The 60948-nt window shown below is 30.3% G+C and overlaps 4 protein-coding genes across 18 annotated transcripts in view; 2 read left to right on the forward strand and 2 right to left on the reverse strand.

Moving 5' to 3' along the window:
- Nucleotides 1-2319, forward strand: part of LOC112702597 (autophagy protein 5) — a 5131-nt gene extending 2812 nt beyond the window's left edge. The window contains exons 6-8 of the mRNA XM_025753700.3: nucleotides 337-480; nucleotides 594-725; nucleotides 1798-2319. Of these exons, the coding sequence (XP_025609485.1) occupies nucleotides 337-480; nucleotides 594-725; nucleotides 1798-2105 (584 nt within the window). The 3' untranslated portion in view covers nucleotides 2106-2319. The remainder of the gene's footprint in view (nucleotides 1-336; nucleotides 481-593; nucleotides 726-1797) is intronic.
- A 32070-nt stretch (nucleotides 2320-34389) lies between these two features.
- LOC112702598 (NAC domain-containing protein 86) lies at nucleotides 34390-40702 on the forward strand. The gene is made up of 7 exons (XM_025753701.3): nucleotides 34390-34490; nucleotides 34762-35007; nucleotides 36267-36547; nucleotides 37394-37801; nucleotides 38860-39345; nucleotides 39638-39722; nucleotides 39878-40702. Exons 2-7 carry the CDS (start codon nucleotides 34851-34853, stop codon nucleotides 40498-40500), a joined length of 2040 nt encoding a protein of 679 aa, XP_025609486.1. The 5' UTR covers nucleotides 34390-34490; nucleotides 34762-34850; the 3' UTR covers nucleotides 40501-40702.
- A 7688-nt stretch (nucleotides 40703-48390) lies between these two features.
- On the reverse strand, nucleotides 48391-49582 carry LOC112703987 (DNA-directed RNA polymerases II and IV subunit 5A-like). Its single transcript, XM_025755591.2, has 3 exons — nucleotides 49196-49582; nucleotides 48650-48763; nucleotides 48391-48516 (listed from the first exon to the last, which is right to left on the reverse strand). The coding sequence occupies exons 1-3, from the start codon at nucleotides 49580-49582 to the stop codon at nucleotides 48391-48393; spliced, it is 627 nt and encodes a 208-aa protein (XP_025611376.1).
- Nucleotides 49583-52229: 2647 nt separating this feature from the next.
- On the reverse strand, nucleotides 52230-58502 carry LOC112702599 (adenylate kinase isoenzyme 6 homolog). 15 transcript variants are annotated; one of them, XM_072199200.1, is made up of 7 exons: nucleotides 58034-58501; nucleotides 57145-57357; nucleotides 55811-56229; nucleotides 54413-54512; nucleotides 53843-54060; nucleotides 52654-52799; nucleotides 52230-52569 (listed from the first exon to the last, which is right to left on the reverse strand). In XM_072199200.1, the coding sequence occupies exons 5-7, from the start codon at nucleotides 54041-54043 to the stop codon at nucleotides 52383-52385; spliced, it is 534 nt and encodes a 177-aa protein (XP_072055301.1). In that variant the 5' UTR covers nucleotides 54044-54060; nucleotides 54413-54512; nucleotides 55811-56229; nucleotides 57145-57357; nucleotides 58034-58501; the 3' UTR covers nucleotides 52230-52382. The 15 variants fall into 15 exon arrangements, with proteins under 15 accessions (XP_072055301.1, XP_025609488.1, XP_072055295.1 ...); XM_025753703.2 differs by having other exon boundaries at nucleotides 55811-56238; XM_072199194.1 differs by having other exon boundaries at nucleotides 54413-54556; nucleotides 55811-56238.
- Nucleotides 58503-60948: the final 2446 nt, after the last annotated feature.

Genomic DNA, 60948 nt, shown 5'->3' on the forward strand with positions numbered 1-60948 from the left:
TTTTTGGTTTGAGACGATTCTCTATCCTTCTTTATTTCTGCAATTCTATCTGCTTAAATCAATTTCTTCTATAAAAAATCTTTCTGTTCAAAATAAAAAAATATTCGGTCACACGGTTAACTTGTACTTCTCCAAGCACAATGTTGCAGGTTGCACAATCAATAAGTAATACAAAACTGACCGAACACTATTTGGCCAAAAGATTCGTAAAAGATTGACAAAATATAACATAACACTTAAATGCACAAATCACAAGGTCTATATATATACCATTGAGTGGAGAATTTCTTAGCTGATTTCTTACCTTGAACTTCTGTCAACACATTCATATCACAGGTAATTTGGAATCTTATCAGCGGGTGTCATCTAAGCTTAAGCTTGGAACTTTTGAAGATGAATATACTGAAAATATTAGTGCAGTCTCAACTGCGTCTCAGCAAAATAGTGGGGAGGCAGATGCTGCTGCACAAGTGAAGAGTGGTGAGAAAAAGCTTTATGTAAATAACAAGTTTATGTAATTAAAAGGAAAGGACATTACTACGTTGTTCTTCTGAAACTTATTTCTGTTGTTAACCTCTGCTGTCTGTTGTTAGGAAGGATTCCTGTTCGGTTATATGTATGGACTGTCACTGAGGACTTTGATGATTTAGAAAGTGCACCTCAAATTGATAATTGGGACAAAGTCTCTTACATCAATCGACCTGTTGAGATTCAGAAGGAAGATGGTAGGTGATGTTTTATTCTTTCCTTTTTTATCGCCCCCGCGGGGGGGGGGGGGGGGGGGGGGGATGGGTCCATTCTGTTAGCTGTGCACACTCACAAATGGCGGAAGGCACAAAAATCAGCTATAGTTGAATGAAGTTGTTGTTGATGACAAAATGAAAGGTCGGGCACGTTAGAAAATGAAAATCTTATAATAAAGAGTCCTACTGAATATAATAACAAAATATATAATAATAAGACTTTTGAAGAACTTTAATTCATCATAAAGAACATCAGGGAGAAAAAACCCCTGGACAAACAATCTAAAAAGGAAAAACCACAGCTGAGGATCAGCCTGCATGCTATATCCCCAATAATTGAGAAGGAAAAAAGTATAATATGAATTTAGAGGGAAAAAAAACTGGGTTAGCTAGGAGCTATATAAAAAATCAGAGACATGTAACCACAAAATGAATTGAAGACTAATTAGCTGAAACAGAAAACAATATCCCAGGAAAATTTGAAGATGTGTAGCAGAGTAAAATATGTTATCATTGCTATTTAAATTTAAGCTGCATCTTTTCCTCTGGCTCTCAGTTATCCCTTCTGCACCTGTGTTGAGTGTCATACGCCACCCGAAAAGAATAAGCCTGCACTTTTTAAAGTGACTTTACCCTGAGATTTTATGTCATATAACATTATGATCCCAATTCATCAACTTACAAATTATCACAAATATTTATTTGCAATCCTTCAACAGCAAATTCATTTTTGATGATCTGTTAACATTACAGCTGCTGTCATAAGTTCAGAATTATTTACATTCATATTTCATGATTTCATATTATTGGTGAAAGATTTCTGGTTTTAGATTTTTTATTTCTTAATATGTTGGGAAGAGATGGTGTTAAAGCAATGTCATGTTTATATCCCACTATTTTTAGGGGTAGCGATTCATCAGTTCAATTACTACCCTACTAGTTCTTTTTAAATTTCTCATGATTAATAAGTATCATTATGCTAGTATTACCGTCATTTCCATTTTCCTACATTGTTATTGATGTCATGCATGTCTGTTATATCTATTTGGTGCAGGCAAATACTTCAGCTTAAATGATGCAATCAAATCCCTTCTTCCCGAGTATTTTCCAGGAAGTTCCTTTGACAATTTAGGAGATGCAAGCACCAAGCAAAGTGTAGGAGATGAGCGAGAAAATACATGTGATCCTGACTCATCTTCCCTTCCTCTCGAGAATGCCGAAATCAAGCTCGTGCGCATTCAAGGCATAGAACCATGTTTGGAGATACCCTTTTCTTGGGTAGTTAACAACTTAATGAACCCTGAGTATTTTCTTCACATCTGTGTTTGCTTGAAAGTTTCAGAAGCCAATGCATTGCAATAGGTTTTGAATTTAGTTGTGCTAGGAAATATAATTACTGGAAAAATCAGAAAGTTACAATTCTTTTGTACATAATTGTACAGAACCAAATTATATTCATTTCACAATTCGTTTGGTTTTTTCTACTTGAAAGTGTAATATATGTTAACAGATAGTTCTTTTCCCCTTCCAATCAATGGTACTAGTCCCTCCATAAGACTATATTCCAATTCCTATATTTCCTTTCTTACTATATTCCAATTCCTATATTTCCTTTCTTCCTATGAAACATGGATACTTCGCTGAGTTGTTGTGTCTGTGTCGGATATATTTCAGACAGCATGTTCATTGACATTTGACCGACTGTCTTTTGTATTTAACCATCTCTTAATAAAAAATAAAATATCCTTTCCTAAATACACTTAGACACCTAAATATCATTATGTGTTAGCGTGTTTAACTTTATTTTTAATTTGTATTATTAAAATGAGTTTAAAAATATTATACATTATTATTTATTAAAATGAAAGAATATTTTAAATATTTAATATAATTTAAAAAAGACATCAAAAGTAATTAAAAAATTAATTTATATTTTAACATTAATAAAATATTAAAATATGAATAAATTAATATCTGTACATCATAGCGTTCTTCCTTTCTATCACTGAATTGGTTGAAATTTAAAAGGGCTACTCCGCAAAATTTCGTTTTTATATTTGTTGTTGAGGATGCATGCCATTATATGTTTAAAATTATATTCGAGTGTGTTATTCCCAAACTATAATGACAATAATCAATCCACTCGCTTGAAGCATTGCTTCATCCGACCATTTTATTTGTTTATCTATTTCAACTTCTCTCAAATATTCCAACCTTTACATAGAGGATAATAATAATAATAATTGTTCAAATTTTTCCAAAAGGGTAAGCCATCAAAATTAACATGTCAAAGGGAAGACACAGTGTTTTAGATTTTTGGAGAAGCCCATTTTGTAGAGTAAAAATTGAATTTCATCTATAAAAATTTGTTTCCAACTTAATTTATTCCAACAAATTTCAATAAATCTAGTTTGTTCCCACAAATTTAACACGGTATTCAATAAATTTTTGTTATCATATTATTAGGTAGCGTTTAATATAGAGACAGAGACTAAAAGACTGAGATTGAGAGATAGAGACTAAGAGATAGAAACTGAAATAAATTTTAATATTTTGTTTGGTACAAAATGGGAGACATAAATTGAAACAAGAATGAAGTTCTAATTTAATTTGTACAAAGAGTAAAATTGGAATTAATTAATTGAAATAGAGGTATTTTAAATATAAAATGTTATTAAAGTTTCAGTTTTCATCTCTAAAAATCAGTCTCCTGTGTCTCTATTTTTTGGAAGTACTGAAATATTGAAATTTTAGAGACAGAGATAGAAATTTTAGTACCAATTTATGAGCCAACAAACATAAAAATAAATCTCAATCTTACAGTCTTTGTCTCGGTATCTCAAAACAAACGCTACCTTAACTAATGGTACTTGTTAGCTCCTTAACGAAATGTTGATATTAATGTAACGACTATCACGCTAACGCCAACTTCATTTGACAGATAAGGAAGAATCAATACCCTTCAACTTTTCTAAAATCGATCGGTTCTTTCCACCAATGATAATGTCTTATGTCTGATGCTAGTCATTTTTGAGAATCTCAATGCTATTATCATTGGTGACTTCTTGTGATAGCTGCATTTACACATTGTTTGGATATGTGGAAAATGAAAGGAAAGAAAACTTTTGAAGGAAAAATGAATGGAAAACTTGTTTTACGTCGTTTGGATGGAAGAGAAAAGAGGATAGAAAAGAAAAAAGTTGCGTGGGACCCATTGAATTTGTTTTCACCCATAACCTGCAAAGAAAACTGGAGAAAGAAGAAGAATTAATAGCAAAATGACTTATATACCCTTGAGTTGTTTATGATTTGTGTATCATTTTATTATATAATTTTTTGGCAAAAAAAAATAGAGTTAGTTTTTTTTGTTATAGCATTTAAAAATCATTGAACAAGGAAGACAATAAAAAAAATATTTTTGAAAATAATATATTAAAATCTTGAATATTAAATTAAATAATTCATTTTTTTAGAAAAAATAACTTAAATACATTAGTAATATATAATTTATATATAATATAAAAAGGGTATTAATGTAAATTTACTATACTTTCATTTTTTCTCCTTTTAATTTTCTTTTCATCCAAACAAATAAAAAGTTTCTCTCTATTTTCTTTCTACTCATTTTCTCTTTATCCAAACAACATATAAAAAAATTTACTTTTCCTTCTATTTTCTTTCTTCTCATTTTCTTTCCTCCTATTTTCTTTTCTTTCATTTTCCATCCTACATCCAAACATACCCTTAGTTATTCCGCCATACAGATATTTAACAAAAAATATTTAGAAAATAATAAAAAAATAATCTAAAATAATCTTTATATTTTTTAATTATCATTTGAATAATTGGATAATATTAAATATAATAGGCGTATAATTATAGATATTATATATCTCGAAATTATAGATGCTAAGTTAAATAAGATAATTTTGAGTTATTATTTTTCTGTCATTATCATTATTGGATGTTAAATTAATATTAATTATTACAACTATGTTATGCTACATACAAAATCAGCCACTAAATTAATTTTTTTAAATAAATCAAATAAATACAAAATTTTCACATATAAATACACGTATAGAAATTTACATTTTTTTCCTTTGTTACTTATCCTCAAGAGGACGATTTCATAAAGTATGTATCATATTCTTATAGAGGACGAGATAAGTAAGAATATGCTAAGAACGTAAACTGAGATATAACACAGATTTTTCACTGAACGTATCTCGTTTGAAGTGAGGATGAGATACGTTCATAAGTATCTTTTTTTTCGTTGTGTTCAGTGAGGAGCTCATATATGTATATCTCATCTGAGGATGAATTACGTCTTTCATTTCTTTGATTTCATTTGTTTTTGAAGTTTTGGAGAGAGTTTTACTTCTTGGTGAGTTTCTAATTCATTTACGATGACGCAAGTACATCTAATGTATATCAACAGGTTGAATAAGCTCACCCACATTGCAGGAGCGCTCAATCATGAGGTTGGTACTTGAATAAGTATAGTATTTCAATTTTATTTTTGTTAAATCTAAGTGAGATACATATGCTCCAAGGATATCTAACTGAGCTCTGCTTGCATCGACAGTAGTACTTCAGGCAATCAGAATCCACAATCTTGTACTTTGCATCCTGCTTGATACTATAATTCTTCACCACATATGAACAACTTTTCTGTTTCTAAGCAATGACCCACCCTGAACTTAACTCCCTCATCCAAGTTGTAATCGTCTCCTACTCACCAATGTTGCAAAGTGAATCCTCCTCCATCGCATTAAGATCCAATGTGTGATAGTGGCAGGTCTAGTATACTCAGACTTTATCCAGTACTCCTCACTTGTTACTGGCTGGATGCGGTGCTCATAAGTCTTTTTAATAGACTCCATACATAGCCAAGGATGCACATGATCTTCAGAGTTATGATGTCTTTTTCTAGTTGTAGCTATAGCATGAATGCATGGCATTCCTTTACAGCAAGACAACAATAAAATGACATAAGCAATGAAAACATCAAACAGACACATAAACAATAAAATTCACAGCATGATCAGCAGTAAGACTAATTAGTGAGTTGCCATCTGTTACATGAGCAGCTATGCTTGATTAGATCCACATCCGCTTTAGAGCTCTTGTAGGCCACTTCAAAATGTTTGCGCTCGTTATCACCAATCCGCTTTGCATTTCATTTGTTACTTGGTTTGATGAGCGTCTTCAACCTCTTCTCTTGCATTGGCGCAAGTTTCCCTTCGTAAGTCCCTAGCAGTTTCTTGTGTTGAACCATTCAACGCATGATATAGCACCACAATTTCTCACACATTGTGAGTATTGGTTCTCATATGTACTTCACCACCTTTGCATTGAAAAACTCGCACATGTTGTTTGTTAGGTTGTCGACCTTCAGATCATGGCTGAAGTAGGCTCTAACCCAAGTAGCAGGATCAAACTTCATGAAGTAGGCCTAAGCATCCTTGTTAACTTCTTTCAGTCTTTCCATGGTTGACTTGAATTCAGGGACAGTAGTGCATCTTGCATAATCCCACACTATTTTTCTGATATACAAGTCTTTGAAGCAGTTGATAAAATTCTTCCACATGTGAATGGCATAGTTTTTGACATGTGCATTAGGTATTACCGCTTTCAATGCAGGTAGCAAGCCCTAATAAAATTGAAATAATCCTTAATTTGTCAAGTTTACAAACAAATACAATTCACACAAGGACTCATAGAATGCAGAAGAATTGACCAAAAATGAACTAACCTTCTGTTGGTCTGACATAAAATTTCAACTATGGTTGCTCATATCACCAAGATCTTCTTGTAAAAGTGTTAGGAACCACTTCCATGATTCTTTCGATTCAGATCTTGCAATTGCATATGCAACCACATAGAACTGGTTGTTAGCATCCTGTGCGACGGCCGAGAGTAATTGCCCCCATGATAGGGTTTAAGAAATGCTCCATTCAGGTGAAGCAGTAGACTACAACCACTCTTAAATCCGAGTTTGTTGGCCTCAAAACAAATATACAATTTGTCAAATGTAGGGGGTACTTGTGGTTGAGGAATTACGTTTAGCAATGCAGAAGACCCAGGATTACTTATGTGTATCTCCAACAAGTAGTTCCTCAATTTGCCATACTGTTCCCTTTCATTGCCCATCGTCCTCTCTCTTGCCTCCTTTACAGCTCTATACACCATTTTTGGATATGCATTAAGGTCAAATTCTTCTCTCAGAAAATTAATAGCTTCATGAGTGGTCATATGTGGGTGTGTTAGCATCCTTTTCTCCACATTCTTGCTAATCCAATATTAATCAGCTGCATTGCTTCCCAGGTCCCTAGCACAAGTGTGTTCATTTTTATATGTCTTCACTTGGAAGCATTGTAATTGCTTATTGTAAGACAAATGGGTAATCCAAGGACAATCTTCATCCTTGCACCCAACCTTAACTTTTTCTATGTCATTCTTGATCCAAGCCAACTCCTTTGCCTTCAGCAATAAAAGTATATTTTACAACCTCTTTGAACCTCTCAATTATAGCAAATCTTGTTCCAAGTTCAAATTTTTCTTTTCTGAAACATACTTATCATTGAACTCAGGCCAATGATGTTTGTTTCCCTCATCCTAAGATGAAATAGTTGTATATAGCTCCTCAGATTCATATTCCCACACAATGTCAACATAATTTGTGTCTACATTACTGACATAGTCTAGAATTGCTGACTTTGCAACCCTAGTTCTATTGGGCTCCTTTGCAGACCTAGCTCTATTGGCTGTCTTGCAAGCCCACCTGTGTCGGGCTCATGAGTAGGCCCATTCTTTCTTGCATTAGACTTGTCCTCTAATTCACACGTCTTGCTTGTTTTTTTAGTTGTTTGTTGGGCTGAGTCGTTCTCTTAGAGGAATCAGGCACTTGTTTTTTCTTTCCTTTGGCAGCTATAGTCCTACTGACACCATTTTCATCACTCTCATTATTACTTTCATAATCGGGAGGTGGAGGTGCATACAGCTCATCCTCCGCACTCTTATAACTATCATGATCAGACAACGAGTGATCCAATTCCTCCACTTGAATTCGAATGACATCTTTTTCTACCTCAGCATTTTTCTTACTAGCACTCTCTACAAGCTCAGGATCTTTAATAAGATGATATATATATATATATATATATATATATATATATATATATATATATATATATATATATATATATATATATATATATAACTCATCAGTGTCTTTGTTTTTCATCTTAGCTTGCCGCATCTAGTTGATTCCTACATCTCCCCTCAGTACATGTAGCACTGACTCTATATCCTTACTCTTTTGATTATACCAGTATGCCTCCTTGTATGCTTGATATCCCAGTTCTTTAAATAATGTTATCAAATCACCTAAATTTACAAAATCCAAGTCCATTGGTGGAAATATCTCAACTTTATCATGTAAATAAACTAACTCACCAGTAGGAACCCTTGAAAAGTAGCTCTATGATGAAAAACAAGAATAATAAAAATATCATCCATTAACAATATTGTTCATCACAAAAAATCCAAATAGTTAACAATGAACCAAACTTATCTACTAGGATTAGCCCTAAACATTATTAAACCTGCACTTACCTAAACCCTAAACCCCACATAACCCATCTTCTATCTCCCTCACTAACTATATTATCCAGAAACCACAACCCACGACATGCATAACAAATAACATTAGAACGCACAAATACAATAAGTTTCGAAATAAAGATACTTACCAGTATACACGACACCCTAAACTACACCAAAGAAACTTCACTGGTGCTACTTTACACGAAAACGGCAACATGAAAAAGATCAATCATTGTATTTTTTGGAGAAAAAAGATCACATATATGTTTTAGGACATCAAGTAATTGTGTGAGATTCATATGGGCTTCTTCGAAATTACATTTAAATATAGGAACTACACTCAATATTCTAAAACAGTGACATTTTAAGCGATAGAGACCTATTTGTCCCAAACTTTTTTCGCAGTGGACACATAAAGCTTCCTCAACAACACCGTATCAACACATAAGCACATAACACACCAAATAAACGTCACATAAACTGTCTCTGTTATATTTAAGAAAACATTTTGCATGAAAAAATCCATCTATCATACATTTTAAATAGTGAGGGACAATTTTATATTTTTTAATTTTAAAAAATGAATTTGTCCATGAATTAAAAATTCAGAAATTAATTTATCATTTTTCCTAATTCTTATTATATGAACTTTGGAGACAAAACTTCGAAAGAAATGCAATTTGCAACTTATTGAAGTTGATCACCTTTCTCAGCGGCAAGAATTAGATTAGAGATTTACACTTTTTCAAATTTTCTTAAACAATACAATGCAATTTTATAATATTATTTCTTTTTTTTTCATAATTTTCTGCTCGAAGCTTTTGATCCATGTGGGGCCTTCAGTATCCATATCCTTGTTTTTGGCATCCAGGTTTCAACCTGAAAAAGATATGCATAATGAGTTTCCTTTCGAGAACAATATTCTTTACATACATGCATACGTTGTTTTCAATATAGGATCGGAGTAAATGTGATATTTTATTATTATTATTGAGAATATAAAGAATATATATAATATAATTAGAAAAATTAAAGCCAAATAAACATATATTATACACATCAAAATGTCGTGTGAGAATTCACCGACAGACCGAACTTCTCTTTTCAACACACATATAAAGTATAAACCATTATTGATTAATCATTGCCGATTTTCAAAACAAAATTCAATGACATTCATATTTGTCCTATTTTTAATATATATTTTTTCTTTTTTTGTTCATATATTCTTCCGAGCTGCCGAGCTAGGTTGGATATGAAATCAAACTATGTTTTGCATTTCATGGTATGTTCATATCCATATTTGGTTGTGGTTGTGTTGTGAATCCCCAAATGCTCATTACTGACATTACACAAAGTAAACGCTGAACTTTTTAAGGTGTTTTTTTTTTCACAATAACTAAATTATATACCTCATATGATGGTATCCGAGGTTAGATTTCTCTGTGAATTCAAACATAAAAATATGATACGGTAATGTGAGAGAAAAACAAAAAAAAATAAAATTTATCTTATTTAATATTTATTAATTATTACAATAATTAATAAATAATAAATAAAATAAATTTTGATTAAATTTTTTTGTTATTAAACATTTTTTATATAATATTATTACAATAATGTTCTACAATCAAGTTAGCTAATTAAGTTAGTATAACTTATTTGACATCTACAAGCCATTATCTTTAATTGTTTTTTGACTAAACACGTCATTATACGCATGTAACTGTCTTTTGATGGCTTCTTTCTCTGTGGATTTCATTTTTTTTTAATTTTTCTGTGTTTTTCTTCTTTTCTTCATTCCTCATCTTTCTCTTTTATTATTGTCGTTGTCATCACTGCCACGCACTACCTCCTCTTCCTCCTCCTCCTCCTCTTCTATCATCATTATTATTATCATCAACATTATCCTTTTCGTTATTGTCGTCTTCTTCTTATTATATGTATAACAATTCAAATTCAGAATACACCAAACACTCAAACAAACTCAATTTAAAACAAGTTCAGACCAGAATGCACCAAAATTAAATTCTAAATGCCCTGAAATTAAATTCAAAATACACCAAAATTACTAAATGATAAATCAAAACCCCTTCCCATTCTTCATTATCATCATCATCATCATCTTCTCCTCCTCTTCTTTTTTTCTCATCTTTCTCTTTCGTTATCATCATTGTCACCACCACCACATTACCTCCTCCTCCTCCTCTTCCTCCTCCTATTCTCATTTGAATTTCTTCGATCTCCTCCTTTTTTCTCCTCCTCCATCATCATTTTTATCATCATCATTATCGTTATTGTCATTATCGTTATCTTTTTTATATGTATAACAGTTCAAATTCAAAATGCACCAAAATTCATTAATAATGATGACACAAACAAACTCAGTTTAAAATAAGTTAAGACCAAAATGCATCGAAATTAAATCCATAATGCACTAAAACTCAAATCTAGAATGCACTGAACTCAAAACTCCTCCTCCTCCTCCTCCTTCTTCTTCATCATTATCATTATCATCATCGTCTTCTTTATTTCTTGTTCATCATTTTATTCTTATTTTACTTTCTCATTATTCTTCTAGTTTTACTCTCTTAACAAAAATAAAAATAAAAAAAATAACTACATGAAAAACACTGGTTAACATCGAATTTATCGTCGTCCTGTATTTGACAGTATAAACGGCATCAAAAATCTCTTACCGACGAATTTTTCGTCAGTGTTTTCAATAGATTGTCCAACCTGAGTTGATGATTATCATCGGATTAATGCAACAGTACATCCGTCGATAGGATTTTTCTTTTTTTCTTTTGGCACAGTTTAGCCACAACTAACAGTCAAATCAAATTAAAACTCTTGTTAACGAAATTGTTATCAGAAATCTAAAATTAGCATAAATCAACAAATTATTTTATTAAAAATAAATGGTATGAATACAATAAAATATCACAGAAGTAAAGTAATGTACCCTAAACAAACAAAAATGCATAAAATCCTAACCCTATAGATCCTGATAATCGTTGTTGTCGTCGTCGACGTCGTGGTCCCCCTGCTAAGACGGCAGAGTAGAGACAAACAAAATACAGAGAGAATGGATTACCTACTTTTAACGGTGAAAGTGAATCCAACCCTTTTATTTCGAATTCAAAAATTCAGAATGAACCAAACCTCCCCAAGTAGGATTCGAACCTACGACCAGTCAGTTGGCGAAGGCTTCTTATTCCGCAACAATGAAAGCACTTTTTCACTTTTTCATATAATAGGGTATTTCACTTGGAAGGCAGCCCCTACAGCAGCGTCGCCACTGGAACCAGTAGCGCTGCTGCCTCCAGCGCGCATCTGCTGGTTGTACTCCTCCATCTGCTGTCGCAACCGATCAAATTGCTCCAACTTCTTCGTCAGGTCCAAGCTGGTGGCAACGCATGCAAGAATCTTTCGATACCTCTGCTCAAACTGCTCCTGCTGCTGGTGAAGCTCCTATGTTAGAGCTTCTGCACTCCTCCATCAGGTCGATAACTTCCTAGGGATCAGTAGGGCTGGTGGTAGAAGCAGAGGCAAAGGAAGCTGCCAACACTAGCACTACTAGGCGGCTAAACTTGCTGGGTCGCGACCTCCAACCTCTGTTGATACTCCTCCTGCAGCACACACTTTAGTTGTGATTAGGATAATAGTTAAATAATTGACTTGAAACCAAATAATGTTGAAATTTTGGATTAATTATTTAAACTCACATAATGGGCCGCCGACCGCTCGTCAACAAATCTCTCCTTGTTTGTCTTCAAAGTATGTGTATACTTGAAGGTCTCCGCTAGTGTCGCCTCACGAACCAACAACTTAGACCATAAATTAATATATCAATCAAACAAGTAAATATTTATGAAGCAGGAAATCTTTATTCTAATTTCGAAAGCATAATTTTAATTTTTTTGAATTCACTGAAAATCTTATAAAAATTTTGACAGAGTCTCCCCTGAAATTCGAATTTATCCACTATTGAAGGTTCCATCCAAACCAAATTAACATCATTATTTTCACAATAAAGTATTTTTCAAACAATTTCAGCAGCAAGAATGAGCAAACAGTTAAATAATCCAATATTTTTCAGTAATCTCAGAGCCTAATCTAACATATTTTAACCTATTCCAACCACCTAAATCCACTAAAACTAAAAATTAAACACCCTAAACTCTACTAACTACTTAAGTAACTTGATAATGAAAAAGAAAATTAACACCCTAAACTCTACTAACTAATTCAATTAACTTCTATAACATAAAACAATGTCAAAGTTCTTACTAGTCTCATCTTCATCTTCATGAAGGTCGCCAACCCACCTGTATACCTCGACGACTTGGGCGAAGCCCTGTTGATGATGTTTGTCAGACGACGATGCTTGAACTCCTCGTTATCTCTAAAATGAGCATCCAGGTCACGCTTGATGTTTAGGTGGATCCACATCGTCAAGTGGTCTTTTCCTTGACAAACATTGCTCATCATCTGCTAAATGTTTGTCAGACGACGATGCTTGAACTCCTCGTTATCTCTAAAATGAGCATCCAGGTCACGCTTGATGTTTAGGTGGATCCACATTGTCAAGTGGTCTTTTCCTTGACAAACATTGCTCATCATCTGCTAAAAATGTTTTCCTGCTCAGTGGTCATAGATCTTCCAAATCATGAGGTTATATTTCACATTCCATATGAATTTCAATCGCACAAAGTGATTCACCAATATTTGTTTGTTGGAATAAAATACAGTTCAAATACAGTAAATTAATTCTAACCAAATTGGTTTTTTACCACCCACTTTTGAAACCAGCACTCTCTAGTCTCAACCGGAATCTACGTGTAGGTTGGCCACGGGTGATCGTACATAGACTTCATGACCCCGGATATCTCCTATGTGCAAGCATTAGGGTTCGGTGCAAACCTTTCAGAGAATAAACCGCACATTAACAATCAAATAAGATAAACAAACTTAACATAAACAAACTTAAGATAAACAAACTTAATATTAAAAAATTAAACTTACGACTCCATGCCATCGAGCCAAATCCTCAACCGGATGACGGGCGGTGGTGGTGGGGCATCTTGCCCGGGGGCATTGGAGGTATCACCCATCGCGGGCTCTATCGACGTCATCACTGCATCTGCAGGGGCCATAGCAAAAGGAGGAACTCAGTTCGGGTTTGGGACCATGATAAATTGCTGGTCAGATAGACCCGCATGTGACGTCATAGGGGTCAACGGGGTATCCGGGGTAGAGAGCGATGATTGGGCAGCCCTGGAGAATTTGGTGGAAGTCCGCCATCTACCACGACCACATGTCCCACTCAACCTACCTCTGCTACCTGTTGTGATGTCTGTACAGTGAATACATTAATAACATAACAAACACCAACAAATAATAACATAAGAAGAAATTCAAGAAATAACAAATAATTCGAAAAGTGGTTTAATTTAGTAAATAAAAAAAGGAAATTACATAATCTTTTAGTTTCAAAATAATTAAATTAGACTTTCAAATCATTCTAACTTTATTCTATCTTATTTTCTATCTTATTTTCTTTTCAAAGTATTCTAACTTTCATAGCATTCTAACAAAGCATTCTAATTTTGTTAACAATTTTTTAAAATATTCTAACTTTCAAAGCATTCTAACAATCCAGAAATTATCCTATGCAAACTCAAGAAAGCACAAAATAACATGATAAAATATCACTAGTAATGCATACGGCAAAATGCTGTAATTAATCGGCATAAACTAGCAGTTTCAGGAGCAATATGAAATAGCAAAATAAGCATTAAAATAGTAATTTCTTAACAAAGCAAAGCAATTGCAACCAGTGAATCATCAAAACAATTAAACATTGCTCAAACAAATTCAGCAACAATTCTTCAGCCAAATTAATAGTAAAATGTAAAAATTAATTATTTAGACTAATTCAAAGAATCCCAGCAACAAAAATTGACAACCTCAGATAATAATTCCAAACACATTGAATAGAGATCAAAACCTATCAATCTAACTAAATTATCCTAAATTAACCACCTAAAATCAATTTATAACAGAAATTAATCTACCTAAACTAATTACTAAAAATCAACTAACTAAACAAAATTAAGATTAACTAAGCAGAAATTAAACAACGTAAAAAATAGATTCGATGAAAACCCCTAACCACATAAAATCAACTAAAACAAAAATTAATCTAATTAAAGTAATTAGAAGAGAGAAAAGAGAAGAGATAAGAGAGAAAACTTAGAACAGAAATAGGTGGTTCGAACAGCGATGGTAACCTTTCCAGCGGCGGCAAGACAGTAGCAGTGGAAATAGAGAACAAAGGAGGGGGAGTTTCGAGAAGCGGCGGTGATAGTCTTTTCAGCGATGGCAGGGTAGGACAACAGCATCGGTTGGAGCAGCGGCAACCTTTGTAGCGGCGGTAGGGGGCTAGAGAGACTGAGAGGTTAGAGAGAGAGAGGAAGGTGAGAGATTAGAGAGAGAAACCAATTTTAAAATGTTAGGGGAAGAGGGTTCATGGTTCGAATTTAGTACACGATTACCGATGGATTTACCGGCGGATAAATCCGACGGTAACGCGGTACGTGTAACCAAAACGCAGCGTTTCACTAAATCAGGTTCAACGTCAGATTTACTCGCCGGTAAATCCGATGGTAGCTAGCGCGCTAGAATTTATTTTTTTCTTGTAATTTTTATCGTCAACGTTACCATCGGAACATCAACTCCGATGGTAATATTTTAGGGTGACAAATTTATTGTCAATTCTGACGGTAAATTTGTCGAAAAAAACTCGCCGCTAACGTCCGATGCTAAATCTGACGGTAAATTCGACGGTTCTTAGTTTTTTTTGTAGTGAATCAAACAAAGAAGAAGAAGAAACATATAATACTACAAAATCACTAGGAAGAGGAAGGAAAAAAGAAAAAGAATGCAGCAACAACAACAGCAATAAAAGAATGACGGCGAGAAGGAAACACGCAAAGAAGAAGGAACGCGAAAAAAGGAGGAGAAACGCAAAGAAAAAGAAGGAGGAAGAAATGAATGTGGGAACATTCACGTAGTTGGAGCGTGTAATCACTCTCTCACTAATTAAACTGATTTTTATTGCGTTTAGACCAACTTAATTACACTTAGTTGCCAAAAAGATTTGGATATGTAGCATGACTTATATTATTATTAGAGTAGTTGGCGGTTTAGCAAGTATGGTAGTTGATAATAGTAATTGTATTTAGGATAAGAGAAAGTATAGGTGAATAACGTAAGTGTTAAACAACGTGAACAACAGTTTAAAATAAGAATGATTTAAATCAGATTAAAAATTAATTAGATTTATTTAAATTTTTGAATTTGAATAATTAGGATTAGTTAGTTACATGTTCTAAAACACACTGTGACTCCTTCTCTCTAACCACACCGTGACCTTACGCAGTTTCCACCGCCACCGGAGAGAGTGCCAACCCAAGGTGATCGACGAAGCTGCAATTGCTGCCAAGCGTGCCTTTCCTTTCGAGAACGCCGCTATTCCTGTATCCCGTGCAGTTGTAGCCGTGGGTTTTTCACAAACTTCTGCTCTCGCTGTCACTACAATTCACGACACCAGAACTGTCGCTGCAGCTACTCGTGACCACTGAGGGCGGCACCGCTGCTCGAACCCAAGCTCATTACCTGTTTTTGGTGTTGAAGGTATGCTATTAGAACCGTTGATGGAGTCATAAATGAATGAATGAGTTTCTAATGCCCCATCGTCATATATCAGTGATCATTACAATCAATTAGATGGCAATATTGTGAATTTGAGCATTGATGAGGGTCAACTTGATGATAAAGTATGCAGCGAAAGTTTTATATGTATACGGATGTTTATTTTTTATGCAAATAGGATGTTTGTTCTTCATGTAAATGGAATGTTTGTTCTTCATATGAAACGGCTCACTTGACTTGCACTCGGGATTGGTGACAACAGGAGATGACGACGTTGGGGTACTTTTTCACCGGTGAGGGGGTTGCGTGATAAGATAGGTGACAGACAACTGGTTGCGGTAAAAAGGGAATTTTAGTTAAAAGAGGATATAATTAAATTAAAAGAAAATTAGATAAAAATGATGGATTTAAAGTGAGAATAAAATTAAATAGTTAGTGGACCTGAAACGCAATTCGTTATTCATATTATTCGTATCTCTCCTTATTCACTTAGCGAAATTTCATTGTTATGATAATAATTGCATATTTTTATGATAGTAGTTATATTGTAATCTATATATAGCTTGTAAATTAATCATACACATGACCAATCGAACAAAGATAACATTTTCTTTAGTTTCTCTCTTGGATTTTATCAATTCTATCAGTTATAATTTTATATATTACTACTAATAATTTACCTTTTATGATACGTACTCGTTCGATGTTCGTGCGATTCACAGATGATATACATTTTCCCATTTTTATTTTAAATTCAAACATAAAAAAATATATCAATAATATATATACATATAATGCCTATTATATGTTAATATACATATTGTGTCTATATTAATTTAGAAAAGATTAAAAGTAAAATGGTTATTTGACGAAAATGAGAGATTTATCTCCAAACTCATAATTCTAAAAGATTAATGTTTAAAAAAAAGTTAATAACTTTATAACTAATGACTTTGCAACGAGTTTTTTTCTTCTTCTTTAAAGTGCCTAATTAATAATAAGAGATTGTTAAGAGAAAAAAAAAAAGAAAGAAAATTCAAAATCACAGTTACACTCATCATTTGCCAAATTTACTTTTGCTGATATAACCTTTTTCGTTATTACTATCATTTTTTAAATTAAAAAGTACTTGCATAAACTACGTAAATATGAATTTATTTAATATAATTTATCAAATATTCTCAAAAAAAAATTCTATCAAATAATAAACATTTTTTAATTCTTCACATAAAAATTTGAGAGCAGTACTTATTATCAAAGTTGTTTTTCCGTCTTCTAATTCTGTTACTAATTTGAAAAAACAAAAAAATATATATTTAAAAGTTTTGTTAATGAGTGTCATTATTTGTTAAATAAAAAATATAAAATATTTTTTTTTATTTTTTATGAATATCCATTACCAAATATCCTTTACGGTAAAAACGTTAATCCAGGGATCACTTTCATTGAAGGAGGCGTTAAAGGGATAAACAAATTTCATGAAAGGGACGTGAAATATAAATGCACCTTCCTCAATTTTTTTTCTAATTATAATATAGAACAAGTGTAATAATTCGTACCATATATGTGATAAGATTGAAATTATAATTTTAAGTTGTTTTATTAAAATTAATTTAAATTATAATAATTTAATTAATAAAAAAGTAACATATTATGTATTGTTCGTTTTTTCTTAATCTAGTGTTAAGTATATCAACTTTAAAATAGTTATTAATTAGTTTTAGTAATTTACTTTTTCAATAAATCAGACGTATATACTTGATGTGATCATAAATAACATGGTAATACTTTTTACCAATAAATTTTTATATGTTATTCTACCGTGAAGTAAGAACATATCAAAATCAGTTTAAAATAAATAATAAATTATTAGAGAATTATAATGCACAAAGTTTTCTAATAAATAGTAAATAATTTAAAACCACTAATATTTATTTAATATACCATACGCTAATACTAAGAATATTTTCTAAAAAGATATATTCGTAAAATATATATAATATAATTACAAATATAACATAAACAAATATGTTAAATAAAAAGTTAAATCAATATGCTTACTAATGCCTTTATTAAATTTTGCAAATTGGAGAATAAGTATGTATTTGGTTGTTTGGTGATCACATAAATAATTAAATAATTGAGTTATAAATTGATCTCACAGTGTGCATCTTATTTTTTCTCATTTCTAAATAAAAGCAAGAATTAAGTGAAATAAGTAGTAATATATAATGAAAATGATAAAATATTTTGCATATGTATAGATAATTGTTACAAAATAAAATTTTATTGTGAAATATTAAAATTTCACATACTCCAAATCATGAAGATCAACCACAATATAATAGTCACTTCTTCCTATTTTTTATCATGATATAAGCTCTTCTTTTTCGGTCAAGAGTCCAATAACATCTAATTGAAAAAAATGAATTAAAAGTATCAAATTAAGGACAAATAAATGAATAACATAATAAATTACTTATAAATTAAAATTTTTTTACCAATTTATTTTATATTAAATGATAAAACTAACAATATATTAATAAAATGATATACCTTTAAAAAAAGTCGCAATACAATTTTAAACATTTGCATAATTTAAAACCACTAATATTTATTTAATACACCATATGCTAATACTAAGAGTATCTTCTAAAAAGATATATTCGTAAAAATAGATATGATATGATTACAAATATAACACAAATAAATATGTTAAATAAAATATAAACCAATATGCTTACCAATGCCTTTGTTAAATTTTACAAATTGGAGAATAAGTTTATATTCGATTGTTTGGTGATCACGTAGATAATTAAATAATTGGGTTGTAAATTAATCTAACAGTATACACCTTATTTTTTCTTATTTCTAAATAAAAGTAAGAATTAAGAGAAATAAGTAGTAATATATAATGAAAAAGATAAAATATTTTATATAAGTACAGATAATTGTTACAAAATAAAATTTTATTGTGAAATATTAAAATTTCACATTCTCTAAATCATAAAGATCAACCATAATGTAATGGTCACTTCTTCCTATTTTTTTTATCATGATATAAATTCTTCTTTTTCAGCCAAGAGTCAAATAACATCTAATTAAAAAAAATTAAAAGTATCAAATTAAGGACAAATAAATGAATAACATAATAAATTACTTATAAATTAAAGAAATTTTATCAATTTATTTTATATTAAACGATAAAACTAACAATATATTAATAAAAGGATATACCTATAAAAAAGTCGCAATACAATTTTAAACATTCGCATAAATAAACTATTAAAATTTATGCTATCGATAAAATGATGCTATTATATAATTTTTTGGCAAAAATTAAAATAAAAAAACAGTTTTGTGTAGATTACTACAAATTAACTACATACCAAATAAGTTAGATTATTAATTTGTTTGCATGAGCAAGAAAATTGAAATGATTGTTAGGAATTTTACGATTATCGACTATATTTATTATACGTGACTTCTTTTTAAAAGTTATTCTATACACATGTGTAGTCGAAATATAAATTTCGCTTGATTCTTTGATCACAAAATCTGAGAAGACATAGACATTCCTCTCAATCAGTTCATTCTCAAACATTTTTGTCAAATAATTTTTTATTGAACAATAAATTTTATCACACTGTAAAACAAATTAAATATAAAAACTATTAAATGGCACTGTCTTTGATTGTAAGGGTTTACTTATCAAATAAATTTAAAATATAAATAAAAAATATTTATAAATTGGACCAAGCATCACTTGAAAGAATGATGAAAAATAATCAACTAACTTTAACATTCATGAGAACCATTTCTATATAAGTCGTCTTGCATTGCTCTTGTCAAATTTGGATGGAATTTTCTATAAACTTATAATCCTTACCTTTATTTTCCAAAATTTTTCATTATATAATCTACCATAGATAATACTATTGATATAATCGTAGCTAGTGACCATTAGGTGTAACAACCCCGTTTTTCGAGTACGCGAGATCTTTTCTGAAGGCACGGATTTCTTCAGAAGATCAGTAAAGGGAACACCTCTACTGTATCATCAAGCATCTCAATCCTCATTGTCATTATGTCATCTTTAAGCTATAACCTCTTTTGGGACAAGCTTGACAATGCAATCACGAAGAACCTAGTTTTTGAACTGTATTGATTGGCAGTTTTGATTCTGATTTTCGTAAGTAGTCTCAGTTTGACGAACCGGACTCGATTCATGAGAGAAGAGATATAATAGTATAATATTATAATTACATTAGTATTAGAAGATGCTTGAATGATATTATAAGGTTACCTGATCTGTTTTAGTTAGAAATAGGAAATCGGTTTAACCGGGTTCACAGTTTACTGGTGCAGCTTAGCACCAGCACTCTCTGATGACTTTAGCAATGCTAAGGCCTCATCATACATGTTCTATTCTCATAATAAATATGTTACTAGTGTCATTTATGCTAGTAGCTCAGAAAATAATTTTTAGAGATGTTTTTACAAGTGTTCCGATACACCTAGTTTTAGTAGTTATACACTAGAGATATTTTAATATTATTTTAATCCACCTCCAAGCCAACCAATCACAACTCACCCTACACCCCCAAGACCCCCAAGGCTGCCTCATTTGCTCATTGTGGCCGAAAATCATCAAGAGAAAAAGGAGAGAAAAGTTCTTGGTTCTTAATCTTCAAAGCTTGATTTCTTCTGAATTAAACTCAAATCAAAACTCCAATTTCACCAAAATGATCCTCTCTTCTCATCTACTTAACCATATAACATATCAAGACTGAAAATAAGGTGATATGGTTGTCTCCCTCCCTCTTCAATTCGGTTTTCAAGGAAGCATGCTTAAAACATGTATTTTCTTGATGTTCTTTCTTAGATCTCGTGCTTACCTTACATGTGAGCCAAGAATCTTCAATTTCCAGCATGTTTAAGGTGAAAAATTCCTTCCTAACATGTTGATTAAAGTTTGGTCAGTTGAGATTTTATGGATTCAAAGTTGTTCTTGATGTGATTTAGGAGGAAAAAGTATTTAAGGACCACCTGAAAGTTTAACCGAATTAGGAGCAGCAAAATCAGGTAGGGTTTGACGAAATTAATCTTGATTGATTGTGTTTGAGTTGTGTGATTATGATATGGTTTGGCTGTGCTTGAAATTGATGGTTTATATGAGTGATTCTTGTTAAAATTTTGGTGAAAATTTGATGAAATTTGATGATATTCAACTTTGAAATTATGTTCTTCATGGCTACTGAAAAAATGAAACCCTAGGCCTTAAATTAGGGTTCAATTTATGTTGAAATCATGTAGAAAAGATGTAGTTTTAGTGGCTGGGAATTTATTATAAATTATAGTAAAAATTGGTTGCTGAAAAGACTGAAAAATGGGTAAAAATAGAGAAAGAATCTGAAGAATTTACAAAGAACACTTTGAGTGTGATGAAGAATAATGAAGAACAGGCTTTAGATCTTTAAAAGGATAAGGAAGTAAAATTTTTTGTGTTTAAGGGGTTATTTTGTAATTTCTGAAAGTTAGGGTGGTTAAAGGAGAAATATTAAAAGTTATGGGTGGTAAAAAGTGAATTTTAAAGGTTAAAAATTAAAGTGGGTAATTTTTGAAAATTTAATGATAAAATAATAAATAATAATAAAATATTAAATAATAATATTTAATTAAAAATAATATTTTAATAAAAATAATAAAATAATACGAAAAAGGCAGTATTCTGTAAAAGCCTTAAAAAGACAACTTTAAGCGCAGAATCTCATAATTACTTTCATCAAATACTTAGGGAGTGGTAATAATATGTTAGTGAGGCAAAGATAAAGGAAAGATAAAAAGTTAAAGAAAAGATAAGAACCAAAGAAAAGTCTGTAAAGTTTTAATAACAGAAAAACAAACAGAGATTAGTGAACGAACTAGTGGAACATAGTTAGTCCTTGAGTTACGACTAGGGTTAGGTATTATATGAAAAGTTAAACTGTTTCAGTATAGATTTAATGAACCTATACTTGGGACAGGCTAACTATTCATACCAAAATTTACATAAGCTTTAAATACATATGTTAAAAGAGAAATCAGAGAAGAGTAAATAAACACAGAGAACAGAATAACCAGAGAAAAGTAAAGAGATACATAGAAAACAGTAACCAGAGCAGAATAAAGGGATACATAGAAAAGGATAATCTGATACAGAGAAATGGTTTGAGTTAAGATGTTGTAAAAGTAAAAGCCGTAGAGTTTGTATAGTATGATTGAACAGAGAAAGAAAGAGGTACTGCATAAGAATGTGAAAGTGATGATGAATAATGAGAATGATAATGAATGATGATAATGAGAATGGTTATGTAAGAATCTGCTGCAGAGAGGTAGTCAGATAGATGGTGGTACGACCACTGAGAGCGCTTCTCTGGGATACTTAGTTATAATGCTATTCTGTATGTCAGAGGACTCTTACAGAGGTATCGAGAAAACACAATTAGCATACACTCCTGTAAGTCAAAGGACTCTTACAGTGAGTGTGTGTGTGCGCTCCTGTAAGTCAAAAGACTCTTACAGTGATATAAGTTAACTAACTCCGCCATGCAAGTCAAAGGACTCTTGTAGTGGGTTGCTAGTGCCGCCCTGCAAATCAAAGGACTCTTGCGAGGAGCATTGCCAACAGGGAAGCCTTACCTGGTCAAAGGACTCTGGGTAACGTCGGGAGCGGGTATGTAACTGATAAATAAGCTCATTACCTGCACTAGGGCTAGACATGCATCATACTTAGTTGTGCATTTCTTCTGTTATGTTTGTTGTATGAACGTATGCTTTCTTTGTTTGTATTCTATTCTTTGTATTTGTGTTTTATTTTCTTGCATTCTTTTGTTTGTGTTCTGCTTTCTATTTTCTCTATTTTCTCTATTTATCTGTGTCTTCTGTTTATTACTTCACTGTATTCTGCTATTCATTTGTGAGAAAACACATAATTAATGAACTTAACTAATAACTCCGGCCCTACTAAGAACTCCCCAGTTCTTACCCCTTCTCTCTCCATTCCCCCTTCAGATGGAAACAGGAGTACCCTTCTGTAATCTGTTGATGACTGTTTCGCAAAGAGGATTCCGCTCTAGGTAGTCTTTTGAGTCTAGGGTGAATCTCGTTCTCTTTTTATATGTATATACTGTGAAACCAGCCAACACCTGCACCCCGTTCATATACGCACTTTAGCCTAAATCCTATTTACGAGACTCCTGTTATGTGGCTACTTGACGGAGTATCAGTGGAACATCATATAGCAATGTATGATCATGTAGTGGAGTAGTAGACAACCTTCGACCTTTTGATGACATTCGACTTGACTTGAGTTTTGAAGACTTAGAACGTACTTTTCCTCAGTTTAGTAGTTTAGAGGAAATAGGTGAGTATAGAGTCTAGGCTAGCCTGGGTGCCAGCTTAGGGACTTCTTGGACAGGTCAGGGCCTAGGATGTTGTATGTATATATATGTATATAGTTATTATCTAGCTATATTTAGGGGTGTTTTAACTAAAGATCTTTACTCTAATAAAAGTTGGATAACTTAATGTTGTCAATTGCTTGACATGTACTTATGTGTGGTTGATTATAACTGTTTTATTTATTATTATTTGTGAATTGATTATGAATGATTCTATTTATTAATCCAAAAGTTTTCAAAAAAAAGTACCTCGCAAAATAACTACGTTTTTAACAACGAATCATGCTCATATGATAAATAATATATAATAATTAGGAAGACAAATTCGTAGCGCTCAGTTTCCGGTATGATCTAGATATATTGAAAATTGGGTCGTTACATTAGGTATGAAAAATAAAAAATTAGAAGAAGAACAATGTTTGAATTATGAATTTTCTAAATAATAAATAATTATAAAAATTCACTATTACTCAGTGTGTATATATATATATATATATATATATATATATATATATATATATATATATATATATATATTAGAGATACTTACTACAATTAGGTAAAAATTATGCCATTATGTTTTATTAATTTTTATGATTAATTTAATAGAGATACTTGCTCAATATATATATTATCTACATTAATTATATGCCAATATTTTTAGAAAAGAGCTAAAAGAGGAGATATATAAATATATATAATATTATTACTATATAAAAAATAGATATAAATTGTTACGTTCTTTTTTATTATATTATACAACTTAAAATTATAGTATCATGTTACTATTAATTGTAGATACTTGCTACAATTATATCAAATTTAATTATGACTCTAAATAAACAAAATATATAACAATTAATATTATTTTTTATATTTAATATTTACTATAAATATAAAAAGTAAAATAATTAATAAATAAAAATAGGAGTAGAAAATAAAATATATTAATTAAAATTCAATTTGTTAAATAATTAATCATGTGTCCATGTAATATAATTTCACAAAAATGTTATGAATTGTAACTTTTTTATACCATAAAAAAATACTATATGTAACTTTTAGTAGTATAAAAATAATTATAAAAATTAATTATTGATATGGATATCAATTACAATTTATTATTGATACCCTAATCCTTTTTAAAATATGTTTTACTTTTTTAAAATACAATGCATGTACTGTCTAGACCTTTTCTATTATTATTATTATTATTATTATTATTATTATTATTATTATTATTATTATTATTATTATTATTATTATTATTATTATTATTATTATTATTATTATTATTATTATTATCTACTAATTGATATCAAATTAAATGAGTCATCATTAATGTGTGCATTAACTATCTACTAATAAAATTATTGTACATGAATCAATTAATACAATTAGAATGATAAAAAATATTGATAATTGATAATTAGTTTAATAATGCATTGACACCTCATTTTCATTAATTGATAATTTATTAAATATTAATTTTCTATAATTATAATAAAGATATTTTCTTAAATTAGTATAATCATACATTATTCATTAAATGTTAATTGTAATATAATTGTAATAAAATTATAATAAAGATATTTTTTAAGTAAATTTAGAAGAGCGAATAATAATTTTATTTTGGAGGAAAAATAAATTTATGAAAAATTGACACCTCACTTTCATTAGTTAGAAAAAAAAACTCATTTTTAGTATATGAAGTAGATAGATGTCATTTGTAATAGAATTTGGATCGATTTAAAATGTAAAATAGAATCGGAGCCATTTAGATAAAGACGTTTAAAACGTCTTTTTTTAAAAATATTTTTTAATAATTAAAATTTAATATATATAATAATTAAACTAGATTATTTTTATCAAAATTAAATTAAACAAATTAATTTAGCAAAAAAATTAATAAATTATACCTTAAATTAATCTAAATTAATATTTTTTATAAAAAATAACTATAAAATTATTATTATAAAAAATAATTAACATATTATTATTATTATTCTATAATTTTTGAAAACCTTAAATCCTATTTTTTTTTTCTGTGTCATTATAAGATTAAAATTTTTAAAATTAAAAAATATATATAATAAAAAAATTTTAATTATTTTTTATAATAAAATTATTATAATTATTTTTTATAAAAAATTAATTTTAATCAATTTAATATTTAATTTATTAATTTTTTAGTTAAATTAATTTATTTAATCTAATTTTAATTATTAAAAAATATTTTAAAAAAAATATTTTAAATATCTTTATTTAAATGACTTTACTAAAATAACCATATATGGAGGCGGGAGGTGGGGGAGGTTAGTGCAGTATATGTGCAAACTTTATCTTGGTCAAACAGGAAATTTATTCCACAATACTATAACCAATTGGTAATAAAGTTATGTTTTGTGTGTAATATTATTTTATTTTGCATTGTACGTTAAGTCTATAAATATTTTTTTATTATAGTATATGTCTCTTAGGAAATAGTATAAGGTAAAAAGTAAAAAATGACACTAATTAATTAGGATATTACAACTCTAAGTTTTATGCATGAGCATGAATATCATTTTGAGCGTCTTTTTCACAATAGAGTCAATCTTTAAGGAGCCAGGGTAGTAGTGCCATTAGTTGATGCAACTCAAAATCATGATAAAATATTAAAACGAAAAAATTTTGGAGGCAATAATTTTTAGTATTTTTAGTTATTGTTTAACTAGTATAAATAATAAATTATTATTTTATTAATTTATATGTATAAATTTTAAAAATATAAATATAAATTATATTAATTTATAAGTATAAATTATATTAATTTATATATAAAATTTATAAATATATATAAATTATATAATTTTTATGTATAAAATATTTATAAATAAAAATATAAATTATTATTGATTAAATACTGATAAAAAATAATAATATTTATTAATTATATAATATTATTCTATTAAAATTACAATGAATTACTCGTAATAGGAAAATTTTCTTTTAAAAGGAAACAAAAATTAATATCAGTCTATATATCTGAAGTTTTTTTCTTTAAACTAGGTACACACAACTCAATCCATCCCACAGAGAATATATATATATATATATATATATATATATATATCAATGGATGTATATTAAAATTAACTATAAATATAAAATATATATTAAAATATAAAATAAAATAAATTATATATATTTATTAATAAATATATAATGTTATTAAAAATTTATATAAATACATAATAATTAATTTTAATGCATAAATATCATTCTAGTATATATGTATATATATGAAGGAAAAATTAAGCCGCCAATTAGTGATTGAGTTTCATATTGTTTGATCTGCAAGCACATAGCTAGGTAGAGAGATAGAAAATAAAGAAAATAATTGAGAAGAGTCGTAGAGGAAGAAAAAGGAAAGGAATTGAGGCATAAACTCATAAAGGAGAAAAGCACCAAAAGATGGATTCATGAAAGGGAAAGCAAAGCATTGAGATAAGTTAGAACTTAGAAGTGATCCTGCCATGCCACGTGGATGACTTCACTGCTTCACGTGGCAAAAGCAGGGCCCACGTGGGCCCCTCTTTACATGTGCCACTGCCATCCATACGCATTCTGCATTCAGGGCTAACCCTAACCCAACTACGTCTTTTTTACTTGCAGAGATCACTGCTGGTTAATTATGTAAATAATGAAGAATCAGCTGTTGTTTAGTATAGTATTTGTATGTAAGCTATAAAATGATTGTTTAGTATATTATTTTTTTTAATAATCTTACGAAAATATAAATTTTTTAAAATTATATTAATTTTTATTTTAATATTGTAGCTAGATTAATGATTCAAAAAATTTATAAAATTAATCTATTTTTTAAAAAATTTTAAGAGATAATAAAAAGATTAAGATCATTATAGATAAAAAATAAAATAATAACCATTTTAGTTATATTTTTATGTAGAAAAGTTTAATTTTTTATTAATAATTAATTTTAATATTTATTATCTAAATTTACAAAATTTTAATGTGTATATTTTTATATTTGATTAGATATTAAATTTATTGTATAAATAAAAATAATTAATTTTTATATTTATTATTTAAAAATAATTTTTTTCTCCCTCTATAAATATAATTAAATATTAATATAAAAAATTAATATTGATAGTTATAAAATTAATTAAAAATTATTTTTTTAAAATAAATAAATATTAATTTTAATTATTAATCACAATATTAGTAATTTTTTTAAATTATATATAATAAATATTAAAAAAATAAAAATATAAATTAAAAAGATAAGTAGTAAAAATTTAAAATTAAAGTTATGTGAATAATATTATAGAATTATTTTTTAATTATATTTAATTATAAATTTAATATATTTTTTATAATTTTATGAATTTATTTAAACTATATTATTTTGTTAATTTTATTTTTTTGTAAAATAAAAAAGTAGAGAGATAGAAAAGAAGAAGAAGGAGGAGGATGAGTGAAGAATTTTGTAGAATGAGTGAGAAATTTTGTTAATTTTATTTTGTAAAATGAGTGAGAAAAATTAGTAATAAATATATAAATTAGTAATATAAAATATAAATTATAAGTTATATATAGAGTAGGAAAAGTAGAGAAGAACAAAAAAGAAAGAAAGATGAAGAGAAATAAAAAAAAGTAGATAAAAGGATAAAGAAAAAAATTTATTAATTTTAAAAAAAATTATATCAATTTTAATTTATTAATATTTTTAAAATATTTAATTTTAATTACAAAAAATAACACATAACATATTTTAATTATAAAATTAAAAATATATAATAAATTAATTATAAAATTTTAATTAATAATATAACCTCACGTAAACATCATTACATGTGAATTTTTATCATCATACAATCGTACCAAAATATAAATTGTGTATGCACAATTTTTTTAGCACTTTAACCTTGTTTTAGAAACAATAAAATAAAAATTTTAAATTTTTTGTTATAAAAATTTTAATATTATTAATATAAAATTATTTATCTCAGAAATTTAAATAAATCAACAGACATCTTCTACGAATATTTTATATTTAACAAGTAACACATGACAACATCGATACGAAGAAGAATTAGGCTAAGAAAATAACATGACGTAGGAAAGAATATGCTTAATATAATAAGTTAATCTTTGAGATCAGCTTTTAAATGCTTGTCTTATGTTCTAAGTTTTCTTCATATATTATATCATATTATATTAAAATAAACTATTTTTTTCTCCATCACTAATAATCCTTTTTAAAATGACATTATATCCCATAAAAAAATAACTTTTGTTCGATAAACTATCCAATCAAACAGGTGTTAGTTTCGTTAAAAAACCGACCTACATAGCAAAATTATTATGTTATTAAAAATAATATATTCACACTAAAATTAATTTTATATATTCTTATATAATACATATATAATTTATTTAATTTTAATATATATTATTATTTTATATTAATTTTGGTGACATTTATTTTTAATTTTTACCCAATAGTTTTTTTCACAGCATAATCCAATACCACTACACTACCTACTACAGTGTATGTAGGTAGCTGTTCTACCGCAAATCAAATCACGAATTAATTAATAAATTGATAAACAGAGAAGACAGAAGTGTGTAAAATAAAGGGTGTGCCTCTATTGTGGTTTATATATAAGAGTACTAAATAGTGTGTAGGTTCATAAATAGAACGATGGCCATCCCTGTTTCCGATCCACTCAGCAACGCCGTTGCGGTTCAAGCTCCCAACAACGATGCTTCCTTTGCTTTTGTTTTATTTTTTTATTTTTTTATTTTTTTATTTTTTTGCTTTGTAGCTATGCAAAATTTCCTGTTCATTTTTTATAAAGAAAATTACACGCCTCACTCTTGACCTAAATGATATTCTTCTAACAATATAAACAATAACGTTACGCGGTTAAATATTTTACTAATCAAGCCTCAACTAAGTCATATATGTATATCTTATTTTTTTTCTTTCTTTTTTTTGTACTTTTTTTTATGCGTTTCTTCTTCAATAACACCGTCGTCGTCCTATCCTTCTTTTCTTATTTGATTTCTTTTCCGCCCTCATTGTATCCTTCTTTTCTTATTTTTTTTCCTTTTTTTACTTTATATATGTTCTGCAAAAGTGCTCACAAAAATTTGATGCAGAATATTTGAAATTTTTAAAAAAATAGAACATTAATATTTAACTAACAAAATATCTATATCACAAAAAATTTAGTGTATAACACAAAAAATTTTAAAAAAGGGGCCTGCTACACATACAAGTAAAAAGGCCGTACAAGTTTTACAAGTTATCAGCCCAAACTTCATTAACACGCGCATTAACTCATTTTGAATGGAGCGTAACTACACGCGCCCCACTCAAATGGTTCTTCTTCTTCTTCTTCTTCTTCTTCGTCTTCTTCTTCTTCTTCTTCTCCTCCTCCTCTTCTTCTTCTTCTTCGTCTTCGTCTTCTTCTTCTTCTTCCTCTTCCTCTTCCTCTTCCTCTTCTTCTTCTTCTTCTTCTTCTTCGTTTTTTTTTTCGATTTTCATGGTTTCTGAAATTCTTCTTATTCTTCTTACTGCACGTTCTTCTTCCTCTTACTCTTCTTCTTCTCCTTTTCTTTCGTTTCTGCACGTTCTTCTTCCTCGTTTTCCTCTTCTTCTTCTTCTTCTTCATTTACGTCTTTTCTCTCTGTTTTCTCGTTTTTTTTCGATTTTTCATGGTAAAATCGTCTTTGAAGAAGAAGAAGCAGCAGAAGATGAGGAGGAGAAAGAGAAAGAGTTCTGAATTATGCATAATTTTGGGTGTATTTCTTTAAATCCTTTGGGTGTATTTTCTTAAATCCTTTGGGTGTATTTTCTGTAACCCTTTGGGTGTATTTGAGTGATATCTGACTGATATCTATGGGTGTATCTGACTCATATCTATGGGTGTATTTTTCATTTCAGAAAAAATGGTAAGCATTACAGAAATACACCCAACCGATTACATAAAATACACCCAAGAGATTACAGAAATACACCCAAACGATTACATAAAATACACCCAAGAGATTACAGAAATACACCCAAACGGTTACAGGAATTCACCCAAACGATTATAGAAATACACCCAAAAGATTACAGAAAATACACCCAAAGGATTTAAAGAAATACACCCAAAATCATGCATAATTCAGAACTCTTTCTCTTTCTCCTCCTCATCTTCTGCTACTTCTTCTTCTTCAAAACGATTTCAGAGCTTGATGTCAAAAAATAATAGAAATCGAGAATAACGAAGAAAGAAAACAGAGAGAAAAGCACGTAAATGAAGAAGGAGAAAGAGAAGGAAAGAAATAAAAGAAAAGAAGAAGAAGAAGAGGAAGAGGAAGAAGAACGTGCACCAAGAAGAAGAAGAAGGTGCAATGAAAACGTGCCGTAACAGTATGTGGAGGAACTAACGTCAACGACGAAGAACAAACCAGTGAGAAAGGAGGAGAAAAGAACGATCGAAAAAAAAAGAGAAGAAGAAGGGATGTAGTGCGTCGTACGTGGAGCAGCGCGTAATTTGATTTTATTGTTTAATGAACTTGTAAAGCATACAAGCCCTAATGGCTTGTATGCAGAGCTTTTCCCTTTAAAAAATTACATGTTTAGAACATTAAATTACCAAACTAACAAAATACATTTGTATAAAATTGTTCTGTGTGTCCAAAATTTTTTGTGCTATTAATGTGTAAAATTTTTTATACTATATCAATAAGTTAGGTGTTATACACAAAAAATTGTGTTATATGAAAAAAATTATATGTTATATTAATAAATTTTTATGTTTTTCGATAACAATTTTTGTGTAAAAGAAGCACAAACAAAAAAAAGAAGTGACGAATGCACGCATTTTTTGGTTGGCTTTATGTCAACTTAATTGGACTTATTACAAAAATACTTGAATCCCGTAATATAAATATTTTAACTTGTTATAAAAATATTTAATTTATAATTTTTTTATAACTTATCTGATTTATTCAAATTTTAAGATATAAATTATATATTTATTATTAGGATTAAGGTATAAATCGAAAAAATTTTTTGTCTTTAACCTTTTTTTCATACAAAATGATCCTTAAAATTTAACTTGGTTTCCCTAAACTTTAATTTAGTTTTAAATTTTTGGTGGCGAAAATGGAAATAGAGATGGATCGTGGATAACTTCTTCTTTTTCTTCTCTTTCCCCTTCGTAAGAGCAGAAACACTCTCTTTCTCTTATTTTTTTATTTTATAATTTTTTTTATTATGGGTAATTTAATTCAAAATTTTAAAATTTAATTTAAAAGGACGATTTTAAAACTTGATTTAAAACCTTAGGAATGATTTTGTATACAAAAAAATGTTAGGAACGAAAAAAATTTTCAGCCTATACCTTAAGGACCGAAATCGTACTTAACTCTTATTATTAATATAATTAATTTTAAAAACAAAAAAAATATGAGTATCATTTAAATATATCAAAAAAGAGAAGAATGTCAATTTTTTTAAGGAAGCCACTCATATAAAGACGCCTAAAACGTCTTTTTTTAAAGATATTTTTTAGTAATTAAAATTTAACATATATAATCGATTAAATCATGTTATTTTTGTCAAAATTAGGCTAGACAAATTGATTTAACCAAAAAAATGGTGAATCAAATCTTAAACTAGTCTAAATTAATATTATTTTTTTTATAAAAAATTACTACAATACTCTTATTATAGAGAATGATTAAAATACTCTTATTATATATATATATATATATATATATATATATATATATATATATATATAATAGAAGTATTTTAGTCATTTTTTATATTAGGGTATTGTAGTCATTTCTATAAAAAATAATATTAATTTAGACTAGGTCAAAATTTGATTCACCATTTTTCGGTCAAATTAATTTGTCTAGCCTAATTTTGATGAAATAACATGATTTAATCGATTATATGTGTTAAATTTTAATTATTAAAAAATATCTTTATAAAAAGATGTTTTCAGCGTCTTTATTTGAGTGGCTCTTTTTTTTAAAGTTATTTAATTGGGTTGTAAACGTACATAAATGGTCATATTGGTTGTTCTCTACATGTTTTTTTTTTTTTAAATAAAGGAGCTCAACACAATAGAGTGGAACAAAATTAAAAACAAACAGACAAACAACACCTAGAACAGACACAATAAAAGAAGCTCTCCATTGTCGTCTCCAGCATAGCTATCAACAATACGAAAAGCTCACACCTTCCCACTCTTTAATGCCGAGCACGGACATCCTTATGATATCTCTTCAACACCTTTTATTTCATTCTGAAAGATCCTCCTATTTCTTTCCAGCCAAATATTCCAGATGATTGCACAGAAACATCTCAATCGCTGCTTGCGTTCCTCCTTCCTACACGGTTCTTCTGTCCAACTTAAAAAGTGGTCCTTCATCAATTCTGGGAGAGATCATGACCGACCAAACGCAGATATCCAAGCATTCCACACCTATCAGGCAAAACCACATCCAAAAAACAAGTGATAGACCTGCTCAACATCCCTATTGCATAAGACACACCTCGTATCCTCCTGATTGAAAATTTCAAATTGACTCAATCTTTTCTTCGTGTTCACCCTGCCTATCAATACAAACTAGGTAAACAGTTCTCTACATGTTTATTGTTCTGCCTTCATCAATTACTTTGTCTTTGGTGTACAGTATAAACGGGGTGATGTTTCTTTGAAGCTGTTCCTTGGTATATGTTTTTAAAATGAATTGTAAAATTTACTCTCCATGAAATGGTTGAAGCTCATGTGTGAATAAGGGACATCTGAAAGATGATTGCATTCATTATTTATTTGTTAGAAGGCTTGTGAGAAGATTCCTAGTTATTAAGTATTAACCATGGTATGTTGCTCGAGAGAATACACAGACAAGTAGAATAGTGATATTTGGTGATGATATTAAAGAAAATGAAGAGGAAAGAAGTTGCCAAGAAAATAATAATTTTTGCCATATAGGACAATTTTTTAACAGAATCAATGTCTCATACTTGTGTTAAACTAAACATGTCTTTTAAAATGTAATTTTACTTTTTATATGATTAAAATTGTTAGTATTTTATTCTTTGAAGTAGAAAAAAATATTAAATTTATTTACAATAGTAGAATAAAAAAGTTTATAATATCAAATATGCTTTTCTATCATAAGTCATGACTAATTACTGAATTTTTTTTTGTATATACATATTAAAACTTAATTAAAAATTAATTTTTTTAACTAATTTTTAAATTTTTTATCTTAATTTTTAATTTAAATATTTAAAAAATATTTAGTTAATATTAATTAGTTAAAAATTAATTTTTTATACTTATTCATTCACAAATCATTCATTGCTTCAAAGAAGATAATTAAAGCTAAAAGAATGAATGATGACAATAAAAGAAATGTGAAAGGACCGTTTGTTCAGTTAAGAACAGCCGCCAAAGTTGGTATCCTTCAGATTGGTCACGTTAATGTTCTTCTTCTTCCAAAGAATAGGGGCTTGCCACATGGATAGGCCCAGAATCCAAGAAAGAACAAATTAAACAAGAAGCATAGGATCAATGGCTTGGAACATATATAATAATAATAATAATAAACATTATAATATTAATTAATTTCATATTCAATCTTGATGGCAAAGATAATAGGAATCCATCCATTTGATCCAAAAAAAAAATGTAAAAAAGTACTTAAAAGAGAAAAGAAAAAGAAAGAGGTGTGAGACTGTAGCACAACAATGTTAGCTTTATTTATTTTTTTATTTTTAAATTTTGCCCCTCAATATTCTCTCTCTTCTCTTTTTGTCCTCTTTATCAAAACCCCAAGCAAACCCCACATTCCAACCCCCCTCTCCTCTTTTGCTCTTTCATCTATTCTCTCCTTAGCCTCTCCCACACTTTCTACCTTTGGATCTTCTTCTTCCCCAATTGAGGTCTCTCTCTATTTTGTCCTCAATTATTATTATCTCTATTAATTATAACTATATAATATATGCTTGTCATACACAAAGCTTATGTTTGTTTTGATTTTAATTTGCTAATAATACTATATATATATATATATATATATATGGTTCTTGTAGGATGCATGATTTTGTATGCATGCTAGGGTTTCGTTTTTGTATTCATAGTACTATTATTTTGTTGATGATTATCACTTGGAAGTTGGAACTGAAGCTTTGTGAAATCTGTTTGTTTTTTCAGTTATACTTTGTACTTTTGTTTATAAGAGGAAGAAGGAGGTCCAAAGCTAATTAGGTCATTCGGATTCAAATTATATATAGAGAGAACATATGGCACCAGTTTCATTACCCCCAGGTTTCAGGTTCCATCCAACTGATGAAGAACTTGTTGCTTATTACCTCAAAAGGAAGATCAATGGCCGTAAGATTGAGTTGGAGATCATTGCTGAAGTTGATCTCTACAAGTGTGAACCATGGGACTTGCCAGGTAATACAACTCACACACACAAAAAAACATTTAATACAATAATTTTTTTAATTATTATAAAACAAATTAAATATTATCAATCATATTTATTGCATCAATATCAAATATTTGTTCTATCTGATAATTATTTCAAAATTCTTCTACATTATACATATGATTTAATAACATGTATACACTAAAATTATTTATTAAAATTAGTTATTAATATAAAATATATATTAAAAATAAATTAAACTATACATATAATTATACATAAATATATTAATTTTAATGTGTAAATAATATATTTTGTTTAATAAATGATTAGAGTACAACAATTAATTAGACAGTCAATTATGTATATAATTTTCTTTTTTAGTATTTTTCACTTTGCAATGGAATAAAGGGCAAAAATTTTCAAAAGGTTGCATATAATAAGTTATTTGAAATTCATATTTTTTTTATAGATACGTACACCTAGAACTCCTTATTAGATTGCATATACAAAATAAATGTCTTGAAACTAGTCTAGAAATCATATATATATATATATATATATATATATATATATATTCTTTGGTTACTTGGTAAGCTATTTCTTGGTGCAGTTATTTGTAAATCCTTATTTACAGATGTTTTTATAAATATTTATGTTATCTATACATCAAAATTCAGTTATCAAATCATTTTTTTTATAAACAATATATTAAAAATAAATTAAGTATCGTATATATTTATATAAAAATATATTATGATTAATTTAATTATTTATTTTTTATGTGCACAAAACATATATTTTTTACAGATATTAATAACACATAGGACCCAATAATAAAAGTATCTTGAAAGAAAGAAAAAAGAAAAGAAAAAAAAAGTGGAGGATGCCCACTTCTTTAGACGTGATGATTTGTTGCTGATGATCTTTATTGAGTGATGTTGAAACACATACTTGCTTTCTTGGTCAAGTATATTTTTCCTACTACTTTAGCATCAAATATCTTATGTGATTTAGGTTAATCTTTTATATAGAATGGAAAGGATTGTACTTATGTGTATGATTTCTAGAGAGGATGGTCCCATAAACTTTATGGTTCCTATTGTGAACGTCAAGATTAGTAAATGAGACAATAGTCAGATTCCCAAGTCAAAAAGCATAAAATAAAATAATAAAAAAGAAAAGAAAAGGAAAAGTGTTACAATAACGTATGTCTACAATAAATATACAATATTTTTTTCTTTTTTTGCTGTTTTTTGAATTACTATTATGATTATGATTATAGGGAAGTCATTGTTACCGGGGAAGGATTTGGAGTGGTATTTCTTTAGTCCTCGAGATAGGAAGTATCCAAATGGGTCAAGAACGAACCGTGCAACAAAATCTGGGTATTGGAAGGCGACAGGGAAGGACAGAAAAGTAAATTCACAATGTCGTGCTGTGGGTATGAAGAAAACCCTAGTTTACTATCGTGGAAGGGCACCTCATGGCTCTCGCACTGATTGGGTTATGCATGAATATCGTCTTGATGATAGAGAATGTGAAAATGCTTCTTCTGGCTTGCAGGTTCTCACTACTATCTCACTCTTTTGTTCCTATATATATATATGTTACTAATTACTATAGATTCTCCTTTTCAGTTTTTAGACTCAAACTCACAATTTTTTAATTGAGTATAAAAAGACTATGTCATTTTTTTTGTGATTTAAAGACCATGTCATTTGAGCTATAACTCATTGGCTTCCTTTTCAGTTTCTACACGTTTGATAAACGTCTCTTTTTATCTGGAGAAACATACAATTTAAAAAAATTGATATTTTTTATTCATTTTATTTCATATTAAAAAATTTTTTTGATGCATAGCAATTTTATACGTATATAAAATTATATAACGTTACATCAATTAAAATAACTGTCTTTTATATTAGTAATGTAAATAATCACTCAAAATATTATGATATTATTTTTTCTAAAAATTTAAATTGACAAAAAAAATATATGAATAATTATATTTTTTACACAAATTTTTACGCAAAAAAACTCTTTTGATTTGCGTAAAATTTTTAAATATGTTTTCTTTTTTTATTTGTCTTATGTTATTCTTTTTAAGTAAAGATAAAATTCTAAATTTTTTTATTATTGACACTTTAATACCATATATCATAATATTATTTTTTTAAAAAAATTAAATTAATAAAAAGAATAGATAGATAATTATATCTCTTACAAAAAAATATGTGATTAAATTAAGTAATTTTATAAAATATTTTATATTATGAATGTATTAAAATTAAACACATTTTAACATGTATCCTAACTGATAAAAATGCAAATTATTAATTAAATAAATCATACTGAATCCAAAAGTGAGTTTTTGGAGTTTAATTAACATGTGTTGGGCTGTAATTTCAGGATGCATATGCACTTTGTCGTGTGTTCAAGAAGAGTGCAGTTATAACCCCTAAAGTTGATGAGGAACATCATCATCACCATCACTATGTTAATGCTAATAATCACAATAATAGCAGCCATGCTTTGCCAATTACAAGTGATCAATCGTCAAGTATGGAGTTATATTCTGAAGGAAGGGGTGAAGATTTGGATAATAGCTCTAATTATTTGGTTCCCATTGATACTACTTCCACACTACCCCTCAACAACATGGTGATGAACAATAATAATAGTGATGCTTCTTTCAATAGTAGGGATAATAATGGAAAATGGTCACAATTTATTTCAGAAGATCCATTGTTCAGCTTTCCAACTTCCTCCTCATCATTTGCTAATAGTTATGGATCTATAACATACCCTCCATCCAAGGTAACACAAAAATTTCATTATTGTACAAATATTTCATACATTTCATCAATTCATAGAATATTTATTAGTAGAAGAAGTATAAGGAACCAAAAGCTTATCAGCCAAAAACTAAACAAAACTACATTAATTTATATTAATAATTAATTAATTTTAAATTTTTTAAATTCAAATTTTAAAAAAATTTAAATTGATTAAGTAAACATAATTAAAACTTATAAAAACTTTCCTTTTTTCTCTCACATTAACCTATCCACCTCCAACAATCACAAATTCGAAAAATATATAAAAGAACATCCATTTAATATGAAAAAGAAACATTCTGATACTTAGTAGAAGAAACATCCATATATATTAACTCGTAAAAATTTTGAATTCATCCAAAGATATTTGGCTGGGTTTTGGCTGATATGCTTTTGGTTCCCTAGTTTTACTCTTATTAGTATATAGGTAAATAATTTTTAATTAGCCAACTTTTAACGACTATAATTAATAATCATTAATTTTGTATTTTTTAAAAAATAAAATTTAAATAATCATTAATTAATAATAATTAATTAGTATAGAGTGCAATTCAAAAATACTTATTAGTTTGTTGTTAGCTAAATTTCTATTAGTTACCTAGCGAAATTTATATTTATTTTGACATATCTTTTTAGCACCATCATTAAAAAGTGTTAGAGTTAGATTCTAGTTTATGATATTTGAAATGAATATAACTGCTTATATTAAATGTTATATACATAAAAAATAAGGTACTAAATGTCATAATATATTATTTATATATAAATACATGTGTTTAATTTTAATTTATTTTTAATATATATTTTATATTTTAATATATATTCAATACGAATATCTGATTTGTGATTAATTTTTTATGTATATTTAGTATAAATAACATAGATGTTATAACATTAATAATCTCTTTTTCCGAAAAATAAAGAGGCATTGCTTCTTAATTATTAGCTATTAAAAATACTTGAGAATCTTTTATAATATTCATATAAAATTACATTTATGCTATATTATATATTAATTAAACATGAATAATTTTGCAGGTGGATATAGCACTAGAGTGTGCAAGGATGCAACATAGGTTCACCATGCCTCCATTGGAGGTAGAGGACTTCCCTCATGTTGGAACCTCGGAGCTGAAAATGACAGAATTAGCCTCGGGTGCCGGATCCACCGTGCACGGAACCCGAAACGAAACCGATATCTTGCAGGAAATTCTTTCGGTTGCTCATGCTTCCCAGGAGTTGATAAACCACTCCAGCTACTCATCATCATGGGGTGGTGATGGTGGTGGCAACCATGAAAATTGTGCAACTCATGGAGATGATTTCACTTTCATGGTTGGTAGCACTAACTACAATAATAATAATTTGAATGACATTAACAACATGAGATATGTTGATAGAAATTGGGAAGATCCAAACACTTCAAGATCCATTGATATTGGATATTTGGATGAAGAATTTAAGGGAGAGAGGATGGTAGAGAATTTAAGATGGGTTGGAATGTCTACAAAAGATTTAGAAAAGGTATCATATAATACTAGTACTAACTTTATTATATTTTTCAAGTTACATTATTTTAAGTTTCCACATAAATATATTATAGCCTGTTGAAATAGTCAATTATTTTTCTTTTCTTTTTTTTGTCCTTTTTTATTTATATGTCACTCGTACATGTGTTTTAATATGTTTTGTTTTATCAATGCATTTAAATATAATTTACATTTTCTGACATATTTATACATTGTAAGTTTAAATACATAGATTTGATATATACCGATATAAAAGGAATATTTCATTTGTTTTCAAAAATGGACAGAACTTCACGGAAGAGCAAAAGATTGTTCCAATAGAGGATATATCAAGCTTCCAGACAAATAATAAAGAAGAAAATGAGGTGCAAGGTATCAAATTCCTATCTATGTTACTTTTATTTATTTATTTATTTATTTATTTTAGTAGAATTATAAATTTATAATGATTATGTTAAGTATAAGCTTGTATTCTTTTCTTGTTTTTGAAATAACCTATAATAATTAGCATTTACTTGTTGGAGCAGAATCTGAGCAACACCATAGCAACAAGGAACTATTGATCAATGATTTCTCATTAGGGTTCAACCCTAATAACAACAACAGCGAGAACTTTCTAGATGATGATCATAACAACATGGATAATGATGATTACTCAAGTTCTCCAAGCTTTGAAGTCATTGAGGAAATAAGGGTCAGCCATGGATCAATGTTTGTTTCAACTCGCCGCGTCGCCGACACATTCTTCCACCAAATAGTTCCTTCACAAACCGTCCAGGTTCACCTCCTCAATCCAGTGATAACAAGCAATGAAGAAGAGACATTGATGATGATAATGGAGAGGAATCAAGGGTATTTCGGGGATTTTCTTTTCAAGACAATAGCAACTGCGTTTGTGCTCATCTTTGAACTTCTATTCATGCATTGTGATTATTTGAAGGAAGAAGTGGAATTGGTGAAGAGAAAGAGATCATCACAATCATCATCTAAGATCATGAAATGGAACAACAATAATAATAAGGTTTGGTTTGTTGGTTTCAAGAGTAGTGAGAAGGGCTTTGGTGCAATTTTGAAGAAAATAGGGATTTTTCTCACAATATCTTTGGCTCTTTGTACCATGTGGGCTAACCATGTTATAGTTAACCCTTGATTTATTCCTCCTAGTTTCGTTTATTTTTGTCTCTACCTTATGGAATTCTCTTGACATGGCTCAAATTAAGTTTGGGCTTTTTCCTAATTAAATTAAGTAGGAGGCTGATGTATCCATATACTTATTATAATTTTACTTTGACATATGTTGTTTGATTAATATTATAGATAATTGTAATATTCTCTCGTTAGTCATCCTTGAATTTTCTGATTTTACTTCCTCTCAGCCATTCGTGTTATTAGTTTGTTGTATTGTAGTAGGTTATGGATTGAATATCTAACTCGATCTATCATTATCACAAAAGACAAAGAAATCACTGACTATAAAATATAATCTAATGTGATTAATTGATCTCTAATTAATACAATAGTGTCTCGTGTCAATTCTTTACTATTTCAAAAATGACAATAAAATACTTAACGGCTAGCACACTAACTCACTACAAAAAATTAAGATTAAAATGGCATTAATTTTAGGGGCGATTTTAACCCTTTTTTTTGTTGTAGTGGCTTAACCTTCTAAGCAAATAAATTCTATTAGATAGCGTTTGTTTTCGAAGGCAGGACACAGAGACATGGACAACACTTGTTTAAAAGTGTTTGAAAACAGAGACATGGACACTGGACATATTGTCTCCGAGACAGTTTTTTTTATACTTTTGTGTCCACTCTTTTGCGAAGGACAATAATGAACACGGAATTTGAAGAGTGAACACGGACTTTTTTATAAATTTTTCGTTTTCCTTTTTGTCCATGGATATTTTTTATTATTCTACTATTACCTCTTCTTATTTTTTCTATTGCGTTATTTTCACAAAAGGTACTTTCTTCTTCCTACTCTTTCTCTATTTTTTTCTTTTTCAGGTACTTTCTCCTTTCTGTAAAAACTTTGGAAAAGTATAGGGTACCAACATATTATCTGCCAACTTCTGCCAACTTTTATTTATATTTGTGTTTCATGGAAGTGTGTTCGTAGATGTGTGATGTGTCTAATAATTAATATATTTTAAATACATATATAGAGAGACACATCTAGAAAATATATCTATAAAAACACTTCTATTAAATACAGTTATAAAAAAGACATTTTTATTAGACACATCCACGAACACACTTCCATAAAACACAATTATAAATAAGAGTTGGCAAAAGTTGACAAATATGTTGTTGGTAACGTAGCGGAACCGAAAAACTTTTATTGGGATAGATAATTTTTTTTATCGTTTTTACTTCAATACCATTTTAACCTTGTATTATATTATTTGATTTGTAATAAAAATAATAACAAAAATAATTAATCTTAAAACTTTTGAAAGATAAATATTATCGAAAATAAAATTGATCTTTTAAAATGCTAAAAAATAATTTATAAATTGTAATTAATTTTATATAATTTAAAAAAAATCAGTTTTTTGATAAAAAATTAATTTTTAAATAAAATAGATTTTTATGTGAAAAAACTTTTTTTTCATGTAAAAATGGATTTTTTAAACTAATTTTTTATTTAAAATTAATTTCGCTTATTAACCTAAACAAAACTTTCTATTAATCAAACTCAGATTTTTTTTGTTAATCTTAACCATATGTATTCCTACATATTAATAATAAATTTAAAAATAAAATAATTATATTTATAAATTTTATTTTAATATAAATATTAATATATTTTTTATTAAAATTTTTTGCTTCTTCAAATATTTTTTTCAAGTTCTATCTGTACTTCTATATACTCTATTTTTTATTAAATTAATTTGTATTTGATGTAGAAAATTTGGAATTACAGGACTAATTTAATCATTTTATATAATATTTTAGTCTTATCCATGTATATTTAAACATAATATTAGACTAAACATTACATTAATGTCTTGTCCATCGTATTCAAACAGAATACACAAAGAATAATTTTTAGTGTCTTCGTCTTATTGTCTCCATTTCAGTGTCATATTCTGTCATGTCTCTAAAAATAAAAGCAGACTTAGGTGCTAATAAGATATAAGACGAAAAGATTACATTGTTTCACAACATTTGGAGACAGACGACCAAGTTGCTCATAGAATTTGGCTTAGTTTTCAAAATTCTGAAATGAAGTGTCCTTTGGAATTGCTTAGAGGTACAGATCAGCCATTATGAGTGCCATGTGAAGCTGTTTTTTTTCTTACTGAAATAAACTAAATAAAAAAAATAAAACAACAAAATAAAGAAATTATAGCAACAGTTTCGTTTAAGATTATTCTTAAACTTCTTTTAAGGTGAAGGAAGCTCTACATGAAAAAGTTGTAATTTCATCGCTATTTTTGTCATAATATCTACTACCGTATTTGTATCTCTCATAATCAAACAAAAGTTAATACGTCAATTTCAATGCATGATATCTCTTATTTTGAGCACCAATCGATCAATAAACTTAAAACCATCTTGGTGATTAGTAACAAGATTAAATGTTTCCACACAATCTGTCTCACAAATAGCATCTCGTTGACTCACATCCCAAGCTAAGAGATATTCTCTCCAAATAGCAAACAATTCCTCTTGAAGAATACTATTCCTCTCAATCATTCCCAAATACCTCATTTACTAACTCCCATTACAATCTCTAATAACACAAGCAAAACCAACACTATTACCCAAATCAAGATAACTAGCATCACAATTAATCTTAAAAGTACCAATTGGGGGATTCCAAAAACCATTTAGAGTAGAGGGAAGGGACACTCGTAGTAATTCAAAAATATTCCTAGGTTCTTTTTCTAAAGTTAATACCAGACAAATCACTTTTTTCGAAAGCCAAGTTTCATAAAGATTAAAAATGTTATTATTCCTTACTCGTCATATCCACCAAAGTCCCGAAAAATTTGAACGGATGTTCTTTGCTACGATACAAGAACCAGTTCTTCAAATCTAAAGGATGACAAAAAATATCCAACTTATGTCATACAAGTTGAATTTTTGGACAATCTCAAATACAATGTAAAATCTATATTCCTAACTAGAAAGATATCTTATACACTTATCTGATGATGACATCCGTCTTTAATGAGCTAAGGGTCTCATGTATTACAAAAATGATTATGATTATTGAAAATAAAGCATGTTAATGAAAATTTTATTGATAATATTATTGTGAAGTTTATAATTATTATCTTTTGTTGCTCTTTCACTTACTTAATTCTCTCCTTAATAATTGTGTGATATCAAGAGTTTCAGGGGCATAGCTAGGCTTAATTTTAGGAAGAGATCAAAATTTAATTTTATAATATAAATGAGAATAAAATATATATTTTAAAAAAGACTAAATTAAAATTTATATATAATTTATAAAAAAAATTTGATATTAGGCCATTGTCCGCTTTCTTTGTGAGAGGTTTTGTTCCTAAAAAATCTGATTTAAATTTGATTAAATATTATATTTTATAAATAATTTGTTCTACTTTTTAAAATAGATCAAATCCAATCCTAATATTTAATACAATAAATAAATAATATTATTTTGCTATTAAATTTAAAATTTTACTTATATATTTTATTATTAAAATCTTAATATATATTTTATTTTTAAAATCAAATAGCAGATTCAATCAAACTTAAAATAATTTAAATTAAATATATATATTCACCTGATACCTCAAGGCATAGTGATTGATCATCGGAGAATCATAGAAAGATAGAGAAGCCTCCTTCCAACTCCCAATGTAATTAATGTATCTAGCTAGTTCCTTTTTTATTTTATTGAAATCTAACTCCCTTGAACCTTATTGTATGTTTTAATTTCTTTCCATAAATTTATAAACATAGTGATTTTTTTCCAGGTAAATAATGAAATAATTGAGTCACACTTGCTATTGATTTTGCTAACCATTCTATTTTGTTGGAGTATAGTTGTGGTTATATATAGGTTTATGATCTGTTCTTCTATAGTATATATACATATTTCAACTGAATTAGACTGCAACACTAGTTGCTCACCATTGATGGATGATTTATACACAGTTTCTTTCTTTTATTACAATTTATTTTAATTATAATTATAATGGTAACATTGAGTTTACGTTATATTATTTAGTAACGTGAGTTTTATTTTGCTTACAACGGTATCACTGAGTTTCTGGTTATATTGTTTCGTAACGTGAGCTAGGGATTTTTTACATAAATAAAATAAAAAATAAAAAATCATGGTTCAGAACTTAAAAAAAAAAAGGCAGAGAGAATAAGCGTTAGATTGGATTGATTTTTCCAAAACATATTTATTTTCTTTATTTTTTGAGTTTTTATCCTTAACGTTTGGGATAAGTTTTAAAGTTGTCCATAACGTTTTAATTGTCCTATTTAAGTCCCTAACATTTCAAAATTGACTCAATGTTGTCCTGCCGTTAGGAATCTGGTAACAGAATTGACAGCGGGACAAAATTGAGACGATTTTGAAACGTTAGGGACTTAAATAGGACGAAAATGTTAGGGACAAAAATGATACATAAAAATAAATTTTAATTTAATTTTATCTTTCAATAATATTAATTTTTTACTGTACATAGTATTCAATTATTTTTTAATTACATCTAAATAAATTACACTTAATCACATTACTTTCATTTTAAATAAATTATTTTTTTTATAATTTTACTCTATTTTGATACATTAGAGACAAAAAGTATAATTTATATTTTATTGTATACATATTATTTTTTTTGCAAGTTTATATACTAGTCATTCTATAAATATTTCATGATAACTAAAAATCTTTAAGAGTAAAATTATATAAAAAAATTAATATGATTAAGTGTAATTTACTTAGATATGATTAAAAAATAATTGAATACTATGTATAGTAAAAAATTGATATTATTGAAGGATAAAATTAAAATTTATTTCTATGTATCATTTTTGTCCCCAACATTTTCGTCCTATTTAAGTCCCTAACGTTTCAAAATCGTCTCAATTTTGTCTCGCCGTCAATTCTATTAATGGATCCCTAACAGCAGGACAACATTGAGTCAGTTTTAAAAAATATTAGGGATTTAAATAGGACGATTGAAATGTTAAGGACAATTTTGAAATTTACCCCAAACGTTAAGGACAAAAACGATACTTTACTCTTTTTTTTGTGACTAAATAGAAAAGAAAGAAAAAAGAGACAAAACCAAATTAATTGGCTAGGGTCATATCTAAATCTATTAGATGTTGAAGCTCACTCCATGGTTGGCTCCAATTCGAGTGAACGTCCGCGACAGAAGCAGCTGCTTTAGCCATACAATCTGCAACACTATTTGCAGTCCTCTGAATTAAAAGAATAGAGACTCTCCAATTCCAATTCATAACCTCTTGAATATGCTTTGCCAAATCCCATTTCGGAATATCCTTACTAAGTATTCTTTGGTTTACCAAGAAAAGAGCTTCTAAACAGTCTGTTTCACAAATAACCTCACGAAATCCACTCTCCCAAGCAAGAAGTAAACCTCTCCAAATTGCATACAATTCAGCAAAAAGAACACTGCACACTTCGACTTTTCCAGTGCAACCTTTCAACCAACATCCATCAGGATTGCGAATAATACAACCAAAACCAGCATAGCCAGAAGGAGCAAACCAACTAGCATCACAATTCAATTTAACAGAATGAACTGGAGGTGAAACCCAATGCAAACAAAGTGAAGGAGGAGATAGAGATAATTGATGCATAGCAAAAATAGTGTGAAACTCCCTTACTGAACTACGAATCAAACTCACCACTTTACTAGCACTCCATGAATCATCTATATTAAATAAGTCATGATTCCTGCTTCTCCAAATCCACCAGATAGTCGAAAAGAAAAGAAAAGCATCTCCACTCCTTGCACCTCTGTAGAGCCAATCATGTAAATTCGAGTTATCTGAATACAGGCCTAAAAGGGTCCAGACCTCCTTGGCACTAGGGCACTCCCGAAGACAATGAAGAATGGATTCAGAACCATTCTGACACCGATGATAAGTGCTAGATAAAGCTAAACCACGACCCAAACGAAACTCTGCTGTAGGAATAGCATTATGGAGACTGAGCCAAATCAAGAACTTATACTTCTCAGGAATATGTAGACGCCATACCCACAACCAATTATCATGCTCATTCCAGTCAAACTTTCTTTTGACTAGCCAACTGTACCCACTCCTAGCTGAGTAGAGTCTAGAAGATGCCACACCCCACGACCAACCCGAACTCTCTCCAGCATTCAAATCCGGATTATAAGCATTCAAACGCTGTTTGACATCTTCTGGAATGATAGAGAAAATATCATGGAGATTCCATTGACCATCTTTCCAAACGTCTCTAATAGTTAAATCAGAGTCAGATATATGTACAAAAGGGACATCTTGAGCAATTGGGCCCTCAATACTCCAATTGTCAAACCAAAAAGATTGATCAAGTGACCCAACGCACCAAGAGAAGGCATCCTTAAGAGCACCAAAAGCCTTTGAGATACTCTTCCAAACATGAGAAGGGTTTCTTATTTTGATTTTTGAGGAAAAGATGGAGAACAAAGATATTTTATTGGTGCTTTTTTTATTTTAATTAAAAAAATCCTTATTTACTTATTGTAAGAATTAGGTTTCCGCATATTATTTTCCAATTTCATAATAAAATTAAAGAAGAAAATATAATATGAACAAATCAACTTTAGTCTATGTGAAATAGAATGGATTTATTCACAATTTTGCAGCACTTCAAACTTTCTTCTTACCTTAATTTTGTTGTCTAAACCTGTGAAAATACTTTACTTTCATAAGTGAAAAATAATACACAAAAATGTATTTTTTCTTTTTATTAAAATAAGTAGTATATAAAGAATTTTTATTTTAAAAAAGCCAATATTTTGGCAGGGCATGGGAAATGTAATTTCACTATAAAAATATTTAAAATATACAATAATATATGCAAGTAAGATAGCGAAATTCAGATTTTATATAAAAGAATAAATTAAATATGTAAATATAAAATCATATTATGATTTGAATTATAGAATCCTCTTATCTAAAAAAAAATTATAAAATTAATTAACTTATTTTTTATTAGAAGATTCTATCTACCTTGTATACCTTGTGGACACAAAACTTTTGATATCTAATTTTTATTTACAATTAAGTCCTCCTTTTAATATACAGTTTTATTATATAAACTAGGTGCATTTTAATGTAATGTGTGCAATAGTTAAATGTATGATAAATATTTTACTTTTTTACTAAAAAGTGTCGGATTTCATCTTGTATTTACAAGTTCGAAGAGAAAGAAAAATTTGGAGAAAAGGAAAAGAAAGTAAAGGGAAAACTTAAAATTTTTAAAACCCTTCTTGACTTCTTGTTGTGTAGATCAGTAGATGAGATAATCGTAGAAACTTTATCAAAGTTTGATGGTCTCAAGTCTCTATTGTCTGGCAACCTATAAGAAATAGAGCAATTCAGTAGACAACCTAAAAGAAGGGAAAAGCACACAACAAAATTGCTTTGCACAACATTGGAAACCACCACAGCAACAACTGTGAAAATTTGGATTACCCAGGTTCAAGAATAACATGTTTCTCCTGTTATGTAGAGCAAAAAGTTCATTTTTTTTACACAAAAAAAAAAAGGATTGCTATGTATGTATTCTTGTGCATGCTTCTCACAAGTATCTATCAGTATACAACCTAGTGCAGATGTACTACTACATATAAACTCAGCAAATGTAGAAGGAAATTCCCATGTAACATATCTGTAGGTAACATATCTGCCTGCAGATATGTTATGTTCTTTTATTTACAAAAAAGAAAAAAAGATTGCTATGTATGTAGTCCTGTCCATGCTTCTCACAAGTATCTATCAGTAGACAACCTAGTGCAAATGTACCACTGTATATAAACTCTGCAAATGTAGAAGGAAATTCCTATACAACATATCTGTAGGTAACATATCTGCCTGCAGTCTCGCTTGGCTTGATTATCTTGACAACTTGTCCGGGCTTCAGTCCGTAATATCTTGCAACAGGGTCATCCACCTGGATTTTAGGTAGCTGAGGCAGCCCGATAAAAGAATATTAGGATTCAAGCAGCATTTTAGAGTGATATCCTGATCACTGAAACAGTAGACAGCATTTTTATCTTCATACAACAAAGGTTAGCTAGAAAGTCAAAAATTAACATTACCTGAGTCCCTTCCAGAGTGTATTTCTCAAGCAAAGCGTTCTTTTCTGCATCGGTGAGTACTTGATGTACAGGGACAAGTTCGTGCTCTGTTACGTTGAACAGAAGTTCGTTTTCCTGTATCATCAGCGGGTATTCTTATAAAACGAAAATGCATATGAAGCAGTAAGCTATAAAGAATACAAACAGACCAAAGCAACCATATCTGCAGCACCGAAACCTACTAACTACGAAAGACAATGGAAAAAAAGAATTGAAAATCTTAACCATTATAAAGTATAACTAAAGCACTATGTATTTTGATATTTGCACATATATCTCTTGGTAAAAACTTCCAATCACAAGATCAAAAGTAAAGCATATGGATAACCTGAACTGTCTTTAATTATCCCTATGCTTATAAAACTTAAAAACATAAAAGAACAAAAAGTTTCTAAGTATAAAATCCTATGATTCATTTAACAATGACTAGTGTATTCCAAATTCAATACAAACTATTGCAGATATTGAATATCAAAATTATGGGGGGAAAAAAGCAGGCAGGAAAACCTGGAAAACCACCCAGTGAAATTGGGAAGAAATTTCAGTGATACTTCTTTGGGCAAACTCTGTTATCTTCTCTTGACAAACCAAGATTGCATTAAAAACTTTCTGAGAGTGCATGCGCTTGGTGTAGGCTTTTATTTCTCCGACGCCAACCTTGCGCTTGCTGGGGAAGAAGACATAGATCTGCTCAGAAGGATTGTCTTTCTTGCATTTGTTGATAACAAGATCTTCCCTATCCTTTCCCACGAAGTTGTCAAATTCTTTCTTGAACTCTTCTATAGTATTGTTGATCTCAAGATCACTAACGAGGTAACCCCTATCCCTCAGCATTTGCAGCACCGTCTTCCTGATTCTATAGAGGTTCTTGACTTCATCTTCCGACAGAACCATCCTTCTTCTTCTTCCTCTATCACCAGCAACCAAACAACGAATTATAAAGCACATTGCAGCAAACATAACGTAGCCAGATTTTTGAAAATGTTCAGAAAGAATTCCCAAAATACAGAAAGAAAAAAGGGGAAAACTGTTCCTGCACAATAACTATTAACGAATACGATCATTTGAGAAGAATGTAAATGGATTATACCAGAAACAGATAAATCTTTCATCAATAAATCACTCAAACCCTAAGTAAGCAAAAACTTCATAATTAAGTTAACAAATAAGGATGAAAATGCAAATGCAAATGCGTCTTACCAAATAGAAGTGTGTAACGCTAAACTGTACGGTGGAGAAGCCAAGCCACAGAATGCGCACAGGTAAATGTTGTTGCTGAGTGAGAGAGAGAAAGAGAGAGAGAGAGAGAGAGAGAGAGAGAGTTATTGAGTCTGTTAATAGTTTGTTAAGCTTAGGCATCATAGTTTGTTAAGAGGTTAGTGAGTTAGTTAACCCTTTCAGTTACGGGGTTTAAGAAGGGTTTTTGAGAGCAGAATTGAAGAAATGTTTTGGCGGGAAAGGAGGGGGCGTAGTGTAATTTCACAATAACAACATTAAGCTATAATAATCTGGATAATTTTTTGTCTGAGTTTTTGACTTATAATTATATTTTTTTTATATGCAGTTTTATTGATAGAATTCTTCCAAATGTAGAAATCTACGTGAAAATTGTTCCAAATAAATTTTTAAAAATAATTTTTTTTTTTTGCAGAGATAGAAACGAGAGGCTAAAATTCTCTCGAAGCAGATTTTCGTTTGTTCGGTTAATTTCTGAATTATTAAATTTATTTAAATATTCTTAATTTATTTTTAATGTAAATTTTTTAGTCATTTTCACATGCCATATATATATATATTGAAAAACTTAATCATAATTTCATAAGTATCTTTCATCTTCCTCGTAATCCTAACATTGCGTCGTTTCACTCTTCGGTAGTCTCAAAAGGCCAAAACTCGTAAATTCCAATCTCCCATAATATTATAACCATATCCTTTGTCACTCTCCTTTTTCACCAATGCGTACTTGTATATTGTAATAATGTTTTCTATTTTTTTTAAAAAAATCATTAGAACTTTTATATAAATGAATATAGGAATATGAAAAATAGGGTCCGCAGAAAATGTATATCCACAAAAAATAAAAATGTAGAGCAATATTCTCTCATGATAGAAATTAGAGCGAGGATGAAAAATAAATTTAGGGGTGAAAACAGAGAACAAAAAAATATCTTCCACCCCCACTATGTTATGCTCTATTACTATCCCTAATAAATAGAGTTTAGGCCCGTTTAACAACTATTTTCAATTAAAAATGTATATATCTATTTGTAAAAATAGAAAATGCATGTATAAAAATATAATTATTAATTTATTGTGTATTTAAATTATTTTTAATTAATAAAATAAAAAATATATATTTAATTATTAAAAAATATTGATGTCAAAATAATATTTATTATAAAAAATATAGACGTAACGGAGTTGACAAAAATATATTGCTATCACAACAAAAAAAAAGTATTTTTTTATACTTAAAATTTTAAGTCAAATTTTTAAAACTCTATACCAAGTTGTTTTATCAACAGAGAATTTAATCATTTTGTTATTTGACCGTCAACCTGTGTTATGAAAAAAAAAATTATTAATTCGGTATCTAAAAGATTTAGATACCAACAAAAAAAAAATCATAAAAATATTATCGACAAAATAATAATGATTTGAAAATATAATAAAAATAAGTAATAAATAATATATTTTTTATGAGGGACAAAAAGAACTTCTATTTACCGAACTTATCCATTTAATCTAAATTTTTATGACAACATTTGAATAAATATTTAAGAGACACAATTTTTGCAAAAATATGACAACATTTGAATAAATATTTAAGAGACACAATTTTTGTAAAAATTTGATCTTTACAATTTCTTTTTTTATTTTTCAAAATGATGTCATCATTCACAACAAAATATTTTTTTAAATGTTCACTTGATATAAAATTACTAAAATTTAAGAATAAAATAATTTTATTTTTTTAATAATGTTTGCAAAATTTTTTATCAAAATATAATTTTTAAAATTTTTTTAGAATATATATTTAATATTTAGTTTGTTTTGTTATATTTTAAATCTTTCCAAAATTTATTTATCGTTAACATCTTGAGATTATTTTTTTATAGCAATATAAACTTTCAGATATTATTTTTGCAGTTTACTCGGAAAAAAAAGGTACACAATTTTATAAACATACTAATTTAGATCATGAGACAATTGCTGTATTAATATTTAAATTGGTTAACCAAATAGCACGAAAATTAAATCGGCCTTTTAAATTTTTATTGAATCAAATTGATATCTAATTTAAATAAGTAAATAACAGATGAATGTAAATTTTTTTGCGTTTCTTTAACCATGGAAAACCAACGCAACTATTCAATACAAAAATGGTACGTGGCTGTAACTACTATCATTTACCACGCAAGTTCTTACTCTTAAATTTCTAATGAAACAAGCGTTGTAATCTGCTATTTTCCGGATATTAAATTGTATTTTTTTTTTGTATTTTCTTCCAAAAAGACCAACTCATAACACTTGACACGAGTAAGACGAATCAGCAACACTGCATATCCATGTAGCAGTTCAACATAAATATCCATAATCCATATTTCTTTTTTATCACACTGTTACATGAAAGTTTCTACAAATTAATATCTTTTCTTTTCCATTTTCTCCCCTTTTTTATATGACTAGGAATCTAGGATGTAGGATGCCAATTTCTTACCCAATCCGTCAAAGTTGAAACATTTCTATTAATATCTTCAATGGTGTCACTCTTCATAGCAACCACTCTGTCCTCTGGGTAACTTTCTTTAGCTTCCTCAAGTAGAACTTGAAAGATTTCACATTCTATGTTGTTAGAAAGCTTTGATTCATTGTAACCTCTGTCACAAAGATGAAGGAAGTGAATTTGATGAAACACCCTAGCAAAAATAGCAAATATCAACAATCAATAAGTGCTTCCCTACCTCCTACTCAAGCGGTCATACAGCACGGTGTTATCAGTTTGAAGTACAACAACGCAATCAAACCATCGCTCAGGGAAGAAATCACACCCATGATAATCCACTATATTTCCCCCTTCTTCCATTTGATCCTCAAGCTCATCACAGACCTTAAACACCAAGCAAGGAAACACAATATGATGAGAAATGCATTAGCACTGAGGATAACATGAAAAAAATGGTTCATATAACTCGAAACTACCAAAGATCTTAGTACCAAATAGGACATGTATATTCCTATGCTTAATACCAAATCTATAGGAAAATTCTCAAGAATTGCTACCAAATGCAATGAAAGGAGGAGAAAGGAATAAAAAAGATTAGTGCAAAAAGAATATATAGCATTGAAATATGTCTCCTGACACTATATGTACATTGTAGGACCTAAAATGAAATCAACTTTGAAAAAGCAAAATGACTTGTGTCCTATAAAGAAGTGTATAAACTGTTCTTTATATCCCCGTAAAACCAAATATTGCACTGAGTAAATTCAAACAGACATTAGAAAATAATTCACAAATATTAATATTACAACATTAAGCAGCAAGCATCTTTCCTATCAATGAAGGGGGGTTTTCCCAATTCCATGAACAACCTATCTATAATATCACCTTAACTTGGATACTAACCATCTGACCACCATCATTGTCATTAAGTTAATAGTCTACATGAAATCAGCTGACCAACTACCTACGGACATCATTTTAACACAACACTTAAAACCTTTCTCACTGGGTGGGATTTGCTAAATAGATCCAAGACGTCATTGCATCATGTCCATGTATTGGAATGACACATAATTTTACATTAGTTGTCACATGTCTAATATAACCCTACATGGATTCAAACATCTTTGCATCTTGACCATGCATAGGGATGCAACAAAGCTTTATGTAATGTCGCAAGCCAAATACAACCCTCCTTGTTTTTCCAAATTTGGGACCGGCTATGTAAACACGGGCTTAGTTACTATCTAAGAACATCCACAACACAAAATGAATTTATAATTAAAAACTTCATCAAAACCCATATAAGAGAACATATATATGTATAGATCATTACTTACAATTTGATTATTAATCCTCATGCATCTTAATATTTGAATGATTTTTTTTTTTTAAATACCAAAAGAGAAAAGGGGGTAATAAGTTACCAAGTCTTCATTAAGGACAAAACAATCAAGCTCATCATCCCAGCCATCATGTAAGTTCTTGTCTCTGACTAAATCCCCAACATTGATGTGGCGAAGCTGTGTGGCTTCAGCTAGAGCAGTACATGTGGTAGTCTTCCCCGTCCCCGGGGTACCCGTCACCAGAATGTTTGGCCTCTTCCTCCTCCCACTTTCCTCCACCATCACTACAACCCAAAAACCTGCAAAAAAAAAGAAATTCAATTGGAGAACACTGTTTCAGCTCATGCCACATCGATTGTTACATTCTGAAGTGCTTCATTCAATTAAAACTACAACAGGGGGATACAAATATTTTGAGAACTAATATTAAATCACTAATCATCATGACATAAACAAGGGAAACACACATAATCATGCATGCTAAAATAGCAAAAGGCATAAAATTAAGAATTATAAAACAAAGCCAGATGCAGACTTGATCACCAAAAAAATAAAAAATAAGAAGTAAGAAAAAAATCACAAAAACCGAACAACTCAGCACAAATAAGAAAAACCAACAACACAGCAAGGGATCAAAGAGGAGTAGAGGACCTAACGGAAATGAAGCGACTGGATGTCAGCGCGGGAAGGAGGCGACGACGGCGACCGGAAGGAAAAGAGGCTGGAGAACTTCACTGCTAGGAGCAAGGTTCTGAAAACCGAACCGATCATCGAACCGCTTTAGTTACTGGTTCACTGGTTCATAGGTTCAACCGTTTCGACCGTGGTTGAACCGAAAAAACCGTTTTATAATAAAATAATAAATAAAATATAAATAAACATATTAAAACATAATTATATTCTAACATAAACTTTAAAATATCATCCAAATTAAAAGTACTACATAAACTATAATGTTATGATCTCATTCAAATACAAACTCAAAAGTCAAATAATAAAAACAACTAACCAAACATAAAATGCCAACATCCAATTGATTCAGGTTTGTCATTCAATCTTATTAGTCGTTTGAAATTTTCATGAGATCAGCTTGACTTATTCCGTTGGACAACTTTTAGTAAGGTATAAATCCAAGTCAATATATGGAAATGCAAACCAAAACTGAATGTTTGCAAAACATTTCATTGATCAAATGCTGAAATGCGGTGAGATCAAATAACAACCAGCAAGCATCGCAAAGCAAAAGTGCAAAACAATCATATCATCTTGGAACCACACAACACAACCCTACCCTAATCAATTAATCAATCAATGCTTCAAAAATTAATCATGCTTCAAGCAATCAACAACAAGGTTTAGAACCAACAATTAATCAATGTTTCAACAATTATTATTACAAAAAATCCGAATAGAAAATTCAGCAACCCAATAACAAAAAATAAAGACAATCTCAATCTCAAGAATCACAATAACACCAGTAAATTAGCAAATTAACAATTTGATAAGAACAAAGCAACCCAATAATCTCAATTTTAACTTTCAAGAATCACAACAATTTAACGAACCAACAAGTACAAAATCCAAATAGAAAATCCAGCAACCCAATAACAAAAAACAAAGACAATTTCAATCTCAAGAATGAAGAATCACAATAACAGCAACAATTTAGCAAATTAACAATGTGAGAAGTGCAAAACAACCCAATAATCTCAATTGCAAGAATCACAACAACTATTTAACGAATTAACAAGTACAAAATCACAGGTTCACAAGAACCCACAGCAAATCATTCTAACCCAATAATCTCATAAGTCAAAATTATTCGATAATAATTCAACCTAGTAACAAGTTACAACAACAAAATTCACAACTTAACTAACAATAATTATTCATAATTATTCAACAATCATTCAACAAAGTTCACAGTTCAGTTCACAGTTCACAGAAAAATAAAAAATCTAAATCATAGCATAGCTCACAGTTCACGGTTCACAATTCACAGAACTTCACAGTAACAACAAATTATTCAATTATAGTTAAAAAAATTACCTAGAAGCTAGAATCCTTGAACACCACGACAAGTTTCACCTTCGAATGGGCTTCGAACGGCCTTCGAACAGGCAGTGGCTGCAGTGGACCAAAGCTGGCGCCGACGGACAGTGACTGCGCGACTGAGGCTTCCACGTTCGCCCGGTGGCTGCGCGATGGAGAGGAAGGAAGGTTGCGACGGCTGCTGCGCGATGAAGGGGAAGTGAGGAAGCAGGCGGTGGCTCTTCGAAGCTGGACGTTCCGACGGCGACGATAGCAGGCGGTGGCTGGACGGAAGTAAGGGAGGACCAGGAGCTGTGGACTGAGTGTGAGAGACAGAGAGAGGCTAGCGCGTTCTCAGTTCTCGACGGCTCTGCGGTGGCTCGACCCGTGTGAGAGTGAGGCGTTGGACGTTCTCAGTTCACTTCACATAATCACCTCTGAAGCAGCTTCAGTGAAGCAGTGAAGCTCGATGAATGAGAAGCAGAGAAGGCAATTAGGGATTTGCTTTGCACATATGGTAACTGATTTAGCCATTTAGGGTTTCAGAGGCAAAAAACGGTAGCGTTTTGTTGCCAGCCAAAAAACCGGCCGGATCACGGTTCGGTTTGACCGACCGGTTACCGGCCGGTTCACCGGTTTAATTCCAATTTTTAGATTTTACCAAGGTTCGGAAAACCGGACCGGTCATCAAACCGCTCTAGTTACTGGTTCACTGGTTCATTGGTCCAACCGGTTCAACCGATGGTTCAACCGAAAAAACCGTTTCAGAATAAAATAATAAATAAATTATATATAAACATTATAAAATATAATTATAGTCTAATATAAATCTTAAATATCTTCCAAATTTAAAACATTATATGAAATGTCAACCAAATCCATATGATCTTATCAAAATACAAAGTTAAATAGTGAAAAGAGCAATGGTGCAAACAGCAACAATACAACTAGAAATAATCATTAATCACTCCTAAATTAATTCAAAACAGTAGCATAACAAATAATCACCCCTAAATTAATTCAAAACAGCGGCATAACAAAATTACAAATCACAAATCACAAATCACAAATTCAAAATTCAAAATTCAAAACACTCAGTGCCATAATTCCATAACAAAACAGCAGTATAAGTGCATAACAAGTTAACAACAGCAGCTTAACAAGCCACAATCAATAATCACAAATTTCAAACTCAAATCAGCAGCATTACAAAAGACCCAAGAAATCACAAATCACAAATTCAACCTCAAATCCCTAAAAGAGTAACACAGACTCAACTTTCCACTAACCTCAAATCAGTAATCAGGAAATCAGTAAATCAGCATTGATCAAACTAAATGTATACCAGCTACCTTCAATTTATTTTTGTATTTTGCAACCCCTGGTTTTGTTTTGCAGTTTTGCTTCCTTCCACTTGATCACATTAGATGTATTGAATCTAATTGGTGCAGCCCCACTTGCCCATTAATGTCTCCCACAATTTGGTGCAGAGGATTGCATATTCAGCTTGACAAAAATATTAGAGCTTCCATTTCCACCAACCTCGGAAGTTCAACCTGAAATCCCTGAAAACAGAGTAACACATACTCAACTTTCCACTAACCTCAAATCAGTAAATCAGTAATCACAATAAAAATAGGAGGATCGACAAGCATGTTATTATTCACAGAAGCTAAGAACAATGAAAAATGGAGAAAGATTTAACAGTTTTCAACCCAATTTTAACAAAGCTCATCACAATCATTAACAACAATAAAAAGCATTGAAGGAACAGTGAATCAGTAACATAGGCAGTGCAAATTTAAAATTTAAAAGCTATCAATTTAAAATTTATCATCAAATACAATCAGAAAGCAAAGCCAATCAACCAAGCACTGAATGAGCATTCTGTTCTGATTATGTGACTGGGAAGCAACAAATTCAGCAACAAATTCAAGTTACAGCAACAAAAACATAATAGAAAATCGTTTATGGTTTCTATTGTATATTGAAAATTTTGCTATTAATTGTTTATGATTTCAACAAAAACACAATGCAGCAGCAGTTGCACAGTGGAGCCACAAAACACACAACAACACACTAGAAGCCAGAAGCCACAGCAGAAAGCCAAAGCCAGAGAAAATCAATGCTTTCAACAAAAACACAAAACCCTATCATCATTGAATGATTTGTTGATTTCAGAACAGAGAGTCACATAATAAAACGAAAAACGAAGAACAAAGGCACACCAAAGCCACTGACCTTCGAGAGGGCGACGGCGACAAGACGACGGCAAGCAGGACGAATCCGATGGAGGATGGGCGCCGAGCGAGGAAAAAGACAGCGAACAGGGGGTTTGACTTGGATAATGCCAACAGACGAAGAGAGACTCCTTGGTGACAAACCCCTGACTGCTACAGATGGCGACAAACAACAGTGACAAACAACGGCGATAACACGACGGCGGCCGAGCTCAAGGAAGAAGCAGTGCGCCTGCGACTGGTTACTGCGAACAGATCGAAGACTTGGAGAACTCCCCTGACTGTGACGCACGAAGACTCGAGGAGACAAGCCCCTGACTGCGACGGACGGCGGCAAACACGGCTCCTCCCTGCGGCGGTGGTGGCGGTGGTGGCGGCTAGGGTTTTTCCCTGGTTGAGGCCAAGCGTGTTCTGCACTTCTGCTCGAAGGAATAAGGAAGGAGATGGTGAAGGGCGTTTTGTTTCTCCCGTTAAGCGCGAAACGGCGCCGTTTTATTCAAACCGGGCGGTTCCGGTTCCGGTTTGACCGGCCGGTTTTTGTCCGGTTTAACGGTTTATATCCGATTTTATAATTTCCGGTTTTAGACATCAAACCAAACCGTTTATGTCTCCGGTTCGCGGTTAAACCGGTCGAACCGGCCGGTCCGGTCTGGTTTTCAGAACATTGGATTTTACGGTTTCGTTGATTGACCGAATCGCTTTTTGGTCCGGTTCACGATTTGACCGGTTCGACTGGCCGGTTCGAACCGATTTTCAGAACATTGGCTAGGAGAGTGAGAAGGGATTTCATTTAAGAATTAGGGTTTATCCGTAAGTGTCTTTTCTCCAGATCCAAAACAACGTCGTTTTTCTCTCACTGGAAAACCAGCCTGTTTTCGGTCAATCTGAGTTGCCGGTTCTGAATTGGTTTTCTCATTTTCTGATTCAACACCGGTTTTTAGACTGGATTTACTTGCAGATGGAACCGATTTTCAGAACGTACTTCAGCAGTTCAGCTTCCCTGTTTGAGAAAATACCATTTATATCCTCAACAAACTCAAAAAAATCTGATTCTGGTCCAAATAATTGGGCCAAACTCTTTCAAGCTTCTTACTAATATCGAGAAACTTCTTCAGATTTAGCTCAAATTAAGGTTTAGTCACCTTTATAAGTGGCTTCATTCGTTCCTGCTTACAGTCACAATTTCTCTCCTTGAATTCGTCTCTAACGACAATGCAAATTTTGGAAAAATTACCATTTGTACCCATAAATTTTGCGAACACTAAAAAAAGTACCCATTAAACAAGAAAATTAATGTTGTACCTGTTAGAAACAAGAGACTAAACTAGAGAAAGGATTTGTGTATTATTGACTGTATTCAAATTGTCTACTCAAGTTGTCTAGAATGATACAATATGAAAGGATATTTATAGGTACTAAGAGAATCGTAATAATAAGGACGTAATCTCCTATAATAAATATTTAGATGTACTAAATAATACTAATTGATCCTAATTGATCCTAATAATATTCTAACATCCCCCCTCAAACTCAAGTGACAACTTGAGTTTGAAACTTATTTAAAACAACGAAATAAAGAGAAAAAAACTGCATAAATTGATAAAACGGGTGCAGACGAAACTGCAGAAGGAAGCGCAGACGGAACTGCCGCTTGTCTGAAGGAAGCGCAGACGGAACTGCCGCTAGTCTGAAGGAAGCGCAGACGAAATTGCCGCTAGTCTGAAGGAAGCGCAGATGGAATTGTCGCTTGTCTGAAGGAAGCGCAGATGGAACTGCCGATGTTTGAGAAAAACGCAGACGGAACTGTCAGAAAGAAACGCAGACGAAACTACCACAAGAAAACACAGACGAAACTGCCACGAGAGAAGGCAGACGTAACTATCACGAGAAAACGCTGACGGGACTGCCACGAGAGAATGCAGATGTAACTGCCACGGAACGCAGAGGGAACTGCCACGAGAGAATGCAGACGGAACTGCCACGAGAGAATGCAGACAAAACTGCCACGAGACCATTCCCTCATCTTTCGTCTTCCTTTGCCTCCACCAGTCACCATTCCCTCAAGACCAAGCACCTGATGTCTTCCTCCAACCTTTATCCTCAACCTCTATCTCTCTTTATTCCAATCCTAATTTGTTCTCCAAATCTAAATCCAAATTAACTTTAACATCATTACCCTTGTTGTTTCTTTCTTCTTCGGATGCAACAACAACACTAAGAAAGCATACCCTTTTCAAACTCTTCAACCTCTTCAACCTTAATATTGTTGTTCTTATTCCAAAGCTATAAATAGCAGAATTCAGCAACCAGAGCCAACAAGAGGCCAGTGACCACGGTCTCTTTCAAACGGTGACTCCAAACACTACTCAGCGTCGTCGATTTGTAGAAAAAGGAGCTGTTGTTAGAGTATCTTCATGCCATTTGGTGGACTGATATTCACATTGCAGCCGCCGTCGCTGCTCAGGCTAGGCTTCTGAGGCCACCGCAGAACCCTCTAGAAGATTGTGGTGGTAATAACGTTATTGTTGAAGGATCTTGTTTCACTTTGAGTACTGGAGAACAAGGAGAAATAATGGTGGTGGGATACATCGATGAGGATGAGCTTCTGAACATGCCGAGTATGATTGAAGCCATGGCCAGGGAAATGCAGGGTGAAGAAGGACCCACACTCCGATCCCAAGCCCACCTTCGACGACGATATCATCAGCAAGTGCTGCTCCTCCGGTGAGTTTCCAGCGAAACTTCTCCTCTGCAACAAATGTGATCGAGGTTATCACATCTTCTATCTTCGACCTATCCTTCCTTCCGTTCCCAAAGGCTCTTGGTTCTGCGCCTTTGTTCCCACCATGACACCAAGAAACCAAAATGTATGTTTTTTTTTGTTAATTTCAAACTTTTTTTTCTTTTTCTACACCA

Source organism: Arachis hypogaea, chromosome 7 (assembly GCF_003086295.3).
Source record: "Arachis hypogaea cultivar Tifrunner chromosome 7, arahy.Tifrunner.gnm2.J5K5, whole genome shotgun sequence".
NCBI lineage: Eukaryota > Viridiplantae > Streptophyta > Magnoliopsida > Fabales > Fabaceae > Arachis > Arachis hypogaea.

What these genes read in the sequence shown, in the direction of transcription:
- LOC112702598 (XM_025753701.3), top strand. Translation starts at nt 34,851, where the DNA reads ATGGCACCAGTTTCATTACCCCCAGGTTTCAGGTTCCATCCAACTGAT. An exon ending in ATGCTTCTTCTGGCTTGCAG is followed by an intron (nt 36,548 to 37,393) that starts GTTCTCACTACT and finishes CTGTAATTTCAG; the next exon opens with GATGCATATGCACTTTGTCG. An exon ending in AGAAGAAAATGAGGTGCAAG is followed by an intron (nt 39,723 to 39,877) that starts GTATCAAATTCC and finishes TTGTTGGAGCAG; the next exon opens with AATCTGAGCAACACCATAGC.
- LOC112703987 (XM_025755591.2), bottom strand. Translation starts at nt 49,582, where the DNA reads ATGGTTCTGTCGGAAGATGAAGTCAAGAACCTCTATAGAATCAGGAAG. An exon ending in TTCACTGGGTGGTTTTCCAG is followed by an intron (nt 48,764 to 49,195) that starts GTTTTCCTGCCT and finishes CTGATGATACAG; the next exon opens with GAAAACGAACTTCTGTTCAA. An exon ending in ACACTCTGGAAGGGACTCAG is followed by an intron (nt 48,517 to 48,649) that starts GTAATGTTAATT and finishes GGGCTGCCTCAG; the next exon opens with CTACCTAAAATCCAGGTGGA.
- LOC112702599 (XM_025753705.2), bottom strand. Translation starts at nt 54,043, where the DNA reads ATGGTGGAGGAAAGTGGGAGGAGGAAGAGGCCAAACATTCTGGTGACG. An exon ending in TTGTCCTTAATGAAGACTTG is followed by an intron (nt 52,800 to 53,842) that starts GTAACTTATTAC and finishes TTGGTGTTTAAG; the next exon opens with GTCTGTGATGAGCTTGAGGA. An exon ending in TATGACCGCTTGAGTAGGAG is followed by an intron (nt 52,570 to 52,653) that starts GTAGGGAAGCAC and finishes TCTTTGTGACAG; the next exon opens with AGGTTACAATGAATCAAAGC.